Below are 71246 nucleotides of genomic sequence, written 5' to 3'. Positions count from 1 at the left end.
TAAGGGAGTTACTGTTCATACTGTTCATACCGTGAGTGTGGAAAGGTCAGACTCCAGCTGAATCTCACAAAGACAATGTTTATGAGAAACAGTCTGATTCCTTACGTTCCATTCGCTCTGAACGGAATGACCATCTCCGAATGCAACAGCTATGTGTACCTAGGTCGAGAAGTCAACATGACGAATGACTTGGCACCTGAGTTGTGCAAGAGGAAGAGAGCGGCTTGGAACGCCTTCAAGAACGTCGAAGAAATAGCTAAGAGGACGAAGAACCTCCGGCTCCGGGCACATCTCTTTGATTCCACTGTTCTTCCTGCACTAACATATGCCTCAGAGACCTGGGCCCTATGCAAACAAGATGAGAACGCTATTCGGGTCTCCTGAAGAGGAATTGAAAGAACTATGCTTGGAATATCACGTTTCACTCAAATGAGAGATAGAATCTGGAGTTCTGGTCTCCATCAACACTCAAGAATCGGGGACGCTGCTCATTTGCCAAGCATCAAAAATCAGATGGGCTGGACACGTAATGAGGTTTAGAGACGACCGCTGGACTAGAGCAGTTACTGACTGGATTACACGGGACGTCAAAAGATCGCGTGGACGCCCACCTACAAGATGGTCAGACTTCTTCGTCAAGACCCTGAATGATCGGTTTGAGGCTCTGCATGTTCCTAGAACGAACAGATGCCACTGGGCTACGCTAGCACGCAACAGGGATGGATGGAGACGTTACTGGCACCCGCTCGAGTAAATCAATGAATAACGGGGTATCAAGTGATCAAGTGACTGTTCCTACTGGGGTCATTGACTCTAATCATACTGGTGAAATGGTCATTGTTAGGACGGTGCCGACTGTTTGGACATTTGATAAAGGAGACCTTGTTCAGTTTCTCTTGCTTCCTTTTGTTCTGCCAGGCTAATCCACTCGCCTTGGCAGAGGCGGTTCTGGGAGGACTAATCCTATGATCGCCTGCGTTGCCCGTCTTAGGGAGGGCAACTGCCCACTTCTAACTCTTGAGATTCATGGAAAGAAGTTTAAGGGAATGATGGACTCGGGATCTTCTGATGCCTCTATCATTTCTACCCAATATTGGCCTCATAACGGGGCCGCAAAAGGCAACACCCTACGGTCTGAAAGGAGTGGGCATGATGCCTTCTTCCTTCGTCCGGCAGAGTGCCAGACGGTTAAAACGTATTGACCCCGAGGGCGTTACAGCCACTTTCCAGCCCTATATAGCACCCATACCTCTGAATTTATGGGGAGCTGAGACAATGGCAAGTGGAGATTAGGATTCCCATTCCGCCTCCCCCTGTAGTCTCTGGGTTTTTTGGGTTTTTTTTTTTTTTTTGCTTTTTGGGTCACACCCGGGGTTGCACAGGGGTTACTCCTGGCGATGCTCGGGGGACCATATGGGATGCTGGGAATCGAACCCAGGTCGGCCGCGTGCAAGGCAAACGCCCTCCCCGCTCTGCTATCTCTCCAGCTGTAGCCTCTGATTCTAAGGCCACCCCTCTTTTTTTATAATTTATTTCTTTATTGAATCACTGTGGGAAAAGTTACAGAGCTTTTGGGTTTAGGTCTCAGTCATGTAAATATCAAACACATTTCCCTTTACCAATACTTATTTTTAACCGCGAACCCCAATAGAACCCCACCTCCCACCCCTCCCAATTCCTGTGAGGCAGATGAGTTCTAGTTAATACTCTATCTACTTTGACTAGATACATCGTTTCGATAGAAGATGCACAATTATTGTTTAGAGTTTACGACCCCCCTCCCCCCAATCAGACATGCAGAAACAGCGTTGTGAAATGATTTGCTTTCTACAACTTGGTTTAAGAATAAAATGATGTCGCGGCCACCCCTTTTTTTAAATTTTTATTTTTTTATTAGTGAAACACCATGAGGTACAGTTATAGACTCACAAATTTTTGTGCTTGGGTTTCAGTTATACAATGATCAAGTACCCATCCCTCCACCAGTGCCCATGCTCCACCACCACGGGTCCCAGCATCCCTTCCACCCCCCATCCCCCCCGTCCCACCCTGCCTCTGTGGCAGGGCATTCCCCCTTGTTCTTTCTCTCTTCTTTTGGGTACTGTGGTTTGCAAGAGAGGCATTGAGGCCACCCCTTTTTTTAATGGGGAACAATGCAGCTTTAAGCCCACCACCTCTCCATATTCAGTGGATATATGACATTTCATTTCATTTTCATTTCATCATCCTGTTATTCGTCGATTGCCTCGAGCAGGCCCCAGTAACGTCTCCTTCATCCTAGCCCTGAGATTATATTCAAGGCTCTTTAGGAGAATGAGACCCATCATTGTTACTGGTATTTGGCATATTGGGTACGCCACGGGGAGTTTGCCAGACTCTGCCCTGTGGGCAGGCTACATTCGATAGCCTGCAAGTTTGTCCAAAGTAGGAAAGAGACAATAAGATGTCATAAAAAAAAGTTCTGATAAGATGTCGCCCGGGATCTGAATTTTATAGTCTCTGAGTCTTGGCCGCTGATGGGATTAAACGGTGCCAGGGGGCCAGGTGGTGGGTGTGACCCCCGCCTACTGGAATTTGGAGGATCTGGGTGGAAGATGCTCGACTCCAATCCGAGTAGGCTTGGAGATCTCGGCCCCGGAACCCGCGTGGCTTTGTCCCTCTGCCAGTACCTTCAGGTGTGCGGAGAGTGGTCTCAGCATGGTGGTGGCTGGTCCTGGAGGTCTTCGGCTGCCGGAGCCCTGGTCGGGGCGGGGAGGAAAGCTCAACCCGCTCCCCTCCAAGGGACTCCAGGAAGGAACACCCAGGCGTGGGGGCAGAAGACTGCACTGTTCTCGTTACAGGGGAAAGAAAGATCTAGTTACAGGGGAAAAAAAAGATAGCACGTCTTCATTGCATTTGTGCACAAGGAAATAGGATATATGACATGGTAAATCAAAAACAAAAAAGAAGGTATTTTCTCAATTGAATGTAGCAGGGGGACTCCTCGTTCAAGGAAAAGGCTATGCTTTTGTTTCAACAGATGATAACCCCCCCATGGAGAAATATTGGGTCCTGTTACATCTCGTCAGGAGTCAAATTCATCCACCTGATTTGGCTCTCAGACTATTGGAGTCTCACAACACTCCAACTTCCCCTGGCTACATTCTCCAGCTTAACAAGTTCTGCCAGAAGTTGTGATGCTCCTATTACAGTGCTCCCAGCCTGATCCAGTGATGTGAGTTTATCAGACTCCTAAGAGCTGCTCCCCTGGAACTCATTGCTGGAACCACTACTGATGCTGATGCAGGAACAACTCTTCAATTTGGATCCAGACGCTTCATTTCTTCAGAACGAGACTAAATGACTCATCATTGGTGACTCTCATCACCCCTGGACAGTGCAGGGCAATTGGACGCTTTAGTACAAGCACTGCTCTGGGCCCAGGGTCGGACTGAAATCATCACAATCACGATCACCATCATCCTGTTGTTCGTCGATTGCCTCGAGCAGGCACCAGTAACGTCTCCTTCTTCCTAGCCCTGAGATTTTAAAAGAGCCATTTCAGTGCTCCTTCAGGCTTAGGAGAATGAGACCCATCGTTGTTACTGGTGTTTGGCATATTGAGTAGGACACGGGAAGTTTGCCAGACTCTGCCATGCGGGCAGGATACTTTTGGTAGCCTGCCAGGTTCTCCAAAGAAAAAACAAGATAAGATGTCACGTGGCTGCGAATGCAGCCGCGCTTTTCCGGGAGCTGGATTTTATAGTCTCTGCATCTTGGCTGTTGATGGGACCAACCTGGCGCTGGCGGCAGCTGGTGGGTGTGACGCCTACCTACTGGAAGATTGGGGGTCAGGGTGGAGAAGGCCCAGTCCCAATCCGAGTAGGCTTGGAGACCTCAGCCCCAGGACCCGCATGCCTGGGTTCCTCTGCCAGTTCTTTCATGCATGAGGCCCGTCCGGACGTGTGGAGAGTGGTCCAGCATGGTTGTGGCTGGCTCCGGAAGTCCTCAGCTGCTGGGGCTCTGCTCGGGGTGGGGGTGGGTGGGGAGAGAAACTCAACCCTCCGCCCTCCAAGGGGCCCCGGTAAGGATAGCCAGGTGCGGGGACAGGAGACTCTGAAATCATAGTACAACTAATACTGTATTTTGATTTGGAATTGTTCCTTCATTTCAAATTTTGTGTCTTTGTAAAAAGAAAAGGGGACATGCAGGTAACATTGGTTTGTCCTTTCTGCCTTGCCACAGGGAGTTTAGGTTTATTGGGTTACTCCCATCACAGTGCTCCCATTCCTCTGTGTTTCTCTGTGACGTCTTTGTGCTCTGTTGACTTGTAAATGTTTTTTTTTTCCTTAAGTTCTTTGCATAGTTAATTCAGAGCAATGTCCTTTTTGTATGGACACAAGACAGTTAATGCTACGCTCTGGTAACTTGGGAGTTCATTGACCCTGGATGATAATTTACCTCCTGGACATCTGTTCTCTCAACGTAAACCTCAGGTGCCCTTACTTCCTAGCACCCCAAAAGCAGGGTCCCGACGAGGGACTGGATGGATCCAGGGAAAGCTGTGAGCTATGTGCTACCCTGGCATCAAAATGGGCCTGGCCATAGCGCCATAATCCTTAACTATAAGAGCTTGGTCATGGACAGATTCTGTCACGATCCAAAAAGTAATAACTAGATTTGGATCCTGCTAGGGTTAGGAAAGATTAATCTGGCCTGAGCACTGTAGCCTGAGTCTGTTGTGAGATGTTCCCAGGAGAGTCACCTTACGAGCTCAATGTATCTCTTACTGTGTTCATCAAAATAATATTAAGTAGAATTAAGATGTTACGTTATTGGATTAACGAGGAGAGGAACACCCCTAGGTGGTGTTTCCACCCTGGAGCCTGATGGGCGGTCAGGAAGGGCTTTCTTAGGCTGCTTTTGCTACTGGACTGGGTGTAGCATCTACCCCAGGGCTGGGGAGTTGGAGAGATGGGAGAGAGACCAGGGCAGCAAGATGGAGTGTGGAGAGACTAGCAAGGAGGACAGAGGGAGAGGAGTGTGGAGGAAGGATGCAGCAGCAGGTGCGTGGAGAGACGAGAGACACGGCTACGAGATGGAGCACGGAGAGAATGAGCAGGAGATCGACGGGAATGAGGGGCGGTGGGAGACTAGAATGGGGGACTCAGAGACTGCAACAGGCATGTGGGGAGAATGGAATAAAGGGCAACTGATCACCAACTGGCTTGGCCCTCGTTTCCTCCTCTGTCTGCCCATGGCACGGGCCGCCCTGGCTGGGGGAGTGGCCTGAGACCACCCAACCTGGGCAGTGAGGGGGAGAGCCCCCGGGGCCTTCCCTAGCCACCTCGGAGACTAAACAGCCGGGTATAACCCAAAAACTGGGGGAGAAAAAAAATCCTCAATGTAAGGTCTTTATTATGACTAAATAGCACATCTTTTTTTTGTAATGATCTTTTTATAGCATCACCATGAGACACAGTTACACACAGACCGAGATCAGTTACATGAGTTAATTTGGATGATGCACCTTGACCAGTCCCTTCACTGGTGCACAGTTCCCATCACCAAAGTCCCCAGTTCCCCTCCTGCCAATCTCCCACCCCAGCCTGCCTCTTTTTCCTCTGGGCACTGTCGTTTGTAATATGCTTTCTCGAAGGTCAGGTCGGGTCACTGGTGTACATCGGGATGGAGGATGGATTGATGGAGGTCGGATCACTGGATGGAGGTCGACCCCTGGAATGGGTCGGGCCTCTGGCGTATCTCGGGCCACACAACCCTTAAAAGGCTCCAAGTGGAAGCTGTCGTTGGATGCCTGGGCCCATAGCTCTCAGGGCTTTTAGTCCTTCAGGCATAGTCGGACCACCTGGCCCTCAAGATCTTCTGTGTTCATGGCCCACAAGAGAAACTCGGACTGCCTGGACCGCCAAGACTGACAGGCGACCTGTACCTGCTGGGCCATGGCTCTCCTGGTCCCCACACCCGTCCTGGTTGAGATCTGATGAGTAATAAAAACAAGTTCAGAGCACTTTTCTAAGAGCCTTAGCAGGTGAGCAACTGTTGGGCTGTAGCATTTGGGGCATTTAGAGAAGCGGTCACAGTACCAAGGAAGAGACCAACTCAGCCTCTGTAGTAGCCGAGTGGCTGAAATGAGGCGTCTCTGTGCCTCCCGGGTCAATAAGCAATGGCCGAGTGGGAGAATCAATAACCACGTGCCCACTGGCCCTGCAGTCGTTTCCCCAGAGGTGGCATCTCATGAAGTAGACGAGGAAGCTCTTCTCCAAAAATAAAATGTACCACCCCGAGTCTTTGAACTGGCACATCACCACAGGTTCCGAGAAAAAGCCTGAGAGTCGGTTGTCCAGATTGAGTTCCCGTCAGATGATCTGGGGATCAAGACCAGAAACGAGGAAAGGCTTCCCCACCTCTGACCTGACCGAGGCCTCTCAGGGTAGCAGAGCCCCTTTCCACAAAGTTCTGCTCAGTTTGCCAGCGCAAATTCCCCAATAGACACAACTCCTCGATTCCAGAGTTCCTTCCTTTGGTCCTGGCTCAAAACCTGATGCCCAGTAGGTGCAGAACTCAGCTCTATTCCAACAGAAATCACCACGGCAAGGTATGTACTTCAGGCCTCCCTGCAGTGATAGGATGGGGTATCTGACCAGCATCTCTGGGAAAAGTCGGCAGGCACCCAGTCAAGGATGTAGGTTGTTGAAACAGGGGAGGTGTAAGAGGATTCTCCTGTGTCTGGTTGGCAGGGCCAAGGTCATCCTTGGGACTATCCATCCTCAAGTCCCCTTCTTTAGGGCCATGTTCTAAATCTGACCCCTGCCCTTCCCCCCTTTGGTCTCTGCCTCAGGGGATAGGGGTGAAGAAGTCATCAGGTGCTTCCTGCCAAAAGTGGTCAGAGATCCGGGCCATGGGTCCCCTTCAGGGTGGGTTGGGTCCATGGACTCTCTCTGGAGGTCAAATGGAACGTCCAATCTGGCTGCATCATCTGTAATTTAAGGGATTTGTGGAAAAAAAAAAAAAAAACAAGTTCAATTTAGGTGTTTACGGGCCAAATCTTTTAATGTGATTAAGAAACGAATGACCCCAAACCCTACTTAATGCTCACTGCCCATCCTTTCAAAAGTTCATTTGATCCCTTGATTGGTGGCATCAGACTAGTTGAAAGAATTCCCTTCCCCCTGGTCATGTGACAGAGAGGGGGCAGAGGGAGTGGATAGAAAAATGGAGAGACACAAGAGGTTGGAGACTATTAGAAGTTATTCTTTTCTTTTAGAGGGCTCCTTTCCAGTGAGACAATCACAGATGAGCAAGAGCCCAATCTCAGAACTTGGAACAGAACCCAAGTACCTAGAGCAAAACCCACAGCAGGCTCTGGGAGGGTGTGGTGGCTTTGACTTTGCGTTTTAACTGAAGTTTGACTATCCCTTCCTGGGACTAGAATTTTGGTTTTTACACAAACGGCATGTCCCTGACATGGAACATGGTTTTCTCTGCATCTCTTACAATTAAGATACCAGACTGTTTGCCCTGAGAAAAAGGGGCAGTTATTTTGCATAGGCCCATGAGAACTGGGGTAGTGACCGACCTTCTGTCTACGGCTCCATAGTCCCAGGCGAGGCTGCCTCCAGCTGTAACATTGGGCCTATTCCTGTCAGGGAGGCAGAAACCCTTCCTACCAGGTGGGTCAACATCCTCCACACACAACCTGTGCCATTAGGGCCCCCACCATAGCTCCTAAAGTGTGTGGCTCTTCTGCAGCTGGAGACAGCTCTACTCAGCCTATCACATGCTGCTCACAGTTATCCTTCCTGTCATTCTGTGAGGATGGGCAGACAGAGCCATCTCCAGCTTCATCCCTCAGCATCTTCCAGTATCTACAAAGGCTCACCCCCAGCACAAGAACACCAGAAAAACCAGTGGTGAAAACTGGTAGAAGTCCATCGAGCTCAGCGAGCAAAGACAAACTCACTGAAGACGCAAGTGTCTTTAGCAACACGATGGTAAGAGCGTTCAATGAGTCCAGAAAACAATAGCACATGTCATCAGCAAAGCACGAGAAAGTATATGAGAGGCAAATGAAAAACAGCTACCATCAGAAATGATGACAGAAATTGGGGCTGGAGTGATAGCACAGCAGGTAGGGCGTTTGCCTTGCACGCGGCCGACCTGGATTCGATTCCCAGCATCCTATATGGTCCCCCGAGCATCGTCAGGAGTTAAGTCCTGAATGCAGAGCCAGGGGTAAGCCCTGTGCATCGCCAGGTGTGACCCAAAAAGCAAAGTAAAAATAAAATAAATGACAGAAATGAAGAATGTGGCAGGTGATAAGAAATCATCAATAAAAGCTCTGAACAGCAGAATATCAGAAGCTGCTGCGGGGCGGGGGGGGGGGGACAGTAAAGGCATCAGAATGACTCAGGGACCAACTAGACACATCTCTGCCTCAAAAAGGTGGGGATTGAGGAGGAAGGTCCAACTCTGATTTCACCCCATGAGCCCTGCTCTCGGGGTCAAGAGAAGAGAAGCCCTGGAAACCCGGGTTTCTGCCAGTCTAGAGAGGGATGAAATGGACACCTGCATTCCAGGCCCTCCTAAGAGCAGATGACAGACCCGAGGCCACCTAGACTCACCACGCTCACCTGATCTTCACGTGTCAGCTGGGCTGAGCCTGTGCTACCATGATGTCACAGGCAAAATATTAATTTATTCAGAGGTCCCATCTGTTCTTAGCCAATCCCAGGGGTATCTCAGCAAAGACTGGGGGATTCAAAATTGAGACTTCTCAAATCTGGCTATACCTATGCAAAATAATGTTATGAAAAACAAACCATGTAGTAAAGTAAGAGTTGGGAGAAAACTGTATTTCCCTAACATACCTTTTGGTATAAATCCTATTCCAGTTTTGTTCTTTTCTGGGGGGGCACACCTGGAGGTCCTCAAGAATCATTACTCACAGGTGTAAGGATTGCATTGAGGACTGGGGATTGAACTCAGGTCAGGAATGAGTGATGAAGTCATCCCGCAGGCTGAGTAGTTCTCCAACCGTAGAATTCTAATTCTAGAACTTTCTGTGGGGACAAGAAATCTCAAATCTCCCCGCTAAGGAGTTCACTATCTATGGGATCACTTGCTCCTGAGGACCAATCTCCATCCAAAGGCCACAGGGAAACGTCTTAAACTCACAGCATCCAAGCTAGAAAACACTATGGGGTGTTCTGGAGAACGGCTCTGGAGAGGTCACCATGGTAAACAGTAATGCCTCTTTAGGAGACATGGCGCAGGCTGCCTGGGAGCTGTGGAATGAGATCTGCTGACCGGCATTTCAATCTCCCAAAGATTCTCTGCTGGAAACTCAGGGACCCACTCAGTGGCCCGGGGTTGGCTGGATGGTAGCAAGCAGTGGCAGCTATGGCTCTTACAGCAGCAGCCCATGAAATCTCATCTAGGATGACCACTGCCAGTCCGGTCTCCCCATCAGTAAAAGGGCATCTCTCTGCACGAGTCTGAGGTTAGCAAGAAGTTAGTTTAGGTCTAGGCCACAGAGATGCTGGCATCAGAGGGATTTTAGATCAGGAGCAGGATTGTTAAAGGTGGGATTCTCGGACTCCAGGCACAGGCCAGGAGGAGAGATGTGTAACTCAGTGCTTATCACGGAACTTGGAGGGTTTCTGGATCAGGGGGTGAGTAACCTCCCCTGCCACCTCCCGCAACTCATATGGACACCTGGATGCAGAGCCTGCATGGGGGTGGGGGGTCGTCCCCTGGTGTGAAACTGAAGGGCGCAAAGGGACTCCCATCACTGGGAATTCAGTCTGTCAGGTCGATTGAAAACCCACCCAAAGGACTACCCGAGAAGGATGTCAGGAGCGCCCTATAGCCAGGGCCTTAATCGCATCCACGCCTGCCTCTGGGAAGGATGCAGAAGGATGAAGAGTCACACCTCCGTTACAAAATACCCTTAGGGTACCCAGAAACAAAAAAATGCAGAGAAAACACCAGCCCACAGAGTGCCAGCAGCACCCAGCAGCTCACCAGGGTCCTCCCTGGGCATGGAGTTGATCTGGATCTCTAGGTTTGGGGTCCATATCCAGCAGCTCTGGCAGGGGGGCGCAGGGGTGACCCCTGATGGCTCAGGGTCCTGGGGCCCCACGTGCAAGGCAAGTGCCTTAACCCCTGTAACCCCTGTTCTCTCTCTCTGGCTTTTTTTTTTTAAAGAAAAGAATGCAGAAAAGTGGGTGACCTGCCCCAGGGTGCCTGCTGCACTCTGCAGGGATGCCAGACTAAGCCCAGAGCACCAGGGTCCTTTCACTAAAACTAGTCCCTCACGAGATCGGAGCGGACCTCCAAAGTTAAAACAGCAGCCAAATGCACCGGCAGGAGCATCTGGTGACAGTGGGCCTGGACGTCATGGGGCCAACTGCTAATGTACCACCCCTACTGGGCCGGGTCCATCCAGTTCATCAGCACCCAGTGGGCAGCAAGAAGACCAGGACTTCATCCTGTGGAAGCATCTTCTCCACAAGACTTAGACATAATTTCTCTGCTCTATTCCCAGCGAAGATATCCCCGTCTTCAAGACCAAGCCCTGAGCACCATCAGGTATGACCCAAAACTGGGGGGGTGATGGGGGATCCTCTATGTAAGGTCTTTATAACGACTGCATTTTTTTTTGTAGTCATCTTTATACAGGCATACCTGTCGCAGCTGACTCCGAGATTCTCCTGCCCGCCACGGCCTCCGGGCTGTGAGAACCTCAGCCCCTTGCTTCTGAGCTGTGGGTTCTGGGCCGACTTCTTGTGGGACGCCTCGCGGTGCAGAACTGCTGGGCTCCGCTGTCCGGTTGTAGGACCCGTGAGGACCATGTCAACTGTCACGACCAGGAGGACCTTGTTGCGGGGTACGGGGTTCGGAACCCACGCCAGCACGCTGCTGTACCTGTCGGTGGGGGGGAAGGGGGGGAAATCACTATGTCCCTGTTGTTGCAGTCTAGTAACCTCTGCCATGCTCCTGAGGTTTCCAGGGGCGCCTCTGCTGGTGCTGGGGTCTTTGAGGGTCCTGGGCTGGGGGGCGGGGGGGGAGCGCGGGTGCTCGTCCTGGAGGTCACCGAACACTAGGTCACTAGACCGCAGCCAGAGGGACATACAAGCGGCCCCATCCATGGACAGGTTGGGCGATGTGCTGGGGTGGGCTTCGGGGCGAGCGGCCCAGCCCCCCCGACCCCGGACCTTGCAAGACCCCAGTGCCAGCAGAGGCGACCCCCTGGAAAACTCAGGAAGAGCATGGTGGAACTAGAGGACAGCAGCAGGGACGCATGAGGCCTGTCCGACAGGTCCAGCAATGTGCTGGGCGTGGCCTTGGGGTGAGTGGCCCAGTCCCCACCCCCACCCCCTGCGAGACCCCAGCCCCTGCAGAAGCGCCGCCAAAACGCGCCCTCCCCCCCCCGAAACTTCAGGAGTGTCGCAGAGGGAACTTGACAACTGCAGCAGGGACATAAATGACCCCTCCACTGACAGGTATGGCAGCGTGGTGGACGAGAGGCCCAGCCCCCCATCCCAGGATCCTGCAAGACCCCAGCAGAGATGCCCCTCCCCCCAAAAAAACCTCAGGAGCGTGGCAGTGGAATTAGATGGCAGTACCAGGGACACAGGCGACCCCTTCGCTCTCCGGGGCACCTGCTTCGACTTGAGCCTCAGTTGCCCTTAGTTCCTAGCACCCCAAAAGCAGGGTCCTGGCGAGGGACCGAATGGACCCAGGGCAAGCTGTGAGCGACCCTGGCGTGGAAATGGGCCAGGTCGAAGCACCACAATACTCAACTAGAAGCTGAGAGCATGATAGTGGACAAACACGGTCATGGTCCAAAAGTAGCGACGAGATCAGGACCCTGAGAGGGATAGGAAAGACTAATCTGGCCTGAGCACTGTGGTCTGAGAGTGAGATGGCCCCAGGAGCGCAATTCTGTAAGCTTAATGTAGCTCTCACTGTGTCCATACGAAAGGATTAATATCACGAATACTGATATGTGTTTTTTTTGGACACGGAGAGGAGAAACACACCCGGGGGATTCCGTTCTTGGGTGGGTCGTCCTGCTGAATGAGAATCTGTCCTGGAAGAGCATTCCCCTGAGGGAAAGACTTTTCCTCTGTTGATTGGATGACCACACCTAGGTGTAAGCCCCAACCCCTCATGCTGGGGGATTTATCTAGGCTGTAAGGGTCTCCTGCTCCCGTGCCTGGCTGTCCTCACTGGGGCCCCTTGGAGGGGGGCGGGTTGAGAGTTTCCCTCCCCGTCCCGAGCAGAGCCCTGGCAGCCAAAGACCTCCGGAACCAGCCACAGCCATGCTCAGACCATTCTCCACACACATGAGGGGACCGGCAGAGGAACACAGGCATGCGGGTCCCAGGGCTGAGATCTCCAAGCCTGCTCGGATTGGGACTGGGCCTCCTCCACCCAGATTCCCCATCTTCCAGTAGTAGGTAGGCATCACACCCACCAACTGCCCCCCCACCCCCACCGGCGCCAGGTAATCCCATCAACGGCCAAGACACAAGAGACTTAAAACCCAGCTCTCCATCTTATTATCTAGTTCTTACTCTGGAAAACTCAGAAGGATACCAAAAGCATCCTGCCCACACGGCAGAGTCTGGCAAACTCCCCGTGGCGTATTCAATACGCCAAAAACCAGTCACAATGACGGGTCTCATTCTCCTAATCCTGAAAGAACCTCGAATGTGGCACTTTCTAAAATCTCAGGGCTAGGACGAAGGAGACGTTACTGGGGCCTGCTCGATGAAATCGATGAACAACAGGATGATCGTGATCGATAAGAGTGGGCTGGGGAGGAGAAGGAGAGGAGAATGAAGTAGGATCCAGAAGGAGATGGAAGTAGCATGAGGGAGAATCAGAAGTGGATGCAAGGAGATTGGAATAAGCTGCAGTTGAGGCCAACCAGCCTGGCCCTCATTCCTTCCTCCCTTTGCCATCAACCTCCCCAGGGTCTGAGACTACAGAACGCAGGCGGCGGAGAGAGAGAGAGAGAGAACCGCCACCGAGACCTCTTCGTGATTTATTTTGGTAAATACACACCTCCTGGCTGTGACTTCTGTCCTGGTCCTCCTGGTCTTGACAGTTGGCATGATCCACCCAGGGCCTCCCAGACAACCGCACATACAGCGGAGTCCAGCTGTTCTGCTCCGTGTGGCGGGTCCCAGAGGTAGCCGGCCCGGAACCCACCCCTTGGAAGCGATTGGCTTAGAGCCGGGAGACGGTGGAGGGGAGGAGAATCTGGGTTTTATCTGCGAGGCGGCCCCCCCCCCCCCCGGCGACCCGCCCTCTTAAAAGGCTGCAGCTGCCTCCACAGGTGTGGGTGGGCACTGTGTCTGCAAGTCGGGGGGAGGGAACCACGCCATCCAGGAAGGAGGCACACCTGGTGGGGAACGTGGCCTGGTGAAAAAGTGCTGGGATTAAAAAAAAAAAGAAAACTGTATATTCCAGGGAGTTCTCATATAGAATTAACCGTCATTCAGCAGGAACGCTAGCGTTTCACACCGCCGGCATTGCAGCGACTGGTAAAGAAATCCAGGAGAGGTTATGTCAAGCTCTCCCATGCATGGAGCGCTAAGATACTGCATGGAAACCAAATAAATCATGCCAGGGCTCCAAGAGAGTACAGCGGGTAGGGTGCTTGCACACAATTGATTCCGGTGCGATCCTAAACATCCCATGGGGTCGCTGGAGCAGTCCCATGAATGATCTCTGAGCACAGCACCAGGAGAAAGCCCTGAGCATTGCCAGGTGTGGCCCCCAAATTAAAGTTTTTAGAAAATCATGCCCCAGTAAAGAAACTGCGAGGGTCCACTCTCCTCTTACAATAATTAGCCTTGCTTAGAATCAACAGGCCATTTTGGGAAAGCACAGCTTTTGCCAATAACGGTCAGCTGAACATGATAACACCCATTTATGGCAATCAGCCAAAATGGCAAAATTACTCTTTTCTGTTGGATATCCACCTTGAGTGTTTTAGGTTTCATCGGCGAATTTCCCCTTAGAAGCTTCTTAGTGAATCCTCCGGGAGAAGCTTACCATGCCCTCGCTAGCATCGCTAATTTAGTTAAAATTTACCTTTAACTAAATAGGAAGCGATAGCACAGCGGGTAGGGCATTCGCCTTACAAGCGGCCAACACGGCCGACCCAAGTTCAATTCCTCCGCCCCTCTCGGAGAGCCCGGCAAGCTACCGAGAGTATTCGATATGCCAGACACAGTAACAACAAAGTCTCCAATGGAGACGTTACTGGGCCCGCTCGAGCAAATCGACGATCAACGGGAGGGCCTTTACCTTTACCTTTTAAATAGGAAGCAGCTTTCTGCCACCGTCGCACAGTCCACACGTTACTTTGAGCTCCCTGTTCTGTCAGGGAAGTTCCAGCCCTCGGCTCTTCAGCCCTTCGAGGTAGCCCATTGGGAACCTGTTTCTCTGACATGCCGTTCCCATTTTGGGGGTGTCTTTCTGAACAGGTGCAGAAACAACACGCCTGCTTTCCTGCGGAGCGGGGAGTGAGCAGAGAGTCCCACCTGACTCAGTGTCCAGCTCATCACACTCCTCCTCCCACTCCCTCTTGGAGTAAGTAGGTGGCATTCACCAGCACCAGTTTAGTCCATGGACTCACCATTGCTGAAGTGGAAAGGTCTGGGGTTTTCCCTAAGATGAGAGAGTGAGCTGATTTTGCAGACATGCCACATGCCAGAATCCCAACTCTGAACTGACTGTTGGTGACACTGGCATGCCGCTCAAAGACATCGCTTCGATTTCATCTTCATCTTCATCTTCATCCCCGGGTTTTTAGTTAGGCAACTCCTACAGTCTCGGATCTGCTTGGAATAAGCCAGTGCATGAGGCAGGGAAGGAAGACAAAGTAGCCCAAAGGTGCCCCACCATATGTTGGATGTTTTCATCCCAAACTCCAAACCCTGGCCCTGAAGCAGAACCGAAATAATTTATTTTGTAATGTTTGTTATGAATAATCCACTAAAAATGAGACAAAAAAGGTTTCTGAGAGGAAAGGGTGGGAAGATTGTTGCATTTCACCCAGGAGCCAATAAGCCCTGGTATAAGGGATTAGTAACATCTCTCTCTTCAAAGCAATCTGTGCTGAGGGGCCGGAAGCAAGACAGGCTTACTTTTCTGGAGGGTGTGAGCTACAGGGAGCCTTGTTTTGTCAAGCCGCCATCTTTCGCAGGAAAAGAAAAGTTCCTCGAGGAAATATTTTGAGTCATTAGTAAAATAATAACCTCTTCAAATTCTCCCTTCTTTTTCTCATTCTCTCTCACACACACTTATATACACATGATTTTAATAAATAACCGAAGGTAAGACTGTCAATCACGATCACGACCATCCTGTTATTCGTCGATTGCCTCGAGCAGGCCCCAGTAACGTCTCCTTCGTCCTAGCCCTGAGATTTTTTTTAAAAGTGCCATATTCAAGGGTCTTTCAGAGTTAGGAGAATGAGACCCTTCATTGTTACTGGTATTTGGCATATTGGGCATATTGAGTCTGGCAAACTCCCCGTGGCATACCGATTATGCCAAATACCAAGACTGTCATTGCACCAATATCTGGCACCACATATGATCATATATGATTAGTTCCACGTGGTTATGAGTCATCCCTTGTCCAGAAGACAGGAACGTGGGCCGAGTGATTTCCAGACTAGATTCTATCTCATGACTGGCTCCCACCAAACAAGGCTCGTTCCTGAGATGAGACACTAGTGAAGAAAATGAGTAAGGCACCATTGGTGAAGGCTGACCCGCACCATTCGTGTATTAGGTAACATGCGACTCAGTGTATTCCCCCCATTTTTATTCCTTTGACTTTCTACTCAAGAGCCACTTGATTTGGACGGCATATGTGGGGAAGTGACAGGAGAGAAATATTTAACTGTTTCAATAATATCACATGGAACTTCCAGCCGCAGGGCCTCTATTCTAGGGTGCTATGGTTTGGCTTGGGGGGATCAGAGCGGGTCAGGGTGGTGTCTGTCCAGGTCCTGGCTTCTGTCTGCCTTTGGACACACTCAGTGATCTCATCCCTCGCATTTTCAGCTTCATTCTTGAAATCCACACTGGCCAGTTCAGCACTGTACATTTTTTGAGTTGAATTAAGAACTGCTTTAAGAAAGACAAAGAAAGAAGAAAGAAACGTTATAAAGAACCACAGTGACACATAGAACTGAGTTATAAAATCTTTTTAAAAAGTGAAATTCCCTAAGAGGCATAAATTTCATCGTCACAAAATGTTTTTCTACTGATTTATTGTGGGTTAAAAAAAAATTTTTAAAACGCAATACTAAATAGGAAGATATAGTCCAAACTTTTATAAGCACAAAAGTCAGTTTCTGCTTAACAATCTCCATTTTGGGGGCTGGAGCCATAGCACAGCGGGGAGGGCATTTGCTTTGCACGTGGTCGACCCAGGTTCGATTCCCAGCATCCCATATGGTCCTCTGAGTATTTCCAGGAGTAACTCCTGAGTGCAGAGCCAGGAGCAACCCCTGAACATCGCTGGGTGTGACCCAAATAGCAAAAAAAAAAAAAAAAGAATCCCCATTTCTCTTCCTAAACTCTAACCATCACTTCTGTCAATACACAAGTATCAATCTCTCTAGAGAGGAACAGGAATCCACCACTGGTTTAGAAAAACAGGGATGGTCATTTCCCCAAGGATCATGAAGCTAAACTCCATCAGTGAGGACACCTGCTGCTCCTTTTTCTTTCTTTTTTTTTAATTTTATTTTTATGAAGTAGTTCACAATGTTTGATTACATTTAATATTCAAACACCAATCTCACCACCATGACACCTTCCCATATGTCGGATGTGTCCATCCCAAACTCCAAACCCTGCCCCCGAAGCAAAACCGAAATAATTTATTTTGTAATGTTTGTTATGAATAATCCACTAAAAATGAGACAAAAAAGGTTTCTGAGAGGAAAGGGTGGGAAGATTGTTGTATTTCACCCAAGCCCTTGTATAAGGGAATAGTAACATGTTGTTAAAAGTTGAGACTTGTATGCTTATATGTACATATATATGTATGTATACATATAATTACCCTGATTGGTTGCCTTCTACGTTATTTTTTTGTATAAATTGCTTTTATTTGTTTTGTTTTTATTTTTTAATTTTTATTAGTGAAACACCATGAGGTACTTCTACTTTAAATCCCATCAAATGTGGTGTTCTACTATTGGTGTATTGGTATAAAGTATGAGATGTCCAGGAATAGATTCCCTCATAGCTGAGGCCCGTCCAAGAGTGTGGAGAACGGCCGTGGGCCTGGTGGTGGTTGAATTCTGGGGGTTTTCTACTGCCGGGGCTGGGTCCCTTGGGGAGGGGCCTCACCCGCCCCCTTCAGCAGCTGCCCATTTTTCATGCGGCATTGTGCTGATTTTTTTAAAGAATTTAAACTTATATGACAGTGTGTGGGAAAGCCTCTGCACAGCCTCGAGAATTGCAGAACGCAGCTCCAAGTACTCACGGGGAGGAAGTCGTAGGTTTTCTCTCCATACAGCCTATTGGCGAGTTTCAGAATGGAGGAAGCACCACGTTTGCTGATATCGGCATTCAGGCTCTGGAATCTTGCGTGAATCTCCTCCACCAGGTTGAAATGAAGGGTCTAAAAAAAGGACATGGGCTGGAGCGACAGCACAGTGGGTAGGGCGTTTCTCTTGTACGTGGCCGACCCGAGTTCAATCCCCGGCATCCCATAGGGTCCCCCAAGCACCTCCAGGAGTAATTCCTGAGCGCAGAGCCAGGAGGAACCCCTGAGCATCATTGGATGTGACCAAAAAGCAAAAAATTAAAAATAAATAAAGGACATTTTCTTTCTGTACTCATGTATTTAAAATCATAATGTGAATATTAGCATTTGCCTTATCCAAGTCACTGTGATTTTATTACTGATTATTAATTATCCTCCTCACTTTATTTTTCAATGAATATCAAATGATAGTGAATCCAAAATGTAGACCTTTGTTGGACAATAATTACACTAGAGGCTGCTATTGTCTCAGTATGTTGGATATATTATGGTTCCTTAAATATGAGTGATTAATAAACTAAATGTTTACACAAATTTTCAGACCAAAGCAATCAAGATAAGAATCACCAGTGCAGAAGAACAAGAAATTACAAATAGAAGAATTTTTTAAAATTATACTACTAGTGGGGCTGGAGCGATAGTATAGTAGGTAGGGCATCTGCCTTGCACACAGCCAACCCGGGTTCGATTCCCAGAACCCCATATGGTCCCCTGAGCACCACCAGGAGTGATTCCTGAGTGCATGAGCCAGGAGGAACCCCTCTACGTCGCCGGGTGTGACCCAAAAAGAAAAAAAGAAAATCATACTACTAGCATTTATTACTGATTTATTGAAAAACAAGTTCTTTAAACTTAGTATTACTAAGTAATAAGTACTTAGTATTTGGAAATTGCAAACCATATTGCCCAAGAGAGAGAGAGAGAGAGAGAGAGAGAGAGAGAGAGAGAGAGAGAGAGAGAGAGAATTGTTTGCCCTAGAGGTGGGGAGAGAAAAATTAGGGACAAGGGGACATTGATGGTGGGAAATGTACACTGGTAAAGGACTAGTGTTGGAACATTAATTATAAAACCAAAACATCTTTGTGACTGTATCTCACAGTGATTCAATAATTTTTTAAAAAAAAAAAAAGAGAGAAAGACCAAAAGTTTAAATCCTCCAAAATCATCTGGAAATCAAGAGTTCTTTACAATTTTATGAGGCTCAGCTGGTGCCTTGATTAAGTCACAAAGAGAAAATCTCCACACGTGTAGAAAGTTTAAATCCCCCCCAAAATCATTTAGAAATCAAGAGTTCTTTACAATTTTATGAGGCTCAGCTGGTGCCTTGTTAAGTCACAAAGACAAAATCTACACACTTGTAGAAAGTCGCTTAAGGAGTATTTATAGCAGCTGCCACCGATCTTTTTGAATTCCAAGTGGGAGAAACCCTGAAGCTTCAGAGGTGCCTGGAAGTCCGAGAATATAACCTGATACTGTTCTGCAAAAAGCAGCCGGCAGTGAGTGCCTGGGGGAGGGAGCACCGACGGGGAGCGGAAAACTTCGCGAAGCTTTCCTGTCTGTGGTTGGAGAAGCAAGACTAGGCCCAGGGCCTGCAGCCCCGGCAGGACCCTCTGCCCAGTTCCAGGCGAGGGCACTGAGAGACCAGCCGTGTCCAGGGACTCTGGCTGTCACTGTGCCTTCCCCGGAGTGCGGGGAAGCGGGAGTCCCCCGGTCAGAGGTGGGGTCTGCCCAGCACGAAGCAGAAGCGTCCCCCCTGCCGCTCAGGGCCTGAGAGGTCACTGCCGGGGAGGGGACGCCTGGCGCACAGCCCACCAGGTCCCACCCCTGCCGCTGCACAGGGTCCCCAGCACTGCCAGCAGCGACCGGCAGGGACCGCCATCCCTCTGCTCCGAGTGTCCGGCTGCCTTCCCAGGACCTGCCCATCCCTCGGCTGTGCTGACTCACTGGTCACGGGCCCGCGTTCTGCTACGCCCAAGGCAGGCTCTGGTCTCTGGGAACGCAGACACCTGCCCGTCCTGAGCACACACAAACAAACACGCACACACACACTGACACATCACCTACACACACACATTCACACACACACACACCACGTAAACACACACACGCACACAAACACATCACGTACACACACATGCACGCACACAAACACACACACGCATCACCTCCACGTACACACTCACACACACAAACACATCACCTCCATACACACTCACACACACCGCCTAAACACACACTCACACATGCACACACACAAACACATCACATACACGCACACAAACACGCGCACACACATCACCTAAACACATACACATGCATCCCCTCCACGCACACATGCACCCACACACACGCCCGCGCATACACACACACCTGTACATGCACACACGCACATGCCTGTGCACACACACACATCACCTACATACTCACACACTCACACACACGCCTGCACACACACCTCTTTTTTTTGAGATTCCAAGTCACCGCGGGCTTCCTTCCGTGCTCTGTCCCCTTGCTCCTTGTCATTCTTGCCCCCCGACACGGTTCTCCGTGTGGCTTTGATGGCAGTGGCTCCCGGGAGTGGACTGCACTGGGGCGTCCCCCCGAGGGCCTCTTTCCCTCTCGTCCATGTTGTCCTCTACTGCCACGGTTGTCTGGGGGGGGAGGGGAGCGGGGTCCAGCTGCCATCCAGGCGTATCTGCATAATCAGAAGTCCCAGAATGCCCACCCTCTCCTCAGAGACTCAGAAAAAATGGTCAAAACCTCCCAATGTCTAGTTAGAACCCTGCTGGTGGTTCTGGGCTGACGGGGGTTCTGGTGCCCAGGTGGCCAGCAGCCTCGCTGCCCGCCTCCTCCCGGGGCCTCTACCACGTCCAGCCTTCAACTCCACTTTCTCTCAGGCAGCTGAAGGGCCACTCGCCAAGAGCCCAGAGCCACGTAAGGACACGTGAATCGTTCAACTAGACACGCTGAAAATGCCCCTCTGTCTTAGATTTATGACGAGTTGGCTGTAATTTGTCTTTGCTATCTCAGTACCAAAGGAGCTTTTTCCTGAGCTGTTTGGAGAGGTTTGGGGACGTGCAGAGGAGCATGGGACAGTCTCAAGAGGTCTCCAGGGCTCAGGTTGCCCTGGAGACGATACCATCCTCCTTCACTCATCTTAGTTGTGCCCCTGGGTCAGAGAAGCAGCAAATGGAGCGCTCGGGCGTGTGTGTGTGTGTGTGTGTGTGTGTGTGTGTGTGTGGTGGTGAACACAAATGCTTTGTTTTGTAGTAAAATTTTCTACCTGCATGTGAAATTGTCAAGGTGCCTTTGGACCACGCTGGAATAAGTGGAAAGGTTTCTGAACTAAACGTGGAGCAAAAAGAGAAATTGATATTCTCGATGCAAATTTCTTCTTGAAAAAAGTTGACCCGTCCCTAACACCAGAAGTTCTCCTGGGCTTCAGAACCTGCATGTTTAGGGAGGACCCAGAACTGGGAACAGAGAACAAAGGTGAGATCAGAACTCTGCAGAACAGCTGCAGTTTTTTTTTTTCTTTTTGGGTCATACCTGTAGATGCACGGAGATTACTCCTGGCTCATATACTCAGGAATTACTCCTGGCGGTGCTCGGGGGACCATATGGGGTGCTGGGAATCGAACCTGGGTCGGCCACGTGCAAAGCAAACGCCCTACCTGCTGTGCTATCCCTCCAACCCCGCGGTTTTTTGTTTTGTTTTGTTTTTTAATGAGAAATTAGACTGTTTCACAAATAACAGACGTGAGGAAGCTAGCAATATTAAAGTTAAGAAGCCTGAAGTGAAAAGAAGCCTGGTAGAAGAGGGGATTTTAGGACACATTAACTGTGTCTGCTTCACAATAAGTTCTTAGTCTTTCCTCAGCTGGATCTTAATCTTCTTTGCGATCTTGAACTTTGAGCTGCTTTTTTTTTTCTTTTTGGGTCACACCCAGCGATGCACAGGGGTTACTCCTGGCTCATGCACTCAGGAATTACTCCTGGTGCTCCTGGTGGTGCTCAGGGGACCATATGGGATGCTGGAAATCGACTGAGTGCAAGGCACGCCCGACCCGCTGTACTATCACTCCAGTCCCAACTTTGCACTGCTTTGAACACTGTGTTACTCTGATTAAATGTGCAATTAAATAATGTTTTATGATAACTTATATGAAAACTCTGTGAAAGTTTATAAGGTTCTGAGAACTGGACCTTGAGGCTTAGCTGAAAAGCAATTAGAACTTTGCATCAGAAGGAACAAAGTATTAAAGATGAGCCTACATTTAAACAGGTTTGAGATCACACCACACCCCCGTCTGGCTCTTTTAAGGGATCAAAGAAACTCTGTCTCAGAGTTGATCACCTGAAGAAAAGTAGGAGACTGCATCTTGATCGAAGTCAGGTATTTGCGTTGCACTCTCTTTATGTTCTTGCATGTTTTGTTTCGTGACAATGTCTTGTGTCCATAAACACAGGAAGACACAGTGCTTTGCTTTTGTAGTAAGTAATTTGGGAGTTAATTGACTCCAAACTTCTAGTGTTGCAGCGGGTCTTGAAACTCCCGGGCATCCATCATATTCACTGTCACTGTCACTGTCCTCCCATTGTTCATCGATTTGCTTGAGCGGGCCCAGTAATGTCTCCATTGTGACAATTGTTACTATGTTTGGCGTATCGAATAATACGTCACAGGGAGCTTGCCAGGCTTTGCCATGCAGGCGAGATACTCTTAGTAGCTTGTCGGGCTCTCCGAGAGGGGTGGAGGAATCGAACTTGGGTCGGCCATGTTGGCCCCTTGCAAGGCAAATGCCTTACCCGCTGTGCTATCGCTCCAGCCCATCCATCATATTAACCTGGCTTAAGCTTCAGTTGCCCTAAGATTTGTCTTAGTTCCTAACATCCCAGAAGGTGGGTCCCTTCACGGGCCTTGTATGTACCTAGGGCAAGCTTTATTCTACTCTAGCTTTGACATGGGGTGGCCTAAGGGACCCATGAGAGTTCTAACTCATCAAGGGCGCAGTCACGGAACAGGCTCTGACATCAAGGAAATGCAACTGACCAGGACTCTACCTAGGGAGTTGGGAAAGGCTAAAAGGGGTGACTGACTGAGGTCTGTAGTCTGGGAAATTTGATGACATGTACCCAGGCAAAGCCACCCTGCTCTAACCTTTATCCCTGAGCCCAGAGAGCTACGTTTTTAGAAATCTGTGTTTCTTACTGTATCTGTGCAAAATCACTGCTCCCCGTGATCAACTACTTTGATCACTGCTCCCCAGTGTTAATAAGCAGATCGTTAAAAAGATCTTGTGCCCTGAATTGTTTGCCGACTTACTGACAGGCAATGAAGCCATTGGTGCTAAGATCACACTCTCAGGAACTGCCGGTAGCAGGGGAAGAAGGGTCAAGGGTCTGATTCTGAAGCTAAAACCAGCGGGGAATGATAAATCGGGAAAATAACACAAAAACACAAGGGAGAAATGAACACACAAAGGAGGACGGGAATCAACTGTTCCCAGCACAAAGGACCCTGCAGCACCTGTTCTCGGGATCGGGTCTGAGCCATCACGCCTGGGTCAGTATGCACGTCATACCAAATGCTGTTCTCCCTGCTTCTGTCAACGTGCTTGCTTAGTGAAATTTTAGGATATGGTTTTACCCTTTAAAAACCCCTCACCCGGATGAGAGATGTGAGCAAAACGTAGATAAACAACCAAACAAGATGGCCTCTCAGTATCTATATTGCAAACCATAATGTCTGGAGCGATAGCACAGCGGTAGGGCGTTCGCCTTACAAGCGGCCAACATGGCCGACCCGAGTTCGATTCCTCCGCCCCTCTCGGAGAGCCCGGCAAGCTACCGAGAGTATTCGATATGCCAGACACAGTAACAACAAAGTCTCCAATGGAGACGTTACTGGGCCCACTCGAGCAAATCGACGATCAACGGTAGGGCCTTTACTTTACTTTTAATGTCCAATAGCAGGAGACTGCATTGCAGTCTCCTGCCCCCGCGCCTGGCTGTCCTCGCCAGGGACCCTTGGAGGGGAGCAGGTTGAGCTTTCCTCCCCGCCCCGATCAGGGCTCCGGCAGCCGAAGACCTTCAGGACCAGCCACCACCATGCCGAGACTACTCTCCGCACACATGAAGGTACTGGCAGAGGGACAAAGCCACATGGGTTCCGGGGCCGAGATCTCCAAGCCTACTCGGATTGGGGCCGAGCATCCTCCACCCAGATCCTCCAAATTCCAGTAGGCGGGGGTCACACCCACCAACTGGCCCCCTGGCGCCATGTAATCCCATCAGCAGCCAAGACTCAGAGACTATAAAAACCAGCTCCCAGAACCATGCGGCCACATTCGCGGCCGTGCGACATCTTATTATGACATCTTATTATCTCATTCCTACTTTGGACAAAGTTGCAGGCTATCGAATGTAGCCTGCCCACACGGCAGAGTCTGGCAAACTCCCCGTGGCGTACCCAATATGCCAAACACCAGTAAAAATGAAGGGTCTCATTCTCCTAAAGAGCCTTGAATATAATCTCAGGGCTAGGATGAAAGAGACGTTACTGAGGCAATCGACGAATAACAGGATGATTTGTGATTTGTGAATGCCCAAAAGCAGAGAGAGAGTAAGAGGGAAAGTGTCTGCCATGGAGGTAGGGGGAGGGATGCAATGGGTTGGGGAAGGGGGAGATACTGGGGACATTGGTGGTGGAGAATGTGCACTGGTGGAGGAATGGGTGTTCGATCATTGTATGACTAAAACTCAAACATGAAAGCTTTGTAACTGTATCTCAGGATGACACTTGACATCCCGTTACTCATAGATTTGCTCGAACAGGTGCCAGTAACGTCTTCATTTGTCCCTGTCACGTGCTAGTGTAGCCCAATGGCGTCTGTTCATTCTAGGGACATAAAGAGCCTCAAACCGATCATTCAGGATCTTGACAAAGAAGTCTGACCATCTTGTAGGTGGGCGGCCACACAGTCTTTGGACATCCTGTGGAATCCAGTCGGTAATGGCTCTAGTCCGGTGGTCATCTCCAAATCTCATTACGTGTCCAGCGCATCTGATTTTCAACGCCTTGGCAAACGAGACAGCATCCCTGATTCTTGACCGTCGAGGGAGGTCTAAACTCTGGATTCTTTCTCTCATTTGAGTGAAATGTGATACTCCAAGCATAGCTCTTTCAATTCCTTGTTGGGAGACCTGAATAGCGTTCTCATCCTGTTTTTATAGGGCCCAGGTCTCTGAGGCAAATGTTAATGCAGGAAGAACAGTGGAATCAAAGAGATGTGCCCGGAGCCGGAGGTTCTTCATCCTCTTAGCTATTTCTTCGACACTCTTGAAGGCATTCCAAGCCGCTCTCTTCCTCCTGTGCAACTCGGGTGCCAGGTCATTCATCATGTTGACTTCTTGACCTAGGTACACATAACTGTTGCATTCAGAGATGGTCGTTCTGTTGAGAGCGAATGGGGCATCAGGAACGAGGCTGTTTCTCATGAACATTGTCTTCGTGAGATTCAGCTGTAGTGCGACCTTTCCACACTCATGGTCAAAGTCAGCCAGCATTTGTGCTGCTTGGCTAATGTTTGGTGCTATTAGAACAATATCATCAGCAAAGCAGAGGTGGTGTAGTTGCTGACCATCTATCTTCACTCCCATTCCTTTCCATTCCAGTCGTCACATGACGTTCTCAAGGGTGGCACTGAAGAGTTTTGGTGAAATGGTATCACCCTGCCAAACCCCTCTCTTGACATTGATGATCACTTCTTTGTAGAATGGTGAGATCCTGGTAGTGAATCCGTAATACAGCTCACGGAGGATCTTGATGTATTGAGCTTGAATGCCCTGATTGGCTGGGGCTTCAATGATCGCTTCCGTCTCAACAGACTCAAAGGCCTTCTTTAAATCAATGAATGTTAGACAGAGCGGCATCTTGAACTCCTGAGAAACCTCAATGAGCTTGGTTATCGTGTGGATATGGTCGATCATGCTTAATCCTTTGTGGAACAGAGCTTGCTCACATGGTTGTCATTCATCTAGTGTTCTGCCAATCCTATTCAGGATGACTCAAGTGAACAGCTTGTAGATGGCAGACAACAGGCAGATCGGGCAATAGTTGCCAATGTCATGGATGTCTCCCTTCTTGTACAGTAGTACAGTCCTGCTGGTTTTCCATTGGGATGGAACCTTGCATTCAGACAGGTAGCACATGAAGAGCCAAGCCAGTGTATTGATGAGTACTGATGGCAGGTTCTTCAGGTGTTCAGGTCTGACCTTGTCTGGGCCAGGCGCTGTTGGTTTCTTTACCGACAAAATGGCGTGTCAGATTTCGGAAGGGTGAATGTTGGGAATGACATATCCATCCTGCGGAATTTGGTATGTGGGCAGGTGGACACGGCTTGAAGAGATCTGAGTAGAAGTCATGGATAATCTTCTCCATTGCCCTTCTGGAAGATGTGAGAGATCAATCAGGACTTTGGAGGGCAGTTATCTTAGTCTTGTAGTTGGCCAAGGATAGGCGGGCATTACGAATGCTTTTCCCAGCTTCTGCCGCATCTACCAGCACTTCTGCTCTTCTCTCTTTGAGGTCTTCCTTTATCACATCTCTGCACTGCTTTGCGAGCTTGGACGTTCGCTTGCAGTTGCCTGAGGCATACGCCAAACCACGTTGGTGAATAAGCTCAAGAGTTTTCAAAGACAGGCATTTTTTTGTGGCTATCTCTCTCTTGGCGTTCGTTCCTCGCATAATCATGGAGGTGCTGAACCAGTCGATCGTATTCCTCATCAATGTTGTCAACGACGGCATCTTCCCATGTTGCAGCAATAGTGCCAAAGAGCTCCCAGTTGGTGGTCGTTCTGGGAGTTCTCTTCTTAAACTTTGCAGCCCTTTCTCCCCACTCTGTGAAGTAGAATTTTGCACGAAGGAGATGGTGGTCTGATCCCATTTGGAATTTTGAAACAACAGCAACATGGGTCAGGCAAAACCGTTGACTGAATAGGATGTGGTCAATTTCGTTGTGGAACCGTCCACCAGGAGACTCCCATGTCCAACATTTAGATTCGGCCTTCTGTAACTGTGAGTTACCATGGATGATCTTGGTCAACATGATGAACTCAGACAGTCTCTTACCCTATTCATTCCATTCTAGGCCATGGTCCCGATGTGGAGTTCTTTGGCTGATCTTCTCAGTCCTATCTTGGCATTAAAATCACCCACAATGATCTTGTAGGAGGTGTGGTCTTCTTTATAGAACTTCTCCAGCTCCACAAAGAACTTCTCAATTTCTCCTTCATCATAATTGGATGTTGGTGCACAGACAACAAAGACAGAAACTGCTGGCAGTGAGCCACATCTATTCAAGTGTACTTGTCCGATTCAGGTTGGTAGACATTCTAATGAATCAATGCTCATAGCCAAGTTCGTGTTGACAAGGACACTGATGCCTCCAACGACTCTTTTGTCCCATGTTCCGAGGAACAGTTCTTCTCCAGTGTCAAAAACAGCGTGATGTAATTGATGTCTTCATGTCTCAGTCAGACCAATGATGTTGTACTTGATCTTTCGCGCTTGTACCATCAGGTCCTCGATGGATGCATCTGATGCCAGCATACGTGCATTGAAAGTACAGACAATCATTTTTGTCTTTCTTCATTTTGGCAGCCTACTTTGGCCTTGAGATTTTATCAGCCTCTCCTTCCTCATCCTTCTCAACACTGCCATATAGGTGACACCTTCAGGGTCAGGGGAATGAGACTCATCATAATTACTGTCACTTATTCATTTTTATAATCCTGTGAGGGACAGGCTGCCTACACAGAAGTGGCTATTTCCTGATGGTCATCGTGAGGGCCAAAACTGGTGGGGAAAATACCCTTTAAAGGTAATTTTCCTTTCTCCATACATGACTTTCCCATAGAATTACCCATTGATCCATGAGCTATCTGGAGATACTAAATATTTTGTAGGTTGTAAATATTCTTGAAGAGTTTCATAACTGAGGGGCTGATTTTTCCAGTTACTTTATAGAATTAGTCTCTTAATAATAATTAAGTTTCGTTAAAGTGTTGTGGCTTAGTCCATGATGCAGAATAAGAGATAGTTCTTTAGAGACAAATGAGCCCCCCCAAAAAAGAGTAAAATGGAAATAAACTAGGGCTGCGGAGATAGCGTTGTACCCAGGTTTTCGCGTCATGGCGTGAACGGATACAGAGTCAGGGAGACAGTGATGCAAGTGCAAAGGAGTTTCATTCCCGTTAACTGGGGTCAGCTATCTCACCCACAAAGTGGTCTCTTGATAGCAACCCCGACCTCCAAGTGCCAGCAGCTTATATAGGTTCCAAGATTGAGCAAGCACTATGATAGCGGTGATCAAGCAACAGGCGTCAGCGATTAGTCAACATTCAACAACAGTTTCTGGTTGTTCCGAAAAATAGACATTGTGACCCCTCATCACCTGTCAGATAGTCTAGCAGCTCCTTACCAGAAATTACAAGTTCAGTTTCTGGGAAACAGAAACTTAGGCCTAGTCAAAACTCAGAACTTCGTGTTAGCTGCGGCCTGTCATGGGCGCAGTCTGGCTCTAGGGCTGGCTCTCGGGAACCTAACCGTTGTACAATGGGTAGGGCGCTGTCTTGCAGGCAGCGGAGCTGGACTCCATCCCGGGCATGTGTGGCCCCCCACAGATGCCACAAGTGATCCCTGAGCACAGAACCAAGAGTAAGCCCTGAGAACCCGTATGTGTAGCCCCCAAAATAGCAAAATAAAATAAAATGAAATAAAACAGGAGTAAACTGAAACTCCCATTGGGCATTCTGAGCCTTTTTCAGTGGAAAACGGCACTGTAGTACTGTCTTCCCTTTGTTCATCAATTTGCTCGAGTGGACACCAATAACGTCTCCATTGAGAGACTTGTTACTGTTTGTGGCATATCGAATACACCACAGGAAGCTTGCCAGGCTCTGCCATGCAGGCAGGATACTCTCAGTAGCTTGCCAGGCTCTCCGAGAGGGGCGGAGGAATAGAACCTGGATTGACCCCATGCAAGGCAAACACCCTACCCGCTGTGCTATAGCTCCAGCCCTCAGTGGAGAATGACCCCTAGATAAGGGCGCATTCCCAAGGTCAGGCTCTCCTGGGCTGCAGCATTCTCTGATGTTCAGCAAAGAATCACAAGTTTTGTCCAAGTACACCCCTGTGGCAAAAAAAAAAAAAAAAGTTATCAAGTTCTCTCCCTCTATAGGGAAAAAGAATATACAGTTCTTAATGTATATCAGTAAAATGTATATCAGTACATGTAATATATCTATAATGTAAAATGTAATATATAAATCTTCCAGTATGTAGGCATTATACCCACCAACTGCCCCCCAGCGCCGTGTAATCCCATCAACGGCCAAGACCCAGAGAATATAAAACCCAGCTCCCAGAAGAGAACAGTGCAGAGTCGCCTGCTCAGTGCCTGGCCTTCCTCACCGGGGGCCCTTGAAGGAGGGTGGGTTGAGTTTCCCTCCCCACCTCGAGCAGAACCCCGGCAGCTGAAGACCTCCGGTTCCAGCCACAGCCATGCTTAAGACCACTCTCCACACGTTCGGGCAAGCCTCACACATGAAGGAACTGGCAGAGGAACCCAGGTGTGCGGGACCTGGGGCGTAGATCTCCAAGCCTGCTCATATTAGGACTGGGCCTCCTCCAACCAGATCCCCCATATTCCAGTAGGTAGGCATTACACCCACCAACTGCCACTGGCGCCATGTAATCCCATCAACGGCCAAGACCCAGAGACTATAAAACCCTGCTCCCGGAAGCGCGTGGCCGCATTTGTGGCTGCACAACATCTTATTATCTAGGTCTTACTCTGGAGAACCTGGCAGGACACCAAAAGTATCCTGCCCATACGGCAGAGTCTGGCAAACTCCCCGTGGTGTATTCAATATGCCAGAAACCAGTAACAATGGTGGGTCTCATTCTCCTGACCCTGAAAGAGCCTCAAATGTGGCACTTTCTAAAATCTTGGGGCTAGGATGAAGGAGACGTTACTGGTGCCTGCTTGAGGAAACTGATGAACAACAGGATGACAGTGATACAGTGTGAATATACAAATGTAAAATGTATATCAGTAAAATTTTCTTAATGTATCTCAGAAAAAGATATACAGGTCTTTTTTTTTTCCTTTTTGGGTGACACCCAGCGATGCCCAGGGGTTTCTCCTGGCTCATGCACTCAGGAATTACTCCTAGTGGTGCTTGGAGATGCTGGGGATCAAACCCAGGTCGGCCACGTGCAAGGCAAACGCCCTACCCACTGTACAATCACTCCGGCTCCAAGATATACAGTTCTTAATGTATATCAAAAGAGAAGACTAGCTCAGAAAAGCATAACCAGATATCAGAAAGTTCAGAATTATTCTACTTAAGTGAAAAAGCAAAACGTTCCCCCCAAATGACGAAGAGGACTAGAGCAGGGTTCTACCAAAAGGAATATTTCGGAGGCACCTTTTCCACTCTATCTTTAACCTCTATTTCACCAAACCGTTACACAGTAACCAATTAAATTCTGTTCCAATAAACCTGGTCAGTAATTTTCCGCAAACACAGCACAGTGAAGACGACCAACATTTGCTTTGCTGGACCTTGTTGCTAAGCTGAGCCACTGAACCAGGTGGGCTCTTCCCAGTGAGAGTCCGGCTCGCAACTCGCTCTCTACACCACTGCCCAGTCTGTCTCAGCCTCTGAACCCTGAGAATCCTTCTCAGTTGTGGGGGAAGGAGGATAATATCCCGTTTTCCGTCACAGCCTGCCTCATAGACAGTGCTCCAAAGTACCACTGTAGCACTGTCCTCCCATTGTTCATCGATTTTCTCAAGCGGGCCCAGTAACATCTCCATTGTGAGACTTGCTGTTACTGTGTTTGGCATATCGAAAACGTCACAGATAGCTTGCCAGGCTTTGCCGTGTGGGCGAGATACTCTTGGTAGCTTGCCGGGCTCTCTGAGAGGGTCAGAGGAATCGAACCTGGGCCAACCGGGTCGGCCGCATGCCAGGCAAACACCCTACCCACTGTGCTATCGCTCCAGCCCTGCTCCAAAGTAACTATAGTTAAATCAGCGTTTGAGCATTCAAGGCTTTGGTTCTATTGATGGGGGGTGGGGGGGGGCACATCCAGCAGTGCTCAAGGCTTTCTCCTGGCTCTGCGCTCGGGGCTCACTCCTGGTGGTGATGGGGGATGGCGGGTGGTGCCAGCCATGGCTCCGGGTCTGCTGGGCACAGGCGAACATGCTCCCTGCTGTCCTGCTACCTCTGACCAGTATTTTTATGGACTGCTGTAGGATAACATTGGTTTGTCCTTTCTCCCTTGCCACAGGGAGCTTAGGTTTATCGGGTTACACCCATCACAGTGCTCCCGAATCACTCCCATTCCTCTGTGTTTATCTGTAAACTCTTCTCTGTGCTCTCCTCCCCAACCAACTAATCACCTTTTCTCCCTAATCAGATTCTGTTAGCTTGTGAGATCAGATCCTTCTAAGAACACTGAACTTGTAAGTTACGTCTTAAAGCAGTGCCCTTTCTGTAAGGACACAGGAAGACAGTCAATGTTATGCTTTTGTAACTTGGGAGTTAATTGACTCCGAATAATATTTACTCCTGGGCATCTGCTTTCTTGACTCACTTGCCCTTAGTTCCTAGCACCCCATAAGCAGGGTCCCGACGATGAGGGACTGAATGGACCCAGGGCAAGCTGTGAGCTACCCTGGCATCGAAATGGGCCAGGCCACGATACTCAACTATAAGCTGAGGGCATGATCATGGACAAATGCTGTCATGATCCAAAAGTAACGACAAGACTAGGACCATGCTGGGGTTAGGAAGACTAACCTGGCCTGAGGACAGATATAGATATAGATATAGATATAGATATAGATATATAGAATTAGAAGTAGATTTACTACAACTGTTTAAGTGGATTACCAGCTGAGGAAAGAAGACAGGGACACACCCTGGATGGGATCCCACCCTTGAGCAGATCTCCTAGTAATCTGGAGTCATCTCTTTAGACGAGATTTTATCCTTGAGTTAATCTCCTGGAGGAGTGGCCTTACCTCTCTGTTGATTTGTTAATGTTCAACCCACCTTTGTGTCCCCGCCCTTCGTGATTGCTTATAAACTAAGACTGTACGAGTAGAGGGGGCAGAGTCAGATCCGGAGGCCAGAGGAGAATGAGGGAGAGCAAGAAGGAGCATGAAGGGGGCTCAGGCTCGAGAGAGAAGCAGAAGGGAAGTGGAGATTGGAATAAACTACAATTTGGCCCTCGTTTCCTTCCTCTGCCTGCCCATCGCCGTCGGCCTCCCTGGGGTCGGGGAAGTGGTCCGAGACCACCAAGCGAAGGCAGCAAGAGAGATAGAGCGCCGCCGCCTTTTGAAAACACACAGACTGCCGCAAACCTACTCAGAGTTGCAACAATGACAACGAAGTGTCTCATCTTGTTGACAAAGAAGTAGCCTGCATCTCTGTTTTGCGGTTAACATTCTCGAGTTCATTTTAAAGAGCAAGAATAAGGTTTATGTTGTCGCGGCAGTGGCAGGGGTTGAACCAGAGCGTCACACACGCTGTCCCGCCAGCCCGGACCCAGCGCTCACAGTGTGTGATGACGAGAAGCTGCTGTGGATGCAAAAAGTCACGAAAACGTCAGTGGTCGCTTACAGAAGGGCTTGGCAACGATCTTACACACTTTCCTCTAAGGAAACACTTTTGGAGCATTTTCAGCGGTTCGTTCATAGCAAACAATACAAAATAAATTATTTCGGCTCTACTTTGGGGCAGGGGTTGGGGTTCGGGATGGAAACATCCGAAATATGGTGGTGGGAAGGTGTCATGGTGGTGCGATTGCTGTTCGGATATTAAATGTGATCAAATATTGTGACTACTTTATAAAAATAAATTAAATTTTTTAAAAGTCATGTAAAAGGGGGCTGGAGCGATAGCACAGAGGGTAGGGTATTTGCCTTGCATGCTGCCACCAACCCGGGTTCGATCCCCGGCATCCCATATGGACCCCCGAGCACTGCCAGAGGTAATTCCTGAGTGCAGAGCCAGGAGTAACCCCTGTGCAATGCCAAAAGCAAAAAAAAAAAGTCATGTGAAAAGGCACTATTTCCCCTCCTGGCACTCAGCAGCTGTCCTTGAAGCTCTGGCCACCCAAGGACAGGAAGTTAGAAATCATTGATTGACTTCTTTGGGTTGTTTTGGAAAATCTTTGATCTAAATCAAAACTTTAGTAGCAGTTTCTTTTTTTCTTCTTCTTCTTGCTTTAATTCTTTTTTCTTTATTGAAAACATGTTTTTAATTTGTATCAAAGCCACATTGATTATAGTTACGTAACTTTGAAGGATAGAGTGCTATCATTGAGCGTTTGTGCGTACTTTATTATGATTCTCACCAAAAGTCTAGTTTCCATCCACCACTGTAGGATAACACTGTTATCCTACACACCACCAAGTATGTGACTTTCTTGAATTCATGACAAGTCCCCCAACCCCGCCCCCCCACCCCTATAACCATCCATCCATCCATCCATCCATCCATCCATCCATATTTGAGTTTACTCTTCTTTGGTTTATTTGCTTTGTTTCTTTACTTTCTGTATTTGAGCCCAATCAGTGTTTGCTATCCCCCTCTCTGGTCTCTGACACATACATGGTCTCTGGTCCATGCGTGTTGTTTTACAAATTGCAGACTTTCATCTTGGTTAGAGCTGGTATCCCATCTCTGGACCACAATTTCTGAATCTACCTGTCTATGGATGGATAAGCATTCAGGCTGGTTCCAGATCTTGACTACTGTGGAAAACGTTGGAATGAACGTAAGGGCACACACATCTCTTTGAATTGGTGTTTTCGTGTTCTCTAGGTAAATATCCAGGCGAGGAGTAAGGGGATGAGGTGATACTTCTGTTCGTGATTGTGCTTTGAGGCCTCTCCGCCAGCGTCCTCCCCTCCCCCCCACCCCGTGCATGTGGAGGCCCCTGCCCCCAGACCCTTCCCCATGGTTTGCCGACTCGGTTCCTTTCCATAGTAGCCATTCCCACGGGTGGGTGGCCACTTCTTGTTGTAGGTTTGACTTTCATTTCCTTAATACTTACCGATGCTTGGGGCTGAAAATACAGTTCGTTGGGGAAGCGTCTCCCAGGCAGTTGACTCAACGCCCAACACTGCAGGCAGTCCCTCGGAGCCCCACAAGGAGAGATCCATGAACCCAGAGCTAGGAGTAAGTCCTCAGCACCAAGGGGTAGGGCCCCCCCAAAACAAAAAACAAATAAGTGATGGGGCCGGAGCGATAGCACAGTGGGTAGGGCATTTGCCCTACCTTGCATGCGGCTGACCCAGGTTCGGTTCTTCCGCCCCTCTCGGAGAGCCCAGCAAGCTACCAAGAGTATCTTGCCCGCACGGCAAAGCCTGGCAAGCTCCCCGTGACGTATTCCATATGCCAAAAACAGTAGCAGCAAGTCTCACAATGGAGACGTTGCTGGTGCCCGCTCCAGCAAATCAATGAACAATGGGAGGACAGACAGAAACCCTGTTCGTGTGTCCACAGGTCCCATCCGGGGTCTCTCGGTGAGATGTCCACTCTGAAGAGCATCATAGGGAGTGAAACGGCATGTGGAGAAATAAGCCCCCCCCACCCCCCGCCAGACAGCATCAAATGAAAAACAGCTGGCCTTGGAACGAGGATTCCAAACTAGAGAGAGGGGAGGGAGGAGCACGGAGTGAACTGGAAATGATATGGGACCCCCTAGTAGGGCTCTGGGGCACTGAAGGGGGGCCGGGGACACGCCAAACTGGTGCTGCTGGTATATTTATACCAAGATCCTAAACGCTAATGCTGTTGTCAGTGTTTTCTAAACTACAGTAATTCAAGCAAGTTTAAAAATATGTCCGTACTCTATGGCTTTGAGGACAGCCACAGATGCTAGGGGAAAAGGCAGCTCAGATAGAGAAGGGAGCACCAAATAAAGGGTGTTGGGAGGATCCTCCCAGGAGGGGAGTTGCAGGTTGAAAGTAGACTATGGACTGAACATGTTTGCCACTCAAAGACTCTTTTGCAGACCACAACACCCAAAAGGAGAGAGAGAACACAAGGGATTGCCCTGCCACAGAGGCAGGGTGAGATGGGAGGGATATTATCCATGGTGGTGGAAAATGGGCACTGGTGGAGGGATGGGTATTCGATCATTGAATAACTGAAACCCAAGCACAAAAATTTGTAAGTCTACAACTGTACCTCATGGTGTTTCACTAATAAAAATTTAAGGAAAAAGTAAAATAAATAAATAAATAAACATATGTCCGTTCCGGTCCTCTGCCCCCTTTTCCTTAGGTGTTTGCATTTCTGTGGTAGAGCTGTATGACTTCTTGATCATTTTTCGCTCCTAAGCCCCTGCTGATGTATGATTTTCTAAGGTTTCCTCCTCTTCGATGGGTTCCCCCTACACTTTGATGGTAATCTCTTTCCCAGCGGGTCAGTCTGATGCCATCACCTTCGTCCATCTCTGCTCTCATGGCCCTGGCTGTGGAATCCAGCTCCACACCGACGTCTCCAGGCCCTTGCCAAGGATCTTCCTGCTGTTTTTTTCTTTCACAACTTTGAAGAGTCCTGTGTTCAAGCCCTCAGCCCACTGGCTGCCTTGCTGCTCACCAACCTCTCAGAGTCTGCTGGCATCGTGCCTCTAAACTTTGTTGTGTTTTTTTTTAATTAATTGATTTTTTGTAATGAATCACTGTGAGATACAGTTACAGAATTACAAACTTTCGTGATTACATTTCAGTCATACAATGGACAAACTTGCAGGCTATCGAATGTAGCCTGCCCACAGGGCAGAGTCTGGCAAACTCCCCGTGGCGTACCCAATATGCCAAATACCAGTAACAATGATGGGTCTCATTCTCCTAAAGAGCCTTGAATATAATCTCAGGGCTAGGATGAAAGAGACGTTACTGGGGCCTGCTCGAGGCAATCGACGATTAACAGGATGATGAAATGAAATGAAAAAAAAAATGCTCAGTACCCGTCCCTCCACCAGTGCCCATTCTCCACCACCAATGAGCCCAGTGCGCCTCCCCCTACCCCGCCTCTGTGGCAGGGCATACCCTTTCGCTCTCTCTCTCTCTCATTTTGGGTGTTGTGGTTTGCAATAGAGATATTGAGTGGCCATCATGTCCGGCCTATAGTCTATTTTCAGCACGCATTTCCCATTCCAAGCAGGCCCTCCAGGCACCCTTTCCTTGGTGGTCCCTTCTCTATCTGAGCTGCCTTTTCCCCCAGCGTGTGCAGCCGGCTTCCAAGCCGCGGAACAATCTTCCTGGTGCTTATCTCTACTATTCTTGAGTGTTAGTCTCCCTTTCTGTGACTTTATACTTTGGAGGGCCGAGAGATCTTGATCTTGGTGTGTTTTCCTTCTCTCAAAAAGAAAATGTGGGGCTGGAGTGATAGCACAGCGGGTAGGGTGTTTGCCTTGCACGCAGCTGACCCGGGTTTGATTCCCAGCATCCCATAGGGTCCCCCGGGCACCGCCAGGAGTAATTCCTGAGTGCATGAGCCAGAAATGAGCCAGGAATAACCCCTGTGCATGGCAGGGTGTGACCCAAAAAGCAAAAAAAAAAAAAGAAAATGCAAGTTGATACAAAAGGCTGTATCAACTGCTGAAAGAGCAAAACAGTTTATACACAGAGGCAGCTAAGTGGACTGAGTCAAGCCCTCGGGAAGAGCCAGGGAAGGGTGGGGGGGACCAAGCTCCCCATCCCCCCCGGGATAATCTTCTAAGGGAGACAGCTGTCTGCAATGAACAAACAATGGGCTATTTCTGAACTGCGTCCATCTGCCTGTGACGCACACCGGATGTCAACAGCTCACAGCTGAACCCAGACACAGGAGGAAGAATGGGAAAAGGCCCTCGGGTGAGGAAGTGTTTAGCGGTCTATCTCTCCCATCACTCCCGTTCAGTAGTCTCAGGCCATTCCCCCCACTCCAGGGAGGTCGATGGTGATGGGCAGGCGAAGGAAGGAAACGAGGGCCAGGCTGGTTGGTCTTGCTTGCAGTTTATTCCAATCCTCTCTTCATTCACTTCTGCCTCTGTCCTCTGCTTCTCCTTGCCCATTCGATCCCCCAGCATGAGGGGTTGGTTGTTGTGTGAACGTTCGTTCAGTCGGAGGCGCTGAGACAAAGGAACTGAAAGAATCCATATTAGGGCATCAAATTTTTGCGTGCTTCAGCTAACTTGCAACATTGCTTTCTGTAAAACTGCTTGGCTGCTTTGCACCTGGGGGAGAGGGGACTTGGAAAGTGAACAGGGCATAACTTCTTTTCTAAACCAAGTGTGACAGGATTCAGGTGTATTTACTGTCCCTGAAATGTATTGTCTCAGTAAAGCACCCTGCAGATTTGGGTAAAGGATAACTCAGGATGCGGGTGGTTGGGGGAAATTGCCCTTTCCTGGAATGTATTGTCTCACTAAAGCACCCTGCAGACTTGGGTAACTCAAAACGAGGATGGTCAAGGGAGATTACCTAAGGCTTAATGATTCTGGCTATAACCTTGCTTGTGCTGACAATCGATGTACGTAAATGCTGATCTTTGAATCTATAGGCTAAGGAGTGAGGTACTTTTAAATGGATTGGTTAAGAAAGTATATGTTGTTACAAATCTATTGGCTATGAAATGCGCGGGCTTTGCTGTAACGGCCAGTGAAGGCCTATATAAGATCCCCTTTGAAGAAGTTCGGGGCTCTCAGCCACTGCCCATTTTTGGGGTATGCTGCGGAGCCCCAGCATGCTGGTCTAAATAAACCCCGTTTTTACTCCTGCAGGAATTGTGTCTATCTGGTCTCTCCGCGCCTCCCAGGGCTAGGGAACTCCCGATCCCAACAGAACGTGAAAGAAATTTATGTCATGGAGGGCCCAGGTTCTCTCAGACCTGTCACCCAGGTAGAGAGCCCCGAAATCTCCTTATATAGATCATGGTACCTCTAAAGGGCACGATGCAGTGACGTGATCAAAAGGAGTCACAAAAAGAACACTGAGGCAGCAAAACATAGTTTCTTTGCATCTTCAGGCCAGTAATTTTGTCCTCCAGAAAGAAGATATGGAACCAAAACCGAAACCTTTCTTGGGTTACAAGCATTTGGATTTGCATCCCAAAGACTAGTCTGGCTAGAGCCTAGAATCTACATCCCAAAGATCAGGCCTGGCTAGCACCTGAGATCTGTATGTCAAAGACCAGCCGGGTTTCTGTGAGAAAAGGAAAACTGCCCCTTACAATATACTGAAATTATTTACTGAAGGCAGTTTGAAGGGGAGAAATGTTCAGCCTTATCCAAACTAGTCAGGACACACGAGAAATCTTGCCCATTTTCATAAGTCCCTATGTTTCTGCCCATTGTGTGGTGCAGTCTACATGGGCTCATCCTGACACCCCATTCCAGCCCTAGCAGGTTGGGGTAACAATTACACATAGGTGTGGTCACAATCAGTAGGGGTAGAGTTCTTTCCCTCGGGGAAAGCTGCTTCTAGGCCAGATACTCTCTCAGCAGGACGACCCACCCTAGAATGGAATCCCCTGGGTGGGTTTCTCCTCTCCTTGCCCAACAAACATATAAGCATACATAATATAAATCATTTTGTATGGATACAGTAAGAAATACTGTAAGCTTATAGAATTGCTCTCCTAGGGCCATTTCGATCTCAGACTACAGTGCTCAGGCCAGATAGTCTTTCCTATCCCTAGCAGGATCCTAGTCTCGTCGTTACTTTTGGATCATGACAGCATTTGTCTATGATCAAACTCTCAACTTAGAGTTAAGAATCGTGGCACTTTGGCCTGGCCCATCTTGATGCCAGGGTAGCACATAGCTTACCTGCTTGCCCTGGTTCCATCTGATCTCGGTGGGCCCCACAGGTGACTTATGTGAAGCGGGGAGGAGAAAGACAGTCACTTTCTCCCCACCCGCCTCTGCCACTCGGGACCCAGGGTTGCTGGGTTCTTGTCTCGCTCGCAGAAAGGAATTTCAGGAGTAGACAAGCAGTGAAGCAAATAGATTTTATTTGGAGGATTTTTAGGTATGGAGGGAGGGAGAGGGAGTGAGAGAGTAAAGTTAGACACGAAAGCATGAAAATACACATCTCAAGAGGGGAGATGCGGGCGACACATGTGCTCGGGCACCACATGTACTCAGCCACGTGGACGTAAGCACACATGGGCTCAGGCAGCATATGCGTGCCCTTCCTTTGTTCCAGGTGGCCTTTATAGGGTTTCTCCAGCCTGTCCCCACGTGAGGCCTCTTTCCAGGTAAAAGTTTGTTGCTAAGGAGGTTACCAGGGAGATCCAAAAAGAGGAATTTCATGGGGAGGCCTATATCCTGAGGATGGTCTTATCAGGCCATTTTCTGTATCCACAAGTTGGGTCATTCCTAGAATTCTTCTTCCATTGCAAAGGGCCCTTCCCTATCTACCTGCCTACATCACATCCAGCCCCTGGTCGGGACCCTGCTTTTGGGGGTGCTAGGAAGTGAGGGTAACTGAGTCTTAAGTTGAAAAAGCAGATGCCCAGGAGTGAATCGATGAATAATATTCAAAGCCAATTAAATCCTAAATTACAAAGCATTATATTAACTGTCTTCCTGTATCTATACAAAAAGGAGATTGCATTAAAGTAAACTATTCAAAAGACATAAGGAGAGGAGAAAGGCAATGTTAACTAACTTACCGTACAAGTTCAGTGTCCTAGAAGGATCTGATTATTCACAGATTCTGATTAGGGGAGAAGCTGATTAACCGGTTGGGATGGAGAGCATAGCAGTGGTTACAGATAAACAAAGGAATGGAAGTGACTGTGATGGGTGTAACCTGATAAACCTAAGCTCCTTGTCGCAAGGGAGAAAGGACATATCAATTGTTATGCTACAGGATGGGGGGGTGGGGGGATCAAATGGCTCTCCGCCCTCCCCTCCCCTCCCCCTTCCCTCCCTCCCTCCTTTCAGCACAGTGTCAGAGTCTGCAAATTCTTTTTCCTCCCTGGGACTCTAGGCAGGTTCCTGATCCCAAGGAACAATAAAGGGCATTTGCCTTGAAGTTGCCAACTTTGGTTCCACCCCCTAGGGCCACACTTGCCCCCAACCCCCAACATACACAGCCTCCCAGGAATGCAGGAGTGAAACGTGAGCACAGAGGCAGGAGTGAGCCCTGAGCACAGAGCCGGGAGTGACCCTGAGCACTGAGCCAGGAGTGCCCCTAAGCACTGAGCCAGGAGTGATCCTGAGCACTGAGCCTGGCATGACCCTGAGCACTGAGCCTGGCGTGACCCTGAGCACTGAGCCAGGAGTGACCCTGAGCACTTCTGGATGCAGCCCAAAAAAACAAAAAAAAAACCCACAAAGTCATTTCCATCTGGGCCAGCTCCTGGCCCTCTTCCCAGGGCTGTGCTGTGGCCAGCTGGGTGTGGACCGGGCCCTCCCGGCTGTGTGGACAGAACCCACAGCCAACTTTCGAGTTCCTGGAATCAGTTCTGTTCTGGTAAAAGAAGAAACCGTTCCTGGCGCCTGAGCCTGTGTGGTCATACGACCCACTTGATCTGGCCTAGTAAAGTCTCAACAACAAATAAATGGACTTTTTAAAAATGCATGTAGAATATTTCTGACACAAAAAGCAAACGTGGGGAAGCCCTGCCTAAGGGGTCGACTTTCCTTGGAAAAACCCTCCCTTCTCTGAATACCCTGGAGAGCCTGGTGAAGTACCCAGAGCCCCGGGTTGGGGGGGAGGGGAAACTCTCCACCCCATCCCCCACCCCCACCCCAGCGCTAAATCTGCTGTAAGAACTCTTAACTTCTCTGCATGGCTCCTCCTTGAAATTGTTTTCTTTCCCTTTTTCTTCTTCTTATATTTATTTATTGAATCACTGTGGGAAAAGTTACAAAGCTTTCAGGTTTAAGTCTCGGTCATGCAATGATCAAACACCTCTCCCTTCACCAGTACTCATTTTTCACCACCAAGAACCCCAATATACCCACCCTCCCACCCCTCCCAATGCCTGTGAGGCAGATGAATTCTACTTAATTCTCGTATCTACTTTGATTACATTCATTATTTTGACAAAAGATGCACCATTATTGTTTGGAGTTTCCACCCAACAATCAGAACTGCTGAAAAGGCGTTGTGAAATAATTTGTTTTCCATAGCTGGCTTTCTGATATTTTACTTATTAAGTCTGGAGGGATTTCTGCCAAGAGCCAGTTAATTACGAGATTGGTTTCTGTGGCTCTGGAGCCATGGCCATGCCAGAGAGCCGCCGGTGGGGGGCAACTCGTGACCTTGGTAGGGCATGAAGCACGAGTTAAAATTATTTTCTGCCCCGGAGACAAGGACCTGGACCCCAAGTAGAGGTTGGGAACGACCTTTCCTTTCCCTAAAATGAGCATAGCCTCAGCCCAGCCTGAGGACCACTGTCGCACTGTGGTCACTGTCCTCCTGTTGTTCACCGATTTGCTCGAGCGGGCACCAGTAACGTCTCCATTGTGACACTTGTTGTCTCTGTGTTTGTCATATTGTATACGTCACCGGTAGCTTGCCAGATTTTGCCATGCGGGCGAGATACTCTCGGTAGCTTGCCGGGCTCTCCAAGAGGGTTGGAAGAATCGAACCCAGGTTAGCTGCGTGCAAGGCAAATACCCTACCCGCTGTGCTATCGCTCCAGCCCCCCCACCCCACCCCAGGGCCACATATCTGAGAAATCTAGGTGGCCGGGGATTCGTCCCCAAGTCATGAGGATCTAGTGGACGGCAGCCGGGTGGTCGCCTTACTGACACTGGCAGGACAGACCCTCTGCCCACTCTGCTATGCCTCACCTCCCTGGGCGCCCGTCCCCAGCTCCCGCTGCCCTGAACAAGGTGCTACCGCTCTGAACTGAGCTGGTAGGGGGAAAAAACCATGTCTATGCATATATGTGTACACAAGACCCCACAGTGCTCCTGAACACGGGATTCGATAACTAGAGAGCTGGCTCATGACCCCTGCTCAGCCTCCGTGATGCCTCTGAAGCAGGTAGGAGCTAGTCCGTCATCAAGTTCACTCTCGGGGTGAGTGGTGAGTCAACTCACACCCACACGGAGCCCCTGAATGGAGAGTCTTCGGGGTGGTGGGAAGGGGGCCTGCCTTGGGAGCCCCCCACACCTGGTCGGGGTGCAGCTGAGTTTTCCAGCTCTGAGTCACCGAGACAAAGAACCAGATGGAAAGTTGAGTGGGCGGTGTGAGCAGTGTGTAGAGACCTTCCTGGGGTCGGGGGAGGGGGGGATAGTCACTGGGGGCTCTCTGGGGAAGCAGCAGCCGAAACGGGGAGCAGAAGGGAGGGACTTGGGGCCAGACCATGTCCGGTTGCTGAGTTATTTCCCACGGGCTCAGCTGGCCTGACTCAGGGAGAGAAACTAGAAGTGGGTTGCCCGGTCTGGTGACCCTGAGAGTGACCACACCTGGGGAGGCCTGGCTAAAGGGAGGCCCCTGGACGTGCTCACCTTCAGCTCCGCCCCAGGTGAGTTGACTCTGGAACCCGGGAAATGCATGATAAAAGAGACAGAACCGGTAGGGCTGCTCAATGCTAGAGGGAACTGGCCCTACCCGTGGGTCCTCACCCACGGGCAAACCTGGCAAGACGAGTGCCCTACACAGTCTGAGTGAACAAGAGGCGAGGCAGATGCCAACATCCGGGCCCTCTGGCCACTGTGGCCGATGCCACCAGGCTCTCGGTAACAGCCTGTCTTTGCCCCCAAAGATGGATTCACTGAAATCATCACTTTTAAGCAATTTTTTTTTTTTGCTTTTTGGGTCACACCCGGCGATGCTCAGGGGTTACTCCTGGCTCATGCACTCAGGAATTGCTCCTGGCAGTGCTCAGGGAACCATATGGGGTGCTGGGAATCGAACCCGGGTCGGCCATGTTGGCTGTGTGCAAGGCAAACGCCCTGTCCGCTGTGCTATCGCTCCAGCCCCTGAAATCATGACTTTCAATAAATGCAAAACCTCCGATACCTTCAAAACCGCAGCTGAAGTACATTCCAACACGCATTAAAATATTTTTAGTATTTTAGGAGCTGGAGCGATAGCACAGCAGGGAGGGCGTTTGCCTTGCACGCAGCCGACCCGGGTTCGAATCCCAGCATCCCTGAGCACCGCCAGGAGTAATTCCTGATTGCAGAGCCAGGAGGAACCCCTGAGCATCGCCGGGTGTGACCCAAAAAGAAAAAAAAAATTCAAAGAAAAACATAAAACGTGTAAAAGCAACGCAAGCCAATACCTTACAGACAGGGGGGTCCTTGGCAAGCAGGGACTGAGCACGCTAGAAAGTTGACTCAAAGTTCCTAGGTCCGAGGGTGGTTTGCAGGGTGGGAAGAGAGCAGAGAGGGTCCTGTCAGGGTTAGCTGAGATGGTACTGGCACGCCTGAGCAATATTCAAACTCTCACCTGAGATGAGCTTCCACTTCTTCCCAGCTGGGCCGAGTGTTCAGAGTCCTTCTAGAAACGCTTGAATAATAAAGGCGACTTTTTTTTTTTTTTTATTGAATCACTGTGAGATACAGAGTTGTACGTGGCTGGGTTTCAGTGATGCAATTCAGTACTACAATGTTCCAACACCCGCCCTCACCACCGCACATTTTCCGCCACTGAAGTCCCTCTGCTTCGCTCCTGCCCACCTCCTCCGTCACCCGCGCCCCCACCCCCAGGCCACCTCCAACAAAGGTGTCTCCAGAGCGACACCCCTCCCCTCCTCACCATCGAACCGCACCCTTGTTCAAAGTCCAGACACAAGTAATCTGCGGCCGGCCGGGGATGGGGGAGTGTTAGAACTCGGCCAGAGTCAGTCCCGGGGCCAATCCACGCTCAGCCGTCCAACATTCTCCCCTCTTGAGAATGTCCCGTTTCCCAGGCGGCACAGACGCCGCCGAGTGAAGCCTGGACGCTCCTTCCTCCGGCGGCCCTGCCCTTGCGGCTGGGAAGTCAAAGTGCCTCTTCATCCCCGCAGGGATGCGTTTCCTCCTGCTCACCGGCCCTCTCCGCCTCTTTCCCTGTGTGTCCACAGCACACCCGAAGTCAGGTGTGAGCACTGGCAGGAACAGCTCTCTCTGGAAGACTCTCCTGCCAGGACCGGCGGGAGGCAGCCAGAGGGCCTGCTCTATCTTGAGCCTCCGTAGGCTGGAGCCTCGAGCACTGAGCACCGTGCCACGAGCATCACCCAGGATAGCCCAAAACAAAACCAAAAAATAAATAAATAAAGAGCGTTTGCCAACACACAAACATCTCCCTCCTCGGGGAGGGGTCCAGGGTCGGCCTGATTTCCTTTCCATCCCAACCCAGGGACCCGGTAAGGGAACCGCACGCTTGACACCCACGTTCCTGCATTTCCTCTTGGATGCTATGACCCTCATCAAGGCCCCACCAACATGCCTCAGAAGAGGCCGTGAGCCCCAGTGTCCTTGGGACTCAGCCACGGAGGACCCGATGGAAGGCACCGCTGACCCTCGCTGCCTGTACCCTCCTCTCCTCCGGAGCACTGGCCTCCGAGTCCCCTTTCCTGACACAGATGGGGTGACAGTTCAAGGGGATGGAGGGGGTCCCTGATCTGATTCCGGGCACTGTGTGGCCACCCCAACTCTACATGTCCTCCTCCGACGGCACCCAGGGATGGCCCTGCTGGCCCTCAGCACCCTAATTTTCCCTCTCAGCAAGCTACTCTTGGACTTCTGATGCCCCCTGAAATGCTGCTTCCAGACCTCGATTCCTCAATTCCTTTCAGCACTGTGGGTCTTGGCTTACCTCTTTCATATTCAACTGATACTGTGAAACTGAAAGATTCACATCCTGACATCCTGTTCGGTCACCCAGAAAGAATGCACGGCTTCTCTGTCCCTGCCCTTTTTTAGTCATGGATCAGGAGCTCGGGGCAAGACCAAATGTTGACAGCTGCGAAGCTGCCAAAGGCCCACGCTCGGAGGACCCCACACCCACTCTGGCACTCGGGTTCAGTCCTGAGTATCCGACAGGGACCTCATTTGCATATTGTATAAATTATGGGACAAGATCGGGGGTCGGGTCCCAGGCCCCTGGGAGCCAACCCCCGTTGGAGATGTGTGAGTGCTTGGCTGAGGGCTGGGGGCGGAGGAGGGGTGCTGAAGATGGTGAGGAGCTTGGCCACAGCTGGTGGCCTAAGCTCGGGGATTAGTCCTGGCTCTCAGCCGAGCCATCACTCCTGGCCTGGCTCAGGAAGCCCTGCATGGTGCCTGGAATCGAACCCGGGTCAGCCCCTTGCAAGGCAAGAGCCTTCCCAGCTGTGCTGTCTCTCTGGCCCCAGCAATTTTTGTTTGTTCGGGGGCCACATCTGGCTGTGCCCAGGGCTTCTCCTCGCTCGGCTCAGAGATCACTCCTGGCGGAGCTCTGGGATCACGCCAGCCGAGCCCGGATTGGCGGCATGCCGGAAAAGTGCTTTCCGGCGCTGCGCAATAATTATTTTATTTCACTGGCTTTTGGGATCACACCCGGCGATGCTCAGGGATTACTCCTGGCTCTGCACTCAGGAATCATTCCTGGTAATGCTCGGGGGACCATAAGGGATGTTGGAAATCGAACCCAGACCGGTTGTGTGCTAGGCAAAAATGCCCTCCCTACTGTACTATCACTCTGGCCCCACAACAATTAAAGCTGGTAAGGACGAAGATCCTGGCCCCGAGCTCCTGGCCCAGAGGATGGTGGACTGGAGGCACTGTGCGTCTAAAACCCCCAGCACATCCGCAGGCCGGAGGGCCCGCAAAGTCCTTCAGAAGGAGACTGAGAACCAGTCAAAGCTTCCAACAGGCTTAGACTAAAGCCTCAACACCTGGAAAGTGCTTCAGAGTCCGTGCTAACCATCGTGACCGAAACAGTCAAACTGGGCACAAGGTCCAAGAAGGCCCACGGTGTAGCCAGCAGGAAAGCCGTGTGGGAGGCGCGAGAGAGCAGCGCGTGTGGGGAAGCCCCCCGTGAGCCCGCCAGCCCCACTGCGTTTGCGACCGTCCGGACCTCTTGTCCCGTGATCGGAATAACAGCACGTGGGAACGGTCAGTAAGCGGGGAGCTGGGGTGGTTCCGGCCAGTGACCCAGAGGGAGGCGCGGCCACCACCCCTCTCTGGCATTGCAGGGGTGAGGTGAACCGGGAGGATGCGTGGGAGCGACGTGAGGGAGACTGCTGCCGGCACGCACCGCTATGGGGAGCAAAACCTGCCGCAGAAGAGGATGCTGTGGGTCTCCTGGTGCACGATGAAGAAGAGGAAGGGGTGGTCGGCGCAGAATTGGGGCAGCTCCACGCCACAGTCCTCCTCGATGTCCACGCCCGAGGCGGCGGCGGCCTCCGTGCCCTCCTCGTTCACTTCCAGCCACGTCTTATGCACGAACGCCGACAGGCACAGGTTCCCGGGGTCTGCCAGGGCCGAGAAGTCGGCCAGCCCGCCCTCGAAGGCATCCACCATGCCCAGGCGGGGCAGCACGGCCTCCAGGCTGTAATCCTCTGCCAGCCGGAACCTGGGCAGGACCACCTCGACCTCCGTGCTCTGCATGCAGCCCGGCCTGGTCCAGGCTTGCAAGTTCTCGAACGTGAGCTGATCTTCCACCTGGGAGGGCAGATTCTGCCGTGAGCGCCTGGGTGAGCACCCACAGTCCCTTCTCCCATGCCGGACGTCACGCGGGCCGGCGTCACGTTATCTGCAGGGACCTCTGCGAGAAGGTTCTGCCCCGCGCAGGACACTGTGGCCGGAGGGACATAGAGGACGGGGCTCCTCCCTCTGCCCTTCGTGTTGGGCATTTTGACCAGGAGACGGCACTTCCGGCCGAAAGATCAGTTTAATATAGATATATTTTTAAGTACAGTGGGTAAGGCACTTGCCTGGCTCGTGGCCAAGCCTAGGGGGATCCCCAGCACTGCCAGGAGTGAGCCCCGAGCACAGTCAGGAGCTGTCCCTGGTGCTCGGGAGTAACAGCGGTGTCTCCTCCCACGCTCTGGGTTTCTGCGTTCCCGTGTGCACCAGGGCTCACTAACGGTGACTGTGCCATGGTCGGGGGACATCGAGGTTTCTCTCACCCATGTGAGGTCCACGTCGTCGTCCGGAAGCAGAATGACCATGCTCAGCTCCTTCTGGACGTAGGGCAGCTCCAGGATCTGGGTCCGAATCTCCTCTACGTAGTTGAGCTTGAAAGTGGATTCCTGAAACATCATCTGGGCCGGCCTCTGCTCCTTCTGAGGGAGGAAGCAGCGAGCTGGGATTAGGGGGGTGGTGAAGAAGGTCAGGAGCACTTCCCCGGGAGCATGGGGATAGGGAAGGAGGGAGGGAAGGAAAGAAGGGGAAAGAAGGGAGGGAGGGATGGGGAAGGAGGGAGGAAAGAGAGAAGAGGGAGGAAGGGAGGGAGCGAAGGAGGGAGGGAGGGAGGGAGGGAAGGAGGAAAGAAGGAAGAAAGGAAGGAAGGGAGGGAAGGAGGGAGGGAGAGAAGGAAGGAAGGAAGGAAGGAAGGAAGGAAGGAAGGAAGGAAGGAAGGGAGGGAGGGAGGAAGGAAGGGAGGGAGGGAGGGAGGGAGGGAGAAAAGGAGAGAAGGAAGGAAAAAAGGAAGGAAGGAAGGAAGGAAGGAAGGAAGGAAGGAAGGAAGGAGAAAGGAAGGAAGGAAGGAAGGGAGGGAGGGAGGGAGGGAGGGAGGAAGGAAGGGAGGGAGAGAGGGAGGGAGGAAAGAAGGGAGGGAGGAAGGGAGGGAGGGAGGGAGGAAAGAAGGAAGGAAGAAAGGAAGGAAGGAAGGAAGGGAGGGAGGGAGGGAGGGAAGGAAGGAAGGAAGGAAGGAAGGAAGGAAGGAAGGAAGGAAGGGAGGGAGGGAGGGAGGGAGGGAAGGGAGGGAAGGAAGGAAGGAAGGAAGGAAGGAAGGAAGGAAGGGAGAGAGGGAGGGAGGGAGGGAAAGGTGGGAGGGAGGGAGGGAGGAAGGGAGAGAAGGAAGGAAGGAAGGAAGGAAGGAAGGGAGGAAGGGAGGGAGGGAAAGGAGGGAGGGAGGGAGGGAGGAAGGGAGGAAGGAAGGAAGGAAGGAAGGAAGGAAGGAAGGAAGGAAGGAAGGGAGGGAGGGAGGGAAGGGAGGGAGGGAGGGAGGGAAGGGAGGGAGGGAGGGAGGAGGGAAGGAAGGAAGGAAGGAAGGAAAGAAGGAAAGAAGGGAGGGAGGGAGGGAGGAAGGAAGGAAGGGAGGGAGGGAGGGAGGGAAGGAAGGAAGTTGATTAAAGGAATATGCTTCCATTTTCACATTTCTCCCTCTGCCCACCCACACACCCACCAGAATCGCAGATCACCTTGACACCGACCCTCTGCTTCCTACCTCAGCCATTTGGACTTAAAGGGAAAATCATAAGTTCCAGGACTGGACGGTAGCAGTTAACATTCGGGAAAATAACAGAGGTGATAAAATCCATTTTTCAAAAGCAAGAACTTTTTTTCCCTTCTCTTCTACCAAGTTCAAAGTTTCACTGTGACTCCCAGGGACGTAGCGGGAAAGTTTCCGGTGACTGTGACCTATCCCTTCCGCTTTGACACAGCTAAAGCTTCCCACGCAGTGGGGGCTCGCAGGAAAGCTTACCCACCTGGTTTATTCTGAAAGGCATTTCCGTCGTGTACGTCTTATCAAACGGATCTTCCCACCTTCCTTTGAAGTAGACGGCGTTGACGAGGACCAGCTTGGTCTGCTCACTAATGGAGTCACTGGTCAGCAGCTCTCGGATTTTGCCTTCCAAGAGAAGGAGAAGCGATAGTCACTCGGTTTTATAAAAGCATGACAGATAAAGGGCGATAAGGCATACTGCAAATGCAAGATTATCAGTGAGGAAAATTCTTCTTTTTTTTTTTTAAGTTTTCTGCATTTGAATTGACAAGTATAGAAACTGAGAGCGGCCTGAAGCTCCGAGATTAAAAGCAGTGCACGGAGGTGGCCTGGTGACGGCAGACCCTGGGAACACGAATCCCAGCCAGGCTAGAGCAGAAGGTGAGTAGGAAGTGACAGAAGGCGTCCTGCGGGCCTGGCCACCTTATGCACTCAAGCAGGGTGTTTGACCCGAGGTGATGGCGCTGACCAGTGACAGCGTTCCATCATCACATGTGTGTATCTCGGAGGCAGCCAGAATGAGCCACTCAGTGGAGAAATACCGGGTGTGGGAACGATGACACACGGAGAAAGTTCTAGAAACCTTTAAAAAAAATTAGTTCATCCTTCAAGGAAGATAACTTTGAATGGAGGGAGTGGACAGTGCAAGCTCTGCTCCGTCACCGTGATCCCAGCGCAGTGCTCTCTCTGAAGCCCAGCCCAGAATAAAGTGATTTCAGGCTGCAGACTTGTAGGCCCTTGGGAGGGTTTGCAGTCGGCCTGTCCAATTCAGAGTGACCAATCTAACCAAGGGCATGGACATGGGCATCATGAAGGATGCAGGAGAATACGTAAGCTGAATGCTTAAAGGTGGAGACCCCAGGGTCCAGAGATGGGTTCCGAGGTGACACTGACCACATCTGCTTGTCCAAAGATGGACATTCCCCAACTTGGGACTGTTAGGGATTCAGGGAGAGGAGAGTTCTGTGGCACCATTAAATGGAACATCTGGCCTTTAGACTTCTTTCGGCCATTGTTTAAGTCCCGCTGGTCCTAAGAGAAGGGACACAGTTAGGTTGCCATGGTCGAAGTCCTGCAGATCTGGTCAGTGTCCCTGCGAGCCTGTCAGCTGTCAGCTGTGCTTCAAGTCAGCCTGTGGCCTGACCATGTGACACAGACTCAGAAGAGCAGGAGGAGGAGGGGCGGGAGGAGGAAGGGGAGCTGGGGAGGGAGAGGAGCAGAAGGGGAGGGGAGAGGAAGGAGAGAAATGGGGTGGGGGGGGACCAGGGAAGGCGGGGAGGAGGGGCGGAGGGGAGGGAGGGCGGCAGGTCATTCTCACCTTCTGTCTTCTTGGACACCCAGTTGTTGATGTATGCCGTGGCCTGATCGGCGGCGCTGGCGAACGAGAGCTGCCCCAGGTCGGCCTGGTACAGCCGGCGACAGGCCTCCGTGAAGGCCTTCGGAGGGAAACAGAGGCAGTGAGGCTACTGTCCCACAGGCTGCCCCCAGAGCTGCAGCTCAGATGGGAAGGGACGTGCATCTCTCTTGAAAGCGATCATCTGCTAGTTGCTAGGTATCAAGATGTCAAGTTCACAAACAATATCAGTTCATGAGAAGCTAATACACAAACTAAGAAGACCGGGCAGTAGAACATCTGTTGGTGTGTGTGTGTGTGTGTGTGTGTGTGTGTGTGTGTGCGTGTGCGTGTGCGTGTGTGTGTGGCCCTGGGTTTGAATGCCAACAACCCCCCTCCCCCCCAAAAAAGAAAGAAAAGGCAAAATAACACAAAGAAAGGGGCAAATGAAAGAAAATGTAGATATGAGTGGCCGGGTTTCCTTTCATTCAAGCCGCAGTCACAGGATCACGAGCTCTGAGGACCAAGACCCCCATAAGTGTCAGGCCCCCTTGCGGACCCCGTGTGTGGACCAGCCTGTCTCGCTCTGTCAAGGTTCCACTCACCGAGCGGAAGTTACAGGATTTCTCTCCAAAGAGCCGGTTGGCCATCTTCAGCAAGTACTGGCCACCGGGCCTGCTGACTTTGGCGAGGAGGGACTGGAACCCGCGATGGATGTCCTTTTCCGCCCTCACAGAGAGCATCTGCGGGAAACCAAGCACCATCACCAATGGCCCTTCTTGCATTCGGGTTTAAAAATTGCTTGCGGGGGCTGGAGCAATAGCCCAGCGGGGAGGGTGTTTGCCTTGCATGCAGGCGACCCGGGTTCGATTCCCAGCATCCCATAGGGTCCCCTGAGCACTGCCAGGAGTGATTCCTGAGTGCAAAGCCAAAAGTAACCCCGAGCATCGCCGGGTGTGACCCAAAAAGAAAAAAAAAAGTTGATTAGGGATTGTTTTTCATACAACTATTTCTCAAATTCTTCCCACTTTTCTTTAGAAGTATATTGCTTTTCTTTTTTTTTTTTTCTTTTTGAGTCACACCAGGCAATGCTCAGGGGTTCCTCCTGGCTCATACACTCAGGAATCACTCCTGGTGGTGCTCGGGGGACCCTATGGGATGCTGGGAATCAAACCCAGGTCGGTCACATGCAGGGCAAACACGCTCCCCGCTGTGCTATCGCTCCAGCCCCAAACTTCCTTCTGAAAGGCGTGTGTGTGCGTGCAATGCGGCCGAAAGCCTTAGAAACTCGGGAAGACCCAAGTTTGTGAATGAAGTTTGCAATGTGAAGAAGTGAGTCCAGAAGGAAGACAGTGCTTCCTCCCTCTGCTGGCACAGACAGCATCTCCCCTAATGGAAGTGGCCTGGCATGTGAATTAGGGCATCCAGTGCCCATTACTGTCCATCAGGCACCACAGCTAAGACGCTCTCAACATCACACCCCTAAAAGAACTTACTCGGGGGCTCCCGGGAAAAGGAGGCTTTAAGGATTCACTGGCTAGCTAAGACCTAGAAAAACTGATGAAGGTGCAAACAGAACCCCTCCAAACCACACACACACACACACACACACACACACACACACACGCACACACACACACACGCAGTCACGCAGTCACGCAGTCATGCAGTCACACAGGCAGACATTAAACCTTTACCCCTTGAGTGGGACCTTGGACGCCCCTGCAAGGCAGGTGCCCGGGAAGGTTTCCCCCCCAGCACCGTCAAGGTCTCACCCTCTTAGGTGTCAAGAGGGTGTCCCAGAATCAGCTCTGCGGGTCCCCAGTCAGCAGAGCAGAAAGATCTGGGGGAGGTGTCGGGGCAGACACTTCACTACGAGGTCACTGTGACCGAGTTCGTCTCTTATGTGGCTACAGCAGCTCACGGAACTCAGCCAGGCTGACCGACGCGCGGGTTTATTCTCAAAGGGTCCAACTCGGGCACCCCAGGCAGAGGAGAGGCTGAGGGCCTGAGCCCTACTGGCCGGCTGTCCTGTCCCCGGCTCTGGGTGCCACCTGCCTGCAAGATCCTCTCTTCTTGGGGTCTCACGGGGCTTCATGGGCAAAACCGATGAGCTCAGGGGGGCCTCCAGGGACTAGTCCCTTCCCCTCCCTCCTTTGGAAGCTCCAGCCCCTTCTGGGATGGGATCCCCCCACCACTCAGGCCCCCTCTGGGGGTTCCCCCAGACGCTCCATTTACATGACAGTCAGCTTTCCCCCACCCCCCAGACATTTACATGACAGTCAACTTTTTCCCCCCCAGACACACAATTCACATGACAGTCTCAATGCCACCTTTAGGAAACTCCAGGGCTTTGGGGGCGTGGTGAGTCAGCCCAGCCGGAGGGGCAAGGTCAGGTGGGGGTGCATAGGATTAGCGCTGTGCCCTTCTGACTGGGTGGCAACCGCCCTCGCCCTCTGACTGGACCAGTCGTGGTGGGAAATGTTGGCGAGGGCCACCCTCTGAAAACAGAGGTGGTCGTTTGGTGGTGGAAAGGAACCGCAGGGTGGGGTCGGGGTGGGGGAGGGCATGTGTGCATGTGTGTACCACCACCCACTCTCTAAGCTCTTGGGGGCGGGGCGGGGCGGGGCAGCTCAGCAGCCCAACCTGTGCTGTCCACGTGTCGTCCACGTGCTGCCCACGTGCTGTCCACATTCTGTCCACGTGGGAGGCGGGCTTCGATGCCCATCTCTACCTGGGGCCTGCGCGGGCAGGACTGGCCTGAGCTCAGCGGCCTTGGCGCCAGAAGCCCTAGGGATTGGCTCTGAGTGCTCAAGCCCCCGCCTGCCCTCGGCCCGGCAAAGACCCTCCCTGCCCTCTGTCCTGCTGGGACCCCCCTCCCCTGGTCTGCCCTCGTTCCTGGCTTGCTCCCAGGCGGCCCCCCCGGCCCGACCTGGGTCCAGTGAGGAAACTCCCCAAGCCAGATGTCCCCAGAGGTCCCAGGGCTGCGGGGGAGTGGAGGGCAGCCCTACCTGGGCCATCTGGGCCTTGGTGCTCCCCTCGGCCCCCAGCAGGAGCATGGCCAGGGAGGCGGCCACGCTCACGGGGGAGATGCACACGTTGTCCCCGGGCCTGTCCTGGCACAGCGTCTTCAGCAGGTGCACGGCAAACGCCCCGGTGGGGTCGGGAAGCGCGTCCATGGCAGAGATCAGACCTGAGCGGGGGAGGAGGGGGCGTCAGGGCACCCTGCGGCGACAGCTGACAGCTGGAGGAGGCCACTGAGAGGCCACTGAGAGGCCACTGCTGGAGGTGCCTCTGGGTCCCCTTGGCGGAGACAAAGCATGTCCATGGACAGGTCCATGGACAGGGTGGATCCCTCTGGCCCCAGACACCTGGGGGACGTCCACTCTGCAGTCCCTGCAGCTGCCCCGAAGCCTCAAAGTCTTGTTTGCTCACATGGTGCAATCGCCACAAGTTGGTTCCCGCGAGGCAGGTCACTCACAGAGGCCGTGAGAAGCTGCCCCTGCCCACCCAGGCCCCTTCAGTCCCTGGCGCTGGCCCCCAGCCTTGAAAGCCGCTCCTCCCCTCACCCCTGCAGGCAGGATGGGCGCTCACTCGCCCCTCGGAGACCTTGATCTGCAACCAGACACTTGCTGGACACTCAGGCCAAAGTGCCCAAGAGCTGGACCACCCTACCTGGCCTGAAGTATGGAGATTTCAGACGGAAGAGGCCCCTCTCCGGCTCCCCCCCCCCCTCCCCTACCCCCTCCTCCTCTCCCCCCTCCTCTCTTTTCCTCTCCTCTCCTCCTCTTCTTTCTGCTTGCAAGCCCTCCCTGAGGCCCCGCTGGATCGGACCCCCACCTTCCTGGCCAGGAGGAGCACTCAGGAAAGAGCACCCCACACCGGTGCCTGGTGCCCGCAGTCCCGGGGCGATGAGCTTGGCATTGCCCATCGACAGGGGAAGCAGAGTGACCTAAGCGGGTGCCAGGGACAGACTCAGGCAACGCGAAGCGCGGAAGCCCCCAGAGAAGCCCACCCAGTCTGTCTGTACCAGCCTCCGCCCGGGACGCAGCTGGCAGTTGCCAAGGAAGCTCAGTCGCCGGGCAGGGAGCAGAGACGGTGCCTGCCTGCCGCGGGACTCTGCCCTGTGGGGCGGTCCTCCCGGTCCTGCCGGCGCTCTCCAGGTGGCTCCCCTCCCGCTTCCCCTCCCGGGCTAGGGCCCTGCTGTGCCCGAGGCGAGGCGTGCCCACCTGCAGCTGTCAGCTCCACCGCCCTCCTCTGCAGCTCTGCAGTCCCTGCGCACACACACTCTTTAAAGGCACCGGAGCAAGCGCAGCGCTTATAGCCTACAGCGCCTCTGCAGAGGCGGGGCGGCCCACTAGTGGTTGGACCGGGGAGCGGTACTTCCCCTCAAATCCCAGCATCCCATAGGGTCCCCTGAGCACCACCAGGAGGAATTCCTGAGTGAAGAGCCAGGAGGAACCCCTGTGCACCGCTGGGTGTGACCCAAAACCAAAAAAAAAAAATTGTATTTCTATTTATCTTATGCCTAGTTGATCCCCAGGTGATACTTTTTTTTTTTTTTTTTTTTTTGCTTCTCCCTTTTCTTCCATGCCACCTCCTCTTCATGTTTGGGAACAACCGTTGGCTGTTTGGAAGTGATGTCGGTGGGCCCCCACGGCTGGCTCACATGAAGCGGGGAGGAGAAAGAGTCACTTTCTCCCGATCTGTCTCTGTCACCTGGGACCCAGGGTTACCGCGTTCTTGTCTCACCTCGCAGACAGGAATCTCAAGAGTAGACGAGCAGTGAAATGGCACCATTTTTATTTGAAGGTTTTGAAGGAAAGGAGGGAGAGGAAGGGGGATCAAGTGGAGAGTAAGGTGCTCGAGAGAGAACCTCGGCTTCTCCAAGGGTGGAGAGAGCCCCTACACACAGCCCAGCATTAGACAGGAAAGCGTGAAAGTCCACATCTCAAGAGGGGAGAGGCGGGTGACACATGTGCTCAGACATCACACATGCTCTGTCACGTGGCAGCATATGGGCGTGCTTCCTTGGTTCAAGGTGGCCTTTACCCATATCCCTGATGAACACAGATGCAAAGATCCTCAACAAACTACTAGCAAATAGAATCCAACTACTCATCAAAAAGATCATACACCATGACCAAGTAGGATTCATCCCAGGGATGCAAGGATGGTTTAACGTTCAGAAATCAATCAACATAATCCATCATATCAACAAAAGAAAAGATAAAAAGCATATGATCATATCAATAGATGCAGAGAAAGCATTCAACAAGATCCAGCACCTGTTTATGATGAAAACCCTCTCCAAAATGGGTATACAGGGGAATTTCCTCAGTATACTTAAAGCCATCTACCACAAGCCTACAGCAAGCATCATCCTCAATGGAGAAAAACTGAGAGCCTTCCCTCTAAGATCAGGGATGAGACAAGGATGCCCACTCTCTCCACTGCTGTTCAATATAGTACTGGAAGTACTTGCAATAGCGATTAGGCAAGAAAAAGATATTAAGGGCATTCAGGTAGGAAAGGAAGAAATCAAGCTCTCACTATTCGCAGATGATATGATACTATACTTAGAGAACCCAATAACCTCCACCAAAAAACTCCTAGAAACAATAGACTCGTATAGTAAAGTTGCAGGCTATAAAATCAATACCCAAAAGTCCATGGCATTCCTATATGCAAACAGTGAGAGAGAAGAAAGCAACATGAAAGAAACAATCCCATTCACAATTGTGCCCCAGAAAATCAAGTACCTAGGAATCAGCTTAACTAAGGAAGTAAAGGACCTGTACAAAGAAAACTACAAAAAGCTACTTCAGGAAATAAAAGAGGACATGAGGAAATGGAAAAATATCCCCTGTACATGGATCAGGAGAATTAACATTGTCAAAATGGCAATACTTCCCAAAGCATTATACAAATTCAATAAAATCTCTATAAGGATACCCATGACATTCTTCAAAGAAATGGAGCAAACACTCCTGAAATTTATATGGAACAATAAGCCCCCACGAATAGCTAAAGCAATAGCTAAAGGGTTGAATACACTGACATCTCCCCTCAATCATCTAATCTTTGATAAATTTGATAAATCTAATCTTTGATAAAGGTGCAAGAAATGTGAAGTGGAGTAAGGAAAGCCTCTTTAACAAATGGTGCTGGCAAAACTGGACAGCTACATGCAAAAAAAAATGGGCTCAGAACTCTGCCTAACACCATGTACAAAAGTAAGATCAAAATGGATTAAAGACCTCAACATCAGACCGGAAACCATAAGATACATTGAAGACAAAGTTGGCAAAACCCTCCATGACGTTGAAGCTAATGGTATCTTCAAAGATGTCACGCCACTGGCCGAACAAGTGAAAACAGAGATAGATAAATGGGACTATCTTAAACTAAGAAGCTTCTGCACCTCCAAAGAAACAGTGACCAAAATACAAAGACAGTCTACAGAATGGGAAAGGATATTCACTGAAAACACATCTGACAAGGGATTGATATCAAGGATATATAAAGTACTGGTTGAACTTCACAAGAAGAAAACATCCAACCCCATCAAAAAATGGGGCGATGAAATGAACAGAAACTTTCTCAAAGAAGAAATCCGAATGGCAAAAAAGCACATGAGAAAATGCTCTACATCATTAATCATCAGGGAGATGCAGATCAAAACCACAATGAGATACCATCTCACACCTCAGAGACTGGCCCACATCCAAAAGAACAAAAGCAACCGATGCTGGCGCGGATGTGGCGAGAAAGGGACACTCCTTCACTGCTGGTGGGAATGCCGGCTGGTCCAACCCTTTTGGAAAACAGTATGGACGATTCTCAAAAAATTAGAATTTGATCTCCCATTTGACCCAGCATACCACTCCTGGGAATATATCCCAGAGAGGCAAAAAAGTATAGTCGAAGTGACATCTGCACTTGTTTGTTCATTGCAGCACTCTTTACAATAGTCAGAATCCGGAAAAAAACTGAGTGCCAAAGAACAAGATGACTGGTTAAAGAAACTTTGGTACATCTATACAATGGAGTACTATGTAGCTGTTAGAAAAGATGAAGTCATGAAATTTACATACAAGTGGTACTACATGGAAAGTATCATGCTAAGCAAAATGAGTCAGAAAGAGAGGGACAGACATTAAAAGATTGCATTCACCTGGGGAACATAAAGTAACAAAATCGGAGATTAATAACCAAGAATAGCCGAGATCAGTACCAGGAGGATTACTCCATGGCTTAGAGGCCAGCCGGGCATTCTAGGGGAAAGGGCAGCTCAGATAGAGAAGGGAGCACCCAGGAGGGGAGCTGTATGTTGAAAGTAGACTATGGACTGAACATGATTGCCACCCAATGCCTCCTTTTGCAGACCACAGCACCCAAAAGGAGAGAGAGAACAAAAGGGAATGCCCTGCCACAGAGGCAGGGTGGGATGGGGGGAGATGGGGGTGGGAGGGAGACTGGGACCCGTGGTGGTGGGAAATGGGCACTGGTGGAGGGATGGGTGTTTGATCATTGTATAATCGAAACCCAAGCACAAAAATTTGTAAATCTACAACTGTACCTCATGGTGTTTCACTAATAAATTTTTTTTTTTTAAAGTGGCCTTTATTGGGTTTCTCCAACCTGCTCCCACGTGGGCCTTCTACGCAGGTCAAAGTCCGTTGCTAGGGAGGTTACCAAGGGGGTTGGGAGTGGTGACGGTCTTCTTTGAAATTCCTCTCGGGACTTTTGTTCCCGGGACTTTCGTTCCCTCCCGGTTGGTCCAACCTCCTCAGTGCCTGTTACTGAGAGGTGCCAGTTCTCCCTGAGCTCAGGGCTCTGACATCCCAGGAGATTTACTGCCACTGCCTTGGGAGGGGACCTCCCTGTCTGCCTGCCTACGTCAGAAGCTTTGCGACGGGTCTGGGGGACTTCATTCGGCAGAAAATGTTCAGCGACGCCACAGCCAAACCTTCAGCGTGTCGTGACTCTGCCCTTGGAAGCACACGCGGTGAGCACTCCACACTCCTTTGGGCCACTGCCCCTGTGTCCAGCCCCGCTCTTTGCCCAGGGCAGACCTGCCAACTCCACCCATGTCCAGGGCAATGGCTCGATGCCCTTCCCACACGGTGGCTTTCATGCCTCGAGGGCCGGCGCAGTTTCTCGGATGTTCTCAAAGTGGAAACAGAGACCCGAGCCGCTGTATTTGCATGAGTCTTAATCTAGTGATCAGCGCGTGGCCCCCAGTTCATCCCCAGCGATGCAGTTCATCCCTAAGCTTCGGGCCCTGCTTCTATCCACACAGCACGGGCCACTCAGGGGGACCCGCAGAAAGGGGGTGCACCCAGGAAGTAGGAGAGAGACCCTGGGTGGCAGTGGCGTCAACACCTCCAGCTGGGCCTAACGGGGATGGGACGGAGCTTTGAGGGGCCCCAGGACGGCTGGTCCACGGACTCCTGAGCGCCCAAGGGGGCCCACAAACCGGGGTTGCAACCTAGGGGTCACCCCAGTTTTCAGGGGAAGCAGACCCCTGAGGGGGGCCCACACCTACTTACAAGCCACCACAGCCTTCTCGGTCCCCCGCCAGAGCTTCACACTCCAGAGCACCAGGGGTTCCCCCCAGAGGTCAGGCAAGACTCAACAGAGACACCCACAGTTTGACATTTGGGCTGCCCCAGCCTTTGGCTCTATTTAGATGTCAAGCCAGTAAAGGACCTTGAGCTTCTGGGAAGGGAAATGAGAGGAAAGGGCAGAGGAGAGGGGAGGGGGAGGGGAGGGGAAGCAGGAAGGGGAGAGAGGGGAGGGCAGGGGGAGAGGAGGAGGGGGCTCCCTTCAGTGCCAGCAGCAGCCAGATCCACGGGGGGTGGGGGGGGGGGGCTCCCCGAACCGCATGTCCACAGCTGGCGCTCCTGGGCAGCTCCTGTCTCTAGCCCCAAGCCCAAGGCCCGTTCCTTAGCGTTGGAGGACAGACGCCCCCCACACCGCTCCCCGACTCCCCCAGGGTGTGGGGCTCCCAGGGGCCCGAATCTGAGCAGAATCTTGCATTTCTGCGCATCTGAGTCAAAGCTGAAGTCCCAGACGCAGGCCAGGCCCAAGCGACACCCCACCTGCCCCGGGGAGCGTCCAGATTCTCTTTCCTTCCCATCAGCAGCTCACCTGGGGGGTGGGGGGGACACTTGCTTCATTCTCTGGCAGCTCAAAGGCACAAACCCAGAGGGCTGGGGGATGAGGAGACCAGGCCCTGGCCTCCGGAAGGGCAGGATGTTGCTCAGAGGATGTGCGGACCCTTTGGGCGGGAAGGGCGAGCACTTTCAGGGAGCAGAAGCAGGACTGGAGGGAACCAAAGCTGCTCCCAGCCCCGTGGGTCCTCCCCCCACAGCGGCTGGGCCCTTAGTGGTCAGCACCTGCTCCTGGCCCCGCCCTGGCGCCCCTGTGGCAGCCCCTGGCCAGCCTGGACACACCCGAAGGGCCCGGTCGGCCCTTCCCAGCCCTCCCAGGAAGGATGGAGAAAAAGCCTGGCGTCCCACCCACCACCTCCGGGGCCTGGCGGATTCTTTCTTTCTTTCTTTCTTTCTTTCTTTCTTTCTTTTTTTATATAGGAGTACTGCTATTTATTCAGCCACTGATTAGCTGATTGATTTGGGCATGAACTTCATCTTACTTTTTTTTTCACAGTTTTATTTATTTCTTTTTCTTCTTATATTTATTTATTGAATCACTGTGGGAAAAGTCACTAAGCTTTCAGGTTTAATTCTCGGTCACGCAATGATCAAACACCTCTCCCTTCACCAGTGCCCATTTTCCACCACCAAGAACCCCAATATGCCCCCCTCCCACCCCTCCCAATGCCTGTGAGGCAGATGATTTCCACTTAACTCTTCTCTACATTGATTACATTCATTATTTCGACAAAAGATGCACCATTATTGTTCAGTATTCCCCCCACCCAACAATCAGAATCTCTGAAAAGACATTGTGAAACATTTTTGTTTTCTATAGCTGGTTATGAAAAACATGTAATGATTTTGAATTTCTGCAAAGAGCCAGATAATTATGAGATTGGTTTCTGTGCATCTGGTGCTATGGCTGTGCCAGAGAGCCACTCGTGGGGGGCAACTCGTGGCCCTGGTAGGGCATGAAGGACGAGCTGGTACCGCCCCCCTTCCCACGAGACTGCAGTTGCCCCGTCACTGCCAGCTCAAACCTGGCTTTCCTATAAGCTCTGAGGCAGTGGCCACCTTGCTGCCGGCGGGGGGGAGGGGAAAGGCGGAAGGGAGCAACACCCTTTCCCTCCCGGGGAGGCCTGGCGCGGCGGCAGTTTAACGCATGGTTCATTCATTTTTCTGCCGCAAGCTGCCGGGCTCTGGACTAAGTCCTTTTGCCTCTGGAGCCATGGCCCTGCCGGAGAGCCACTTGTGGGGGGTCCTGGCGGATTCTTAAGGGAGCTCCAGGATCAGTGGTGCCGTGTGGCGTTGGTGTCAGGCTGTGCTGCGTCCGGGGTTCTCAGAGGCAGCTCCCACTCTGGGCTGACGGACAGGCTGTCAGCAGTGCTCAGGGGACCCTGGGGTGCCGGGGCCCGAATCACACCTGAACCCTGGTCTGTCTCGTGCCGTCTTTGAGGGACTCTGCAAACCAGTTGCTAGAGTCTGGGAAACGCAAAGTCAACCAGAATAAACGGACATTTGCACCCGGGGTGAGGAAACCAGCGAAAGGGGGGTCCAGGCCCTGCCGTGCCCTCGCCCACGTCCCCCTCCTTGGGTGGCTGAGTGACTTTGCCCCCCCTCCCCACATTGGACCCCCCTCCCACATCCTGGCCGCTCAAAGTGGGGTCCATGCACCAAAATCTCGCCTCATATCCTGTGGTCTGGAGTCCGTACGGGGTCCCGTGGCAAGTTGAGAAGAATCTTAAAAGTTGGTCGAGGGTCAGAGAGATCGTCTCTGCCGTCAGCTGACTTGGGCTTGAAGCCCATCACGCCCCCCAGCCCCCCAGTGTACTGACAGGAGTGAGTGAACCCTCAGGCAAAGAGCCAGGAGGAAGGGGGGGCGGGGTGTGACCCCACACGCACCAGGGATGACAGGCCCCAGGCCAGGTCAAATGTCATGGTCTTCTGGAATGCTGGAATGTTCTCCAGACTGGGAGATGACTTTTTTTTTTCTTTTTGGGTTACACCCGGAAATGCTCAGGGCTTACTCCTGGCTCATGCACTCCGGTGCTCGGTGCTCGGGGGACCCTATGGGATGCTGGGAATCGAACCTGGGTCGGCCACGTGCAATGCAAATGCCCTACCGGCTGTGCTATCACTCCAGCCCCTGGGGGATGACTTTTAATGTAAATTTTGGCACTTGCCAAAAATAGCTCAAAGTGGCACCAAAATGAATGCCACACTTCCCTTTGAGAGATGCTTTCAGGTCACACACACACACACACACACGCACACACACAACATATGAAAGAATGAGTTCTTTTTAAAAGCTGGGAAAGCCCAGAAAATGACTTCTCCAGAAGAGTCCCATAAGTGCCCCAGAGTGGAACTACCTATCTGCGGGAACTACCTGCCTTCGTGGGATGTTTTGAGGAAACTCCGCCCTCTTCTGCACAATGCCGTCACCCCTTCCCTTCCCACCCACGGTGTGGTGCGTGAGGGTCCATTCCGCCCCCCCACTCCTGACAGGGCCGACTCTCATCCCCTTCATGCATGCTGTTTTCACAGCGGATCTGTCACTGGAACTTTTAGTTTCGTTTCCCCGGTGTGAGGGATTAATGCTGAGTTCCCTGTGAGGTCGGGCAGGCAGGGGGGAGGACAGCCCCTCCCTGGCGATGGGTCTAGGGGAAGGAACAAAACCCAGGTGGGATTTAAAGAAATTCCTGTCACTAGCCCTGGAATCATGGCTTGGGCCACTTTACAGCCCTTGATAGACACAGGAGCGAGGCCTGAGAAGACTCCAACTGCCACCAGCCTGGAGAGAAACTCCGGAGAGAAACTCCAGCAGGAACAAAGGGTTGTGATAAGAAAGTGAAAACCGATGCCAAAATTTCCCAGCTCAGTGGGAAGTACCCAAGTACCCAAGCACTTTCCCTGGACAAGATCAAAAGAATCAACAATTATCTCCACAGATAAGAAAAAGAACCTCTCTCTCTCCTTTTGGGTGCTGTGGTTTGCAAAAGAGGCATTGAGTGGCAGTCATGTTTGCTCTAGAGTCTGTAAGGGACAGGCCCAAAATGGACTACCACCAGAATTAATTTAGCTTAGCTTAATAGGAACCTGCATTGCAAAAGAACTTGTTTTTCAAGGAACAGGTCTAGATAAGCTTTTTCAGATCCACTTTATAGGAGCCTGCCCTGCAAAATAACTGGTTTTTCTGCCCCTGAGCAAGGAATTCAGATACAGGTCCTCGAAGGGTGGGGGTCAGACCAGATAACCGGATGTCTCTCATAAGGCCCATGTTGCAAGACCCAGGACTGCCTTAAAAACCTGTCAGTTCCTAAGCACCGACGCAAATGCTGATCTTTAAACTATAGGCTAAGAAGTGATGTACCCTTAATTGGATTGGTTAGGAAAGCATATGTTGTTACAAATCTATTGGCTATGAAATGCGCGGGCTTTGCTGTAACGGCCAGTGAAGGCCTATATAAGATCCCCTTTGAAGAGGTTCGGGGTCTTGCCTCACCTAACTGACCTGCGTGTCTGTGTAGGCGGCTTGACCCTGGCTAGCCAGTCTTACAATAAACCTTGCTTGCTGTTTGCAGTCTCTGGAGTCTCTTTGTCGTTAAAGGGAGATCACGATCTGCGCCCTAACAAGTCTACTTTCAGCATGCTTCTGGGAGGATTCTCCCAACGCCCTTTATTTGGTGCTCCTTTCTCTGTCTCAGTTCCCTTTTCCCTAAACCCAAGCACAAAAATTTGTAAGTCTACAACTGTACCTCATGGTGTTTCACTAATAAAAAATTAAAAAAAAAAAAAGAACCTATAAAATCCAACTCTACAAACGAAGCAGGGAGTGAGGTCTCCCCGTTCTGGGGAGTTGAGGGGCTGCGTCTCCCCTAAAACGTGGCCTCTTGGTCTCTCCCCCTCAGGACAGCGTGTTCCCTCTGAAACTTGATTCTCTCTCTTTTCTCTGAATCTCTGAATCGGTTTTGCTTCACTCCTCATCGAGGGTAGGGCTGGAGCGATAGCACAGCGGGTAGGGCGTGTGCCTTGCACACAGCCAACATGGCCAACCCGAGTTCGATTCCTCCGCCCCTCTCGGAGAGCCCGGCAAGCTACCGAGAGTATTCGATATGCCAGACACAGTAACAACAAAGTCTCCAATGGAGACGTTACTGGGCCCGATCAAGCAAATCGATGATCAACGGGAGGGCCTTTACCTTTATTAAAAAAAATAAAAAACAATAAAATAAAATGTAGATAGAGTTCACATAAAAAGGGTATAGTAAGTATTTCCAATAAAAATATCCACAAATATCTGTAATGCAAAAAAACCAAAATTCTGACAACCAAATCAAGACAGGTTGCATTTGCAACACATTGAAAGCTCTGCTTTATTACCATAACTCATATCACTTATGGTTAATCTTCTCCTGATTTCTAATATGATGCATTTGTTGTACTTTCATTTTGACATCTGTATTTTTGAGCTTTTTATTAGACCTGAAAAAATGTATATACTATTTATTTTATTAACTAATCCTTTTAGTAGACACATTTTATTAGGTCTTTTTTTTTTTTTAAATCAGTAGGGTGTGGCTTGGGCCATACCTCGTGTCTCTCTGGGTTTACTCCTAGTCATTCTCAGGGATCATATGCAGGGTCAGTGATAGAATCTATATCTGATGCATGCAAGTCAAGTGCCCTATCTACTTCATGCCTTTCTGTCCTGTTACATTTTGTCTTTTAATCAACACCTCTCAACACATTCTATCCCCCTTAGCTTATCAACCTATTTTGTGAACCTGGATATTTTAGATGCAGTTTATTGATTTAGAGACATAAAGCTATCAACAATTAGTGGCCACCTGAGGGATTTCCCAAATGAAATCATTGACTTTCCTTAATCGATACGAAAAGAATAAAGAAAATACCCTAAATCAGCAGAGAAAGTCCAAGTTACAAAATTACACTGATATTTGTATGATATTGAACTCTTGATCACTTGACATCCCGTTACTCATTGATTTGCTCAAGCGGGCACCAGTAACATCTCCATTCATCCCTGTCGGGTGCTAGTGTAGCCCAGTGACGTCTCCTCGTTCCAGGAACACGAAGAACCTCAAACCAATCAATCAGCATCTTGACGAATAAGTCTAACCATCTTGTAGGTCGAAAGCGACTCAATCTTTTGACATCCTGTGGAATCCAGTCGGTAACGGCTCTAGTCCAGCAGTCATCTCCAAATCTCATTTTGTGTCCAGCCCATCTGATTTTTGATGCCTTGGCAAATGGACAGCGTCCCTGATTCTTGAGCGTTGATGGAGGTCGGAACTCCGGATACTTTCTCTCATTTGAGTGAAATGTGATACTCCAAGCATGGCTCTTTCCATTCCTCTTTGGGAGACCCATACAGCGTTCTCATTCTGTTTTCGTAGGGCCCAGGCCTCTGAGGCATATGTTAATTCAGGAAGAACAGTCACAGTCACAGTCACAGTCCTCCCGTTGTTCACTGATTTGCTCAAGCGGGCCCAGGAATGTCTCCATCGTGAGACTTTTTGTTACTGTGTTTGGCATATCGAATACATCACATATTCCCTTGCACGTGGCTGACCCGAGTTCGATTCCTCCGCCCCTCTCGGAGAGCCCGGCAAGCTACCGAGAGTATCTCACCCGCACGGCAGAGCCTGGCAAGCTCCCCGTGGGGTATTCGATATGCCAAACACAGTAACAACAAGTCTCACGGTGTTACTGGGCCCGCTCAAGCAAATCGTTGAACAACAGGAAGACAGTGACAGTGACAGTGACGTCATCTCCTAAAGTTCTTTTCTGTGAGGGAAGCGGCGTCCCAGAGAGGTTGGGGAAGCTGAGGGTTGGCTGAGCGAGACGAGCCCCACAGCACAGACCTAACGTCTCAGCAGTCTCTGAGCTGCCCGTCAGACCACACCTGCACCCCACTTGCTCTTCACGGTGTGGGAAATAATTCCGACACTGGATTTCTTGGGGCACCGCTGAAGCCAGGCTGGGGCGAGCAGCTGCTTGTCCGAGAAGCATCTGTCCTAAATTTAGGCCCTGCGCAGTATTCCCCAGTCTGGAGAACATTCCAGAACACCATGACCTTCGGCCTGGCCTGGGGCCTGTCATCCGTGGGGCGCGTGGGGTCACCCCCACTGTGCCCTCTGCTTCCTCCCAGCTCTCTGCCCAAGGACCCACTCACTCCTGTCAGTACACTGGGGGGCTGGGCGGCATGGTGGGCTTCAAGCCCAGCTCAGCTGATGGCAAGACCAGTATAAACGACCTCTCTGGCCCTTGGACCAACTTTTAGGATTCTTCTCGCCTTGCGTACTCAGCTACACGACCCTGTACGGACTTGAGACCACAAGATACGAAGCGAGATTCTGACACATGGACCCACTTTGAGCGGCCCAGTTGTAAAGCGTGGGAGGGGGGTCCAGTGTGGGAAGGGGGTGGCTAAGCCACTCAGCCACCTCAAGGATGGGGTTATGAGGGAGGACAGGGGAGGGCCTGACCAGAGTTGAAGCCACTCCATCAGGGGAAGTTCTAGGAGATTAATTCAAGGACAAAATCTCTTCTGGAGGTTCAGCACTCCACATTACTACGAGATCCGCTCCAGGATGGGATACCATCCAGGGTGTATTGCTGTAGCCTTTACTCAGCGAGAAAATCCGTTTAAACAATCACAGTAAATTTACTTCTTATAATATTTCTGGGCTGGAGCAATTGCACAGCAGTAGGACGTTTGCCTTACATGCTGCCAACCGGACCATCCCAGGTTTGATTCCTCTGCCCCTCTCAGAGAGCCCAGCAAGCTACCGAGAGTATCTCGCCCATATGGCAAAGCCTGGCAAGCTCCCTGTGACATATTCGATATGCCAAACACAGTAACAACAAGTCTCACAATGGAGACGTTACCAGTGCCCGCTCGAGCAAATCAGTGAACAATGGGAGGACAGTGCTACAGTGCTACTATTTCTAGGCATTTTGTATGAGATATAGTAAGCTTAAAGGTTGACTCTTCCTGGGGACATCACGCGATATAATCTCGCCATATATCCCAGACTTCAATCCTCAGGCCAGGTGAGTCTTTCCCAACCCCAGCAGGGTCCTTATTCCGTTACTACTTCTTGGGTCATGACAGAGTTTGTCCCATGACCATGCTCTTAACTTATTGTACTTATGGCACTTAGTTTGTCCCCTTTTGATGCCAGGGTAGCTTACAGCTTGTCCTGGGTCCATCCAGTCCCTTCATCAGGACCCACCTTTTGGGGGTATCACTGTCATCCTGTTGGTCATCGATTTCCTCGAGCAGGCCCCAGTAACGTCTCCTTTGTCCTAAAGGTAAAGGTAAAGGCCCTCCCGTTGATCGTCGATTTGCTCGAGCGGGCCCAGTAACGTCTCCATTGGAGACTTTGTTGTTACTGTGTCTGGCATATCGAATACTCTCGGTAGCTTGCCGGGCTCTCCGAGAGGGGCGGAGGAATCGAACTCGGGTCGGCCATGTTGGCCGCTTGTAAGGCGAACGCCCTACCACTGTGCTATTGCTCCAGCCCCTTTGTCCTAGCCCTGAGATTTTAAAAAGTGCCACATTCGAGGCTCTTTCAGGGTCAGGAGAATGAGACCAATCATTGTGACTGGTCTTTGGCATATTGAATACGCCACGGGGAGTTTGCCAGACTCTGCCTTGTGGGCAGGATACTTTTGGTAGCCTGCCAGGTTCTCCAGAGTAAGACCTAGATAATAAGATGTCGCTTCCGGGAGCTGGGTTTTATAGTCTCTGGGTCTTGGCCGTTGATGGGATTACATGGCGCCGGGGGCAGTTGGTGGGTGTAACGCCGACATACTGGAAGATGGGTCTGGGTGGAGGAGACCCCAGTCCCAATCCGAGCAGGCTTGGAGATCGACGCCCCGGGTCCCGCACACCTGGGTTCCTCTGCCGGTTCCTTCCTGCGTGAGGCTCATCCGAACGTGTGGAGAGTGGTCTTAAGCATGGCTGTGACTGGAACCGGAGGTCTTCAGCTGCCGGGGCTCTGGTCGGGGTGGGGAGGGAAACTCAACCCACTCTCTTCCAAGGGGCCCCGGTGAGGACAGCCAGGCGCGGAGACAGGAGACTGCGCTGTTCTCGTCCAGGAACAGGGTTTTATAGGGTGTTTGGGGGTGTTAGGAAGTAAGGGCAACTGAGGCTGAAGTTAAGTAAATATAATGGATGCCCAGGAATAAATATTATTTGGAGTCAATTAACTCCCATGTTACAAAAGCATTGCATCAACTGTCTTCCTGTGTCTGTACGAAAAAGACTTTGCTAAATAAACCATGCAAGTGACATAAAGGGGAGAGAAAAGCAATATGGGATTACTAGTACCTGAAGGAATTGGGTGTGCCTCTGGGGCACTGTTGTGGGAGAAACTCAACCAGCCTAAGCTCCTTGCGGGAGGCTCAAGGACAACCTGCTGGAACAGAGCTCCAAATATTTGAGGCTTCACATTGCTTTGTCCTTTCCCCCTTGCCACAAGGAACTCAAGTTTATGACAGTGCTCCTGAGGCACTTCCATTCCGTTGTGTTTATCTGTGACCTCTTCCCTATGCTCTCCTCCCCACCCAGTTAATCAGCTTTGCCCCTAATCAGAATCTGTTAATTATTTGTAAGGTCAGATTCTTCTAGGACACTGAACTTGTAAATTAATATTGCCTTTTTCCTCTCCTTATATCTTTTGAATAGTTTACTTTAAAGCAATGTCCTTTTTGTATAGATACAGGAAGACAGTTAATATTATGCTTTGTAACTTAGGATTTAATTGGCTCTGAATATTATTCACTCCCGGGCGTCTGCTTTCTCGACTTAAGCCTCAGTTGCTCTTAGTCTGTAACGGCCCAAAAGCAGGGTCCCGACGAGGGACTGAATGGACCCAGGGCAAGCGGTGAGCTACCCTGGAATCGAGATGGGCCAGGCCAAAGTGCCATGATTCTTAGAGTTTGATCATGGACAAGTGCTGTCATGATCCAAAAGTAACGACGAGACTAGGACCCTGCTAGGGAGAGGAAAGACTATCTGGCCTGAGCACTGTAGTCTGAGATCAAGATGGCCCTAGGAGAGCAATTCTATAAGCTTCATGTATTTCTTACTGTGTCCATACAAAATGATTTATATTATGAATGTTTATATGTTTGTTGGACAAGGAGAGGAGAAACCCACCCATGGGATTCCGCTCTAGGGTGGGCTCGTCCTGCCGAAAGAGTATCTGTCCTAGAAGTGGCCTTCCCCGAGGGAAAGAATTTTAACCCTATTGATTGTGACCACACCTAGTGTAGGCCCCATCTCCTCATGGTTTGGGGATTTAACTAGACTGTAAGAGTGGGCTGGGGGATCAGAATCCAGACTCCAGAAGAAGAAGGAGAAAGGGGATCCAGATCCAGATTCCAGAGCCAGAAGGAGGACGAAGGGGGATCGAGTTGGAGAATGAAGTAGCATGGGGGGAGGAAGAAGCAGGAGGAGGATCAGAGGAGAATGGAGATGGGGATGGAATGAACTTCAACTAAGACCAACCAGCCTGGCCCTCGTTCCTTCCTTTGCCTGCCCTTCGCCATCGACCTCCCCGGGGTGGGGGAACTGGCATGAGACTACTGAACACAGGCAGTGGGAGAGATAGACCGCTGCTGCTGTTTTTTTTTTTTTTGAGTTTACATACAACCCAATGTGATCCAACAGAGACGGAAGAGGGACAAGAAGCTTAACTACTTAATCAGAAATAACCATGACTTATTGTCCATTCTGTCTACTGCATAGAATGTCTTGTTATTTCTATGGTCATTTTAGCAGGTTGTCACAAATCCCCCATCATTATCTATGTCTCTGAAACCTCACTTCGTGATATTTTTGGCTGCGCTCCCTGTCAGCTGATAGGGAAGTTCATCGGATCACCTGCCCAGAGCAAACAAGTGAACTGCTATCAAAAATAACGTGTTTAATTGAGGGAAATGAAAAAAGGAAGCAAAACACAAGTTTATTTGAAACCCCAACCAGAACTAGGAATGAACATGCCTGGGTTATAAGAACAGACCGGGTGGGGTGGAAAGATTAACCCTGTGAGGGCTGGAGTGATAGCACAGTGGGTAGGGCGTTGGCCTTGCATGTGGCCGACCCAAGTTCAATTCCTGGCATCCCATATGGCCCCCCAAACACTTCCAGGAGTAATTCCTGAGTGCAGAGCCAGGAGGTACCCCTGAGCATTACTGGGTGTGGCCCCCAAAAAAGAAGCAAAAAAATTTATTTTTTTTTAAGTTTAGCCCTGTGGCTTGGGCAGCAGGAAGTCACAGGTGAGTTCTGGTGGGTGATTACAAGCCCCTGTGGGTGTGACATTTTGAGGAGGTGTGGACATGGGCTGCTCCACGGGCCCTGGGGCCTCCTCACTGCCCTCCCTGCCCAGCTTCTAGTGTCCAAGGAACTCCTGGCACCCAGGAGGCAGATGTCCAGCGTGGGCACAGCCCTGAATCCAGTAGGCAGGGCCCAGAGGAGCTAGTCCTACCCTCTCCCAGGGCAACTCATGGCCAAGAGTGCCAGCTGCCCTGGAGACTCAGAGACATGGTTCTCAGGCTCCTGGAGCCACAGCATGGCCTGTGGGTGCTCTCCCCCAGTGCTCCAGACAGAGGCCAGAGGATCCAGGACTAACCAGGGTCCTCCAGCTATCACTGGGGGCACGTGGCCTTGGCCTCTCCCCTGTGGATCTTTCTGAGAAGCAGGAGGAAGCGACACTGAGGTCGTGTGGGACATTTCCTCACAATGGACACTGACAGGACCCTAACCACCCAGAGATATCCCAGTCACCCAGAGATCAATCACCCTGACACCCCAATCACCTAGAGACTCACCCAGAGACTCCCTAATCACCCAGATGGCCCTAATCACCCAGGGACTCACCTAGAGACCCCCAATCACCCACTGTGATCAGTATCACTGTCATTCTATTGTTCATCAATTTCCTCGAGCAGGCACCAGTAACGTCTCCTTCGTTCTAGCCCTGGGATTTTAGAAAGTGCCACATTTGAGGCTCTTTCAGGGTCAGGGGAATGAGACCCATCATTGTTACTGGGTTTTGGCATATCGAGTACACCATGGGGAGCTTGCCAGACACTGCTGTGTGGGATACTCTCGGTAGCCTGCCAGGTTCTCCAAGAGTAAGAACTAGATAATAAGATGTCATTTGCGGCCGTGTGCTTCCAGGAGCTGGGTTTTATAGTCTCTGGGTCTTGGCCGTTGATGGGATTACACGGCATGGGGGGGGGGGGGGGCGGGGGGGGTTGTCTGTTGTTGGGTGTGACCCCTGCCTACTAGAATTTGGAGAATCTGGGTGGAGGATGCTCAGCCCCAATCCTAGCAGGCTTGGAAATCTCAGCCCCAGGACCCACATGCCTTTGTTCCTCTGCCATTACCTTCATGCGTGTGGAGAGTGGTCTCAGCATGGTTGTGGCTGGTTCTGGAGGTCTTCGGCTGCCGGGGTTCTGCTCGGGGTGGGGAGGGAAACTCAACCCGCCCCGTCCCAAGGGGCCCTGGCCAGGACAACCAGGCGCAGGGGCCATTGATGGGAATTACACGGTACTGGAGAGCAGTTGGTGGGTGTGACCCCCGCCTGCTGGTAGATGGAGGATCTGGGTGGAGGATGCTCAGCCCCTATCCGAGCGCGCTTGAAGATCTCAGCCCCGGGTCCTGCATGCCTGGGTTCCTCTGCCGGTTCCTTCATGCTGAGGCTTGTCCAAACTTGTGGAAAGTGATCTTACACCCACCAACTGCCCTCAGCGCTGTGTAATCCCATCAACGATCAAGATCCAGAGACTATAAAACCCAGCTCCTGGAGGAAGAGAACAGCGCAGAGTCTCCTGCCCCCGTGCCTGGCTGTCCTGACCAGGCTTGGAGGGGGTCAGGTTGAGTTTCCCTCCCTGACCCGAGCAGAGCCCCGGCAGCTGAAGACCTCCGGAACCAGTCCCAATCACCCAGATACCCCTAATCACCCAGACACCCCAATCGCCCAGAGGCTCACCCAGAGACCCCCAATCAACCAGACACACCATCATCAGACACCCCAATCACCCAGACACCCAACTCCAGAGACCTTCAGTCACCCAGAGACCCTTAATCAATCACCCAGACAACCTAATCACCCAGAGGCTCACCCAGAGACCCTTGAATCACCCAGAGACCCCAATCACCCAGAGACCCCCGGCTCCAGAGACCCCCCCAGCCTAGAGGCCCTGCCCCCACAAGGAGTTTCACCCACACTCAGCTCCGCCCACCCCCGAATCCTGCATCAGACACCCCAACCCTAGAGACCTGCATCAGAGAGACAGACACCCCAAAATATCTGCCCAGGAGAATAACCGGAACTCGCGACCCCCCCTGGGGTCTGAATAGTGTCACCCACAGCCTTCTCAGCCGCAGGGCGTGTGAGAAGGTCGAAGTGTTGATCACACGGCTGATCAGAGCAT

At 51.0% G+C, this 71246-nt stretch overlaps 1 protein-coding gene across 1 annotated transcript; it reads right to left on the bottom strand.

The window, feature by feature from the left end:
* Nucleotides 1-43197: 43197 nt before the first annotated feature.
* On the bottom strand, nt 43198-53883 carry LOC130017757 (serpin B9-like). Its single transcript, XM_056108517.1, has 7 exons — nt 53835-53883; nt 52617-52798; nt 50211-50348; nt 49591-49708; nt 48256-48398; nt 46732-46887; nt 43198-46264 (listed from the first exon to the last, which is right to left on the bottom strand). Exons 2-7 carry the CDS (start codon nt 52782-52784, stop codon nt 45860-45862), a joined length of 1128 nt encoding a protein of 375 aa, XP_055964492.1. The 5' UTR covers nt 52785-52798; nt 53835-53883; the 3' UTR covers nt 43198-45859.
* Between the last annotated feature and the right edge of the window lie 17363 nt (nt 53884-71246).

This window comes from Sorex fumeus, unplaced genomic scaffold (genome assembly GCF_029834395.1).
Source record: "Sorex fumeus unplaced genomic scaffold, SorFum_2.1 ptg000218l, whole genome shotgun sequence".
In the NCBI taxonomy this organism is placed as follows: Eukaryota; Metazoa; Chordata; class Mammalia; order Eulipotyphla; family Soricidae; genus Sorex; species Sorex fumeus.
Note: the sequence above shows the minus strand (reverse complement) of the source record. Positions and strands in the feature narration are given on the sequence as shown.

Coding starts and splice junctions, on each gene's coding strand:
- LOC130017757 (XM_056108517.1), bottom strand. CDS start 52,784: ATGGACGCGCTTCCCGACCCCACCGGGGCGTTTGCCGTGCACCTGCTG. Junction 50,349..52,616: donor CCAAGGCCCAGATGGCCCAG/GTAGGGCTGCCC, acceptor GGTTTCCCGCAG/ATGCTCTCTGTGAGGGCGGA. Junction 46,265..46,731: donor ACGACGTGGACCTCACATGG/GTGAGAGAAACC, acceptor CTGCCCTCCCAG/GTGGAAGATCAGCTCACGTT.